The 71,827-nt window shown below is 48.2% G+C and overlaps 1 long non-coding RNA gene across 1 annotated transcript; it reads left to right on the top strand.

Annotated features, from left to right (window-relative positions):
- Positions 1 to 19,582: 19,582 nt before the first annotated feature.
- LOC102549578 (uncharacterized) lies at positions 19,583 to 36,833 on the top strand. Its single transcript, XR_361499.5, has 4 exons — positions 19,583 to 19,799; positions 24,780 to 24,852; positions 32,307 to 32,398; positions 35,821 to 36,833. It is a non-coding gene; the product is annotated as an uncharacterized LOC102549578 (long non-coding RNA).
- The last annotated feature ends 34,994 nt before the right edge of the window (positions 36,834 to 71,827 follow it).

A 71,827-nucleotide genomic window follows, 5' to 3' on the forward strand; every position in this document is an offset into this window, starting at 1 on the left:
TTCAGAGCCTTTCTCTCTAGCTGAGAGATTCCATTTCCTTTAACCAGGGGCCTCCTTATATCTTACCCAGGTGTCTTATGCTCAGTCCTTTAGGGTTGTTCTTGCTGTATGAATGCAGCTTAAAGCGTAGAGCGCCCTTTTCTTGACAAAGCTCACCTTTGACCACTGCGGATGCAGACACCGAAAAACAGTGAGTGAAGACACTCACCATTGCCCAAGGTTGTGTGCTGAGACCTAATAGGACATTTACACCACCCTAAGACTCTGGGAATGTGGTAAAGAGGGGAGGAAGAAGAGCTGCAAAATGGTATCCTTGAGGTATGACCCAGCCATTGCAGTCTACACACCAGCTCAGACACCGGGATCTGATCTCTACCAGCCTGGGCCTGTCAACAGCTAGGCATGGATTGGGAACAGGCTTCATGGGGCTGAACCCCTCCCTGCTAATTATTGGCTGCTGTCTCCAAAGAGAAGAGACTGTTGTATTCCATTGCGTGGTCAACAGTGAACCTACCAGATTCCAATGACCGGTTCCTAAGGTCTGTTAATAGAGAGTCCTGGTTAAAATCAGTGAGTTAAAAATAAAGCAGGAGGATATGAATGTGACAGACGGGAAGGGCCTGCCCGAGTTGGAAAGGAGAGAAGAGATGGTGGGTACTGTATACAAGAGAGGGTGCATGTATGAAAGGGGCAAGGTTAGTCAGTAACGGCTCATTGGTGGAGCGTTAGCATAGCAAGTGTAAGGCCCTGGGTTCTGGCCCTAGCACCTCACTACCCCAAGTTCACCCCCAAAGAAGACAAAGGGTCAGGAGGCAAATGCTGTCAGCAGATGACAGCTGTGCCGTGGTGCCTTAGACACTCCAGTGTCTGCCCTCCTCCCCGGGTCTAAGCTTTGCGGCTTGCCTTTACTGAGCACGCGCACGCGGTGAGGAGTAGATGAGCGGTGAGGAGTAGATGAAGGCGCTAAAGGTGGTCAGCCAGGGGGGCTGGGGATTTAGCTCAGTGGTAGAGCGCTTACCTAGGAAGCGCAAGGCCCTGGGTTCGGTCCCCAGCTCCGAAAAAAAAGAACCAAAAAAAAAAAAAGAAAGATGCACACCTCAAAAGGCAGCAGGCTATTGCAACCACTTCTATCTATAAGGGGCTGGGGATTTAGCTCAGTGGTAGAGCGCTTACCTAGGAAGCGCAAGGCCCTGGGTTCGGTCCCCAGCTCCGAAAAAAAAAAAGAACCAAAAAAAAAAAAAAAAAAAAAAAGGTGGTCAGCCAGTTTGCTTCTGGCTCCAGAGGGTTTGCCTGTTTGGGTCATAAGGACCTTGAATGTCTTCTTCCTGGTGCACTAAAATGACAGCGTTCTCTTCAAAGGCGGTCAGATAGCTGGGTGGTGGTGGTGTACTCCTTTAGTCCCAGCACATGGGAGGGAGGGACAGGCAAATCCCTGAGTTCAAGGCTAGCCTGGTCTACAGAGTAAGTTCCAGAACAGTCAAGGCTACTTAAAGAAATCCTGTCTCAAAGCACACACACACACACACACACACACACACACACACACACACACACAAAGTTAAGATGCCACCTCTGTCATGACCCTTTCCTATCGTCCCCAGATCCTGTGACCCCTTTTCTCTGCACTGCCAGTGACCACACACTGACAACAACGGGGACACACACGCGCACGCATGCATGCACGCACGCACGGCCCCCTTACTCATTTCAAAGTGGCTTTCAGCTTTGGAAAGCTTTCTGGCCTTACTTTGCATTTCAAATTCACTCACATCTTTAAGACCCAATTTAAATTCAGCTCCTATGTGAAGTCTTCCATAACCACCTCTGTTGAAAATAATGCCCCCTCCTAGAGCAGTAGCTGACAGTAGCGCTCCGGGTGTTCAGGGGATGCACACACGCATAAAAATACCAAGTGGGCCCCAGGGGAGGGATGGTGATGGATATCTTAAAGGAAACAACAGTGAATGTCGTCATATGTTACAAAGCAGGTTCTAAAGAGGGGAGGCTCAGGAGGGGGGGATCTCTAGATTTAACTAGCAATACCTGAGTCATTAAACCCCTTGGAGTTAGATGCTAGATCCATATCCCTTCCCCCAACTAATCTGTGTGTGAGGAGGTGGGGAAGGGGAGAGAAAGAAATTGAGCCATGTATTCTATCATTAAATTGTAACCCCACCCACTTGTGTGTAACCACACCCACTTGTGTATATCTTGTGCAGAGCAGGGGCAGGGTAAGCCCATAGGCCAACTGATGGGTGCTCAGAAGACCTGACCCTGGCTGGTTACCTCAGGATGCCTTTCTTCCAGAGAGCTCATGTGTTCTCATTGTTTTCTTCACAGAGCTTGCTAGGCTGTCTCCACTACTCCCTTATTAACAGGGTCCATGCTGATCAGTGGTCCTCCTTTTCTCTTTTGATTCTATGTTCTATTGAGCTAGGATACCTGTGTGTGTGGAGCAGAGCTAGGGTGAGGAGACATGGGTAACTTAGTTCACAGCAGCATTAGTCTCGAGTGGAAAGACCGTAAGGGTGGAGGTATTCAACATGACCCTGAAAGCCAGTGGACGGCATCTTGTATTTAGTGCACATCTGGAAGCCGCAGCTAGAGGCCACATGGGTCTCCGGGTAAAACTGCAGCTACTGGAGAACGTGGCTTTTGTGCTTGGTTTTGTTTTTTACTTTTATTTTTTTTCCAGTGCAAGGGGTCAAAATGAAGACCTGTGCATGCTAAACAATCACTCTCCCACTGAGCTATACCTAATCCTGTACCATAGTCCTAACGGCACCTTACATTTCTCTACAACTCGGGGTATGGAAGTGGGCACTACAACAGAAACATAGAAGTTAGTAATCTGGGCTGGAGAGATGGCTCAGCGGTTAAGAGCACTGACTGCTCTTCCAGAGGTCCTGAGTTCAATTCACAGCAACCACATGGTGGCTCACAACCATCTGTAATGGGATCTGATGCCCTCTTCTGGTGTGTCTGAAGACAGTGACAGTGTACTATATATTAAATAAATAAATCAATCAAAAAAAAAAAGAAGTTAGTAATCCCCATCTTTAGAAAAACAAGACCGGGATAGACTTTGTTTTGCCATGAGAAGCCATGCTTTGCAGCACATGCTATAGGGAGATGATGACAAGTTTAGAAAATGGTGCAAGAGTCTGCGGGTGAAGGTGGCAAGTGGGTGTGTTGTGATGGCTCAGTTGATAAAGAAACCTGCTTGCAAAGCCTGACCCTAGAGTTCAATCTCCAGGACAAGAAGAGTGGGAGAGACCCTGCTCCTGTAAGTTTTCCTCTGACCCCCACACATGCGCCATGGCACACAGTACCCCACACCCATACATCATGTGCGCACAACCATTTTCAAACATAATAAAGTGCGAGTGCTCAGTCACGGCTTTTGCTGAGACATGGGGTATTTTTTTAAACAATTATTTATTTATTTTATGTATGTGAGTACACTGTAGCTGACTTCAGACACACCAGAAGAGGGCGTCAGATCCCATTACAGATGGTTGTGAGCCACCATGTGGTTGCTGGGAATTGAATTCAGGACCTCTGGAACAACAGTCAGTGCTCTTAACCACTGAGCCATCTCTCCAGCCCACATGGAGGTTTTTAATTTCAGTTTAAATCAAATGTTTTAGTTGATTGGTTGATCAGTTAACCATTTTCAGGATTGGTAAGTCTCGGACCCCAGTGGAAGAAATACTCTCCTTCTTGGGAGAGCCTTGGTTGCTGTTATAGGTGCCACCAGAGCAAATTATAAGACAGAGTGGGGGACCCGCAAGCACAGAGATCACAGTCAGAATTTTCACAGTGGGAGGGTTCACTGAGAGTCCCACTCACACAGGAACACAGGCTCTGGGAGTGGTGAGCTGGGAGAGTAAGAACATGGTAAAAAAGTGAGGCTTAGGGGTTGGGGATTTAGCCCTGGGTTCAGTCCCCAGCCCCCCCAAAAAAAAGAAAAAAAAAGACAGTGGAAAAAAAAAAGGGAGGCTTAGAGCAAGGGGAAACCCCAGAAGGTTCTAGAACAAGGAAATGGCTTAGTTGGGGGAGTTTATTCTCACGTGCATACAATTTGAAATCTCACTGTTTTGTTCTTGTTTTGTTTTTGTTTCTGACATTTCTTGTAAAGGTAATTTCCAGAAAGAGAAGCCTGTTTATCTGTGCTACTGTGTTCCATGACGGCACACAGCTGAGATGGCGGGGGCAGCCCTCTGACCTCATGTCTGAAAAGAAATGTGTTTTGACTGTATAATCACTAGCCTTTGTGGGAACATAGTCCTTGGGATCAACTGGATGTCTCTGAGAGGCTTCCTCATCGAGCCCTCTCAACTCCATATCCTGAGTATGGTTGACCGTGAATCAAAAGGAAGTTATAGTTTGTTCCTTTTGGCTTGGGGATTATGAAAGAATCGTGCACATTAGGAGCAGGTACATGATGGGGAAATCATGGCAGGTTCCTACAAACGTACTCATCAGTCAAGGAGAGGGGGCGGCACTCAACAATGGGGAAAGCAGGGGTGATTTAAAGAGGATTGCACACACGTGAATATTGGCTCTCAACCAACTAAGTTAAAGATGAACCATTGTCCCCTCTCAGGTCTGACCTGGAGGGAAAGAATCTGAGTGACCTGGCACAGAGAGAGAACACTTAATGCTCCTCTGGTTCTGGCTCCTCCATGGGTCCTGGGAGAGGGTGGGGTGCAGGCAGGGAGACCCTCTTTCTGAGTTCTTGTAGCACATCTAGTCTGGCAATTCTACTCTGCAGTTCTGCATCCCCCCCCCCCCCGTGGGTTTCTTTAGCTTCCGTCCACCTTGCTCACCTTCTACACAAAAGGAATAAAGAAAGCCAGCCAACTCTCACCTCCCCATGCCAGCCCATGCCAGCCCATGCCAGCCTCTGCTCTGGAAAACAGATAGCTTCTTGTTTTGTTTTGTTTTGTTTTTTTGTTAACCAGCTGGCTTTTTTGTTAACCAGCTATAGGCTTTAGGCAACTGAATAAGGAGGAGAAACTAGAGGAACTACCATGCTCTGGGCTGATGGGAAGTTCAGAGACTGTCTGTTTCCATAGCAGCACCGTTGACTTCCACTCTCACCAAGATGGTGCAGGTGCAGGGCACCATGCTGGTTCCCCGATGGTGGTGAGGGTGTTGGCTGAGTGTTGAGGTCTGCCAGCAACCTATGTTCTTTACTAAGCCAACAGGCGACTGCTGGAACAGCCACAGATTTCTCAGTTGGTTGCCATACAAGGTGTCATTTGGTGTTGGCAATAAAGGTGGAAATAAAGTAATGAGGCTGCGTCTTTTTTTGTGGCTCATAAGTAAACCCTTATATCAGTTTGTACAGAGAAGTCTAGACATATGGGCGGAGCCCATGTTCCAGATACTGTGGTAAGAACTGGCAGATAAAACCCACTGCTTTGGACTGAGTTGGACCTCAGACCTCACTAAACCAAGTCAACACGGAGTCATTCAAGCTAGCTAGGATTGCACAATGACTCCAGGAGACTGTCTGAAGTCATTCACCAGGTGCAGCACATAATTATTCCAAGGGGGCTTCATAAGCTGGTGAGTGGAGTGAAGTTTGAAATTATGGATAATGAGCTGGGTGTGGTGGCAAACACCTTTAATCCCAACTCTTGGGGAGGGAGAAGAGGTAAGAGGATCTCTGGGACTTTGAGGCCAGCATTGTCTACGTAGCATGATCTAGTTCAGTCAGGACTATGAAAAAAGATTCTGCCTTAAAAAAATAAATAAAAATAAACAACTAAGCATGGATAATCCTGTTTTTATAGACTGAGCCCTGAGAGTAAGTCTTCCGGGATTTGCTATAGAGAAGGCTTATTTAGTAAAAATCAAAGTTGTATGTTATCTGAGGCAAGGCATCACGCAGGATGGGGTGGGAGTATTGTGTTAGGGTGACGTGTGGCTTGCAACTTTGCACAGAGCAGTGAGTTGCAGTTTGAGGAAGAATAACAAGAAACATTTTAAAATGGCATTGAACATAGGCATTCAGCTTTCGGTAAGGCATGTATTATATCCTTTTCCCATGTGACTTTGCAGGCCCCTGTATAGAATACTAGACAAAGGAAAGCAGGGTCTGAGAGAGCCCGTGCCTCTGCGGCCATGTGGGAAGTAACTTCCTTGAGGTCTGTGGTTCCTGGCTTGCTCACACTGAGCCCGTCCACTCTGTTTTACTTCATCATTAAAAGGGTCAAAGCATCAGTGTAGGAGCATGTCCAGCTCTACACAGAAAGTCTCCCAAAGTGTAAACTTGGCATTTGAGCCCTAAAGGCCTGCAAGATCCCAGGAAGTGTGGAGACACGTTGAATTCAGAACTGAAACTGACAGCCTGTCCCAGAAACATCCCAGTGTGCCTGCTTGCAAACAGCCATCCCCATAGTGGCCATCCTTATTGGCACCTCCCAAGTCTTGGTCTGGTTCCCTGCAGATAGATATCCATTGAGTTAGGACTCACTGAGTTCCTAACTCGAGTGTGAGAGGGGGCATGAGTAGACAACGACCAGCATGGGGTGCGGAGGATGTGAACCTCCGATCTGAGCATCCAGAGGAACAATGGTAGAGCGTGGCCATGAATGCCCATGCTCGTCACTGAAAGGAGGACGCTTGAGATGCCTGCTCTTTTGCATACCTACCCAGGGCAAAGAGGAAAGGAACATTCTTCCACAGATGGGAAGTAGAATTATCCCTACTAATTAGAATGGTTACAGAATGGGGTTAGATGGGGACATGGGATAGATACATTTTGAGCCTGGTGAATGAGAGATCATGTTCATGGGGATGGGCTAGGGTTACCCTGGGAGGTCATGTGGGATGAGAGAGACACTAAATAGGTACTCTTTGAGATAACTGAGCCATCGTGTGTGTGTGTGTGTGTGTGTGTGTGTGTGTGTGTGTACACGCGCGCGCACGCTAAGATCAGAGAGGGGATGAGTGGGTTGACTTGTTTCTAAAGCAAAGCTAGGCAGCAGGCAACAAGGGGAGTGGAGGGAGAAGATTCTAGGCTGCAGTCCCAGGAGCATGGTAAAGGGTCTGGGAAGTTGGGGCGGGTGGATTTGACTGGATGGTAACAGCGAGGTCAGCAGCAGGCTGGCACTCAGATGCTAAAGGCTTCCTTTCCACCCACTCATCACTGCCTACCCACCGTGGACGTGACAAACCCTTGTCTTGGGGATCACAAGGCAAATGACTGGGATGGCTTCTTTGGGGCCCAGATGTCCACAGAGGACAGGACACTTATCCCTCTGCCCCCATCAGCTGTGTCAGGTGGCATGGACCTCGAACGATCTCTAGTCTTCACTGCTTTCCACTTATATGACATCCTACTTTTCTACCTAACGTCCATCCTACTTTTTAACAGGAATAAACTTACAGAGTACAAGACGGAAAAAGTCTGTAAGAGAGTAGCCATTAAAGTCTTTCTCATTCCCCCTCAAAGACAATCTCTGTTATCAGGTTATGTTATCTCCTCCCAAGATGTAGCTCATGACCAAAGAGGCCATGGTATGATTCACCCCTCCCTAAATGCTCTAATTGTTCTACAGTCTGTGTTGTTCATTATTTCTCAGAAATTATTCTATGTTAGTGGGTGAGGAACGCACTCATTTCTTCTTTTTTTTTTTATGCTTTTCTTCCTATTTAAAATGTATTGATTATTTATTCCAGTGACTCTTCAGAGAATGGAGGGGAAATTCCGTCTTTTTCTTCACTTCTTTTTTTTTTTTTTTATTAACTTGAGTATTTCTTATATACATTTCGAGTGTTATTCCCTTTCCCGGTATCCGGGCAGACATCCCCCTCCCCCCTCCCCTTCCTTATGGGTGTTCCGCACTCATTTCTTTTGCCAACTGCATAATACTCCACTGTATGGGTGCATTATAACATATTCAATTAGTCCCCTGCTGTCGAACACATATTGTTGCCAGTATTTTACTATTATAAATTATGTTTCATTGAGTAGCATTATACTTGTGTCATTTTGCATATGCAAATAAGAAATTCTCTGTGGTAGAATTGCTGGACCAAATTGTTTCCAATTGTGAGTGACTGCAGAATTGCCTTCCAGAAAGCCATGCCATTGTACAATACCACTAGCTATGATTAAGGGTACATGCCCTCTTCAACCCAAAGCATTAGAAAACTACCTCAACCAAGGTTTCTCCTCCTAGGGAGAGAAGTGTAGTCCTCCAAAGAAGCAGATTATTCTTCACATTCATTCTTTTCCTAGTGTTCTAAGGACGAAGCCAGTAGCCCTCAGCCTGGTCCACTAGCACCCCATGACCTAGACAGGCTACTTCTCTGACCTTACCCCTCACTGTCCCTCTTGGATGCATTACTGTGTTCCAGCTTCCCTGCCTTTCTTGTTTACCCTTGAATGTGCCAACTTCACCACATCTTCAAGGTTTGGGGTTTCCTGGGTCCTCCACCATCAGATTTGAGCTCAGTGCCTCCCGTGTTGTATTGATCTCTATCCAAAGTCCGTAACTTCAGATGGCAGAGAAATCGACTTTAATGTTAAACGCTAGAATGGTCTCCACCAGGAGAAAAGAGAGCCTGTTCTCACAAATGATGCCTGCCAATGAATTTGTGGGAGTCATTACTACTTAGCCGCCATGGTGAGAACTTAACTCCACCATTGTGAGAACTGATTCAGGCCGGAACCAACCGTGAATGCCAAGACCAGTGGGGAAGACGTGGCTGGGATCTAGATAACTGAGTGAATAATTTGTGAATTAAAGGGAGGAAATCCAATGTACAATAACCCAGTATGACCCTCTGCTGTGAAATATGAAAGGGATGCCACTTCAATGACTCTGCTTCAGAACACAGAACCCCACTATGATCATGGCGGAACATTGAAATGAGTCTTAAATTCTTGAAGACTATGAAGTAATTATAAGCAACACTAAACTTTAGAAACTATTATAAAAGTATGGGTGTTTTGTTGTTACTTGCCTTTTTGGTTTTTAAAAATAGGGACTTGTGTCACTATGCTCCGTGTCTTAATTAAGTTTCTACTGCTGTGATAAAATACCATGACCAGAGGCAATTTGGGGAGAAAAGGGGTTATTTTGGCTTACATATCCCAATCACAGTTCATCACCGAGGGAAGCCAAGGTAGGAACTCAGGCAGGACAGGAACCTGGAGGCAGGAACCAGTGTAGAGGCCATGGAGGGGTGCTGCTTATTTGTTTCCGTAAATCTCCAACCCAAATAAGGCCATGCAAGGAAAACACAGCTCAATTAATATGAATACAAACTACATGCCTAGATCGGGCAGATCTACCACTGAACTACTCTATTCCCCAACTAGGAGATCCCTTACAATCTGCGGTTTCTCCAGGCCATGTGCTTCCGCTCCATTTTCCTTCCACCTCTCCCTCTCCCTCTCCCTCTCCCTCTCCCTCTCCCTCTCCCTCTCCCTCTCCCTCTCCCTCTCCCTCTCCCTCTCCCTCTCCCTCTCCCTGCTGCTCCCTCCCTCCCCCTTTCTCTCTCTCTCTCTCTCTCTCTCTCTCTCTCTCTCTCTCTCTCTCTCTCTCTCTCTTTCTCTCTTCCCAAAACTTTTCAGTGCCACCTCTCTTCCACTGCCCAGTCACCAGCTCTAGCCTTTATGTTACAGGTTAAAATGGGGAGAAGGTTCACATGAAGTCATCTGGTAGTAATTCACTCCCCATCCCAGGCATCCCCTTTAGGTGAAGCGGAATTAGCATCAAAATACAAACAGCACCAGGGCGACCCACAACACTTACTGACTTGCTTTCTTACACAACTAGGGACCGCCTACTCAGGATGGTACCACCCATGGTATCCTAGGCCCTTCCACAGCAATCAAGAAAATGCACTACAGGCTTGCCTACAGGTTTATCTGATGGCAACATTTTCTCAGTCCAGGTCCCCTTTCCTCTAGCTTGTGTCAAGGTGAACAACAAAACCCAACTAACGTTGACCTTTAATTCACTGCGTAGCCAAGGATGACCTTGAGCTCCCAATCCCTTGATGCCACTGTGTATCATCTCCCCCTCCCCTGTATACATTGAAAATACTATAAAATAAACTAGAAAGTCACCAGTTGGTTTATAGCTGAGAGTGACATAGTATGACTTCATTTTTAAGTGATTACTTTGATCTGGTGGCTGGTTGGAGAAAAACCTATATAAGAAAGACAATGAAGAAAGCCATGTGGCCCCGTCGGGAGACTTCTGAAATGAGTAAGACAAGATGCCTGACGTGGACCAGGGTGGAAAGAAATCACCTGATGCACACCCGAAAGCGTGCGAGTAGGGGATACATATAATTTATTTCAAAAAATAAAGATAAAATGAACTAACAGCAGTGGCATCACTGTGTGGCTGTGACGGTGACCAGCTCCAGGCATACTATTTCATGTATATTCCTATCCATTTTCTCCTACCACTTAATGCTCAGGCAGACCTCAGATGTACCTCTGCATTCTGAATGTAGCTGTGCTTGCCTTTAATCCTGGAGCTCGGGAGGCAGAGGCTGGTAGATCTATGTGAGTTTGAGACCAGGTTGGTCTACGGAGAGAGTTCCAGGACAGCCAGGGCTACTTGAAGAAACCATGTTTTAAAAAACCAAAACCCAAAACAAAAACAAACAAGAAAAGGTATTATTGTAGGTAGGTGGGGTGGAGGACACCCAGAAGCCCTCGCCCCACTAAAATGAGCAAGTCAGTGGTGGAGGGATGGGAGAGAGAGAGAGAAGTGGAATGAATGGTGTGTGCACAATGAAGGGAGGCAGAACTGGAGACATGAGGTGGTGAGGAAAAGTCCGATGTGAGTAACCTGTGCTGAGACCACGGTTAAGGTCCTGGTCCATGCTTCTACCAGCCAAGGATCAGGTCTGAGTCCATGGCCCTGCAGGAGCGGGGAGCTGAGGTGATGTCTGTGGCCCATTACCACCAAAGGCCATGGGGAAGTCTCTGGTCTGGGATGCTGCCTAGGACCATGTTGATGTCCAAGGGCTGCACAGAGCTGGCTCTGACCCTTGGCTGATACAGCACGTATGGCCCCAATGGCAGGAGTATGAGATGAGCCTACCCATGTGAGTGTGGGAGAGCTGGCCCTACGCCCTCATCTGCTGTGAGGGAAATGGGCAGGGGAGAGATTATTCCTGGTCTCCAGACCCCCACCTCTCCTCCCCACCCATGCCTCACAGCCTTCAGTAGGCAGGAAGATCTGGCCCCATCCCTTGCCTGGGCAGCTTGGAAGAGCTGGCCCTAAGAGCCAGAGAGGTAGAGGGCTGGACCTACCCCTAGCTGGCTACAGCACCAGGAAGAGCAGCCCTGCACGTTTCCTGAGCAGTGTTGGGGAGAGCTGGGAGGCTGACCTCAGTTACTACCCAGGCCCAGATCTGAGGCTTTGGTTGGCCCACTCCAACATCCACCCCACCTATGAACTGCTGGAGCTTGTGAAGAGGCAGGTCCTGCAGAACCAATGCTACAGGAGCTCCATGATACAGGATAATGGCAGGATATCCAAGAGAAGTCCGGTGAGGATTGATATTGACCGTGTAGCAGAAGTCAGAGGCCTTGAACCAGATGAGTGACTCATTGTAATGAGCTTTGCGAGTAAAGCTGTTTGAGCAAAACACACTGTGACACATGGCAGTGTCCACGGAGAGATGGTTTATCTTTGCTTTTGGTTTTTTTTTTTTTTTAATCTTTTTGTTTCTTATTATTTTTGATGTTTCTTTTGTTTGAGGGTAGGTTGCAAGGGCAGAGGGTGTTCATGGAGATGAGTGGGATTGGAGTGCCTGTTGTGAAATTCACAGAGAATCAATAAAAAGTTTTTTAAAAGATATTGTGCTGGCTAGTTTTATGTCAACTTTATGTAAGATAGAGTCGTCAGAGAGCTTCAATTGAGAAAATGCCTCCATAAGATTGAACTAAGACTGTAGGTCATTTTCTTAATCAGTGATGGATTGGGGAGGACCCAGCCCATTGTGGGGAGAACCATACTTGGGCTGGTGGTCCTGTGTTCTATATAAAAGCAGGTTGAACAAGCCATGAGGAGTAAGCCAGTAAGCTGCACCCTCCATGGCCTCTGCATCAGCTCCTGCCTCCAGGTTCCTGCCCTGTGTGAGTTCCTGTCCTGACTTAATTCAGTGATGAACGGTGATGTGGATTAAAGATCCCCTGCCCCCTGCAAGTTGCTCTGGTCATGGGGTTTCAATCCAGCACCAGTACCTCTCACTGAGACAGATATAAACAACTTCCAAGGAGTTTTGTACAGAGTAATGAGGTGGGCCGGAGAGGGTTTCTAGAGCTGGGGGTTGAGGAAACGCATCGGTTCTCAGAGGATTCTGCAGAGTGTGGAAAGCAGGGGCGTGTGCCCGCCCTGCTAGGTAACAGGAGGCTGGCCTGGAGAGTGAGGGCAAGGAGAGAATCCTGAAGCACAAGGTCCCTGTGTGAGCAGAACATTGGTGTGTGCCTGCTTGGGGAAACCACTGCTGAGGGCGGACGAGTTCCACTGAGGCTGGGTAAAAAGACTCACAAACTGGCTGGTGTGTGTGTGTGTGTGTGTGTGTGTGTGTGTGTGTGTGTGTGTGTGTGAGAGAGAGAGAGAGAGAGAGAGAGAGAGAGAGAGAGAGAGCAGTGATGGAAGTGTAAGGGAACTGAGCAACTAGACAAGCGGAGAGCATCGGTGACCCCTCCAGAGTCCAGCTCTTGGGTGAAAATGTTTTGCAGTCCTCAAGAAAAACTATGCTACCTGTCAGATGACACCAACCCTGAGGGCTAAACTTGTCCCAAAATTGTCAAGACAGGAGCTTCTGAGACGAAGACACTGCAGAGTTCCTCTGCTTCCATGTTCCCTCTCACATCAGCCTGGGTGCTGGAGTGAAGACTAGGGGTGTGAACCACAGCCCAGTGCTCTGGACATGGCAGGAGGGACAAGCGAGGAGTGGACAGTCCTGAGCTCTGGAGACGTTGGCTCAATGATGACTGCAAAGATCACCTGTCTGCTGTCTGGAAGTCTTTCAGACATCTTTCTCTGTGTACACTATGGTGGTGGGTTCCTTGTAATAAACAACAATGGCGGAGGGGGGGTTCCACACTGGCATCAAGGGCATGTTTATGAGAGGCTAAGCAAGGAAACAGAAAACAAGTGAAATGTCAGGTTCACCTCGAGAAACACTCCTTTGTGTTTACAAGATGGTGACAGAGACAGCCAGAAACAAAACATTTCCCTGCTCAGGTCCCCAAGGAGAATGTGTTCTTATGTCCAGTCAGAACTTTGGGCATCAAAAGACAGGGTTTCAGGCCCTTCCCTTCCCTTCCCTTCCCTTCCCTTCCCTTCCCTTCCCTTCCCTTCCCTTCCCTTCCCTTCCCTTCCCTTCCCTTCCCTTCCCTTCCCTTCCCTTCCCTTCCCTTCCCTTCCCTCCCTCCCTCCCTCCCTCCCTTCCTTCCTTCCTTCCTTTCTTTCTTTCTCTGTCTATCTGTCTTCCTTTTTTTTTAAAAAAAAAAGTTTTTGTTTTATTTTTGTGTTGGGGCCTTGAAATGGTGTCTCTGGCTGGTCCCGGACTTCTAGACTCAAATAGTCCTCCTGCCTCAGCTTCCTGAGTAGCTGAGACTGCAGGCACACACCACTGTGCCTAACTAGGACATAGCTCCCCCTCCAGTGTGTGTGTGTGTGTGTGTGTGTGTGTGTGTGTGTGTGTGTGTGTGAGTGTGAGTGTGTGTATGTGCATGTGTGTGTGAGAGTGTGTGTGAGTGTGTATATGTGCATGTGTGTGAGTGTGTGTGTGTGTGTGTGCACGCATTCCTGTATGTCTCGTGACACACAGGTATGCATGTGTAGAGACCAGATACTGCTACTGAGTGATTTGATCTATCCTTCTCCACTCTAATCCTTTGAGAGCCTCCCAGAGTCTCTCAGTGAACCTAGAACGAGGCTGGGTACAGGAAGCACCAGTGATTCTCTGTTTCCTAAGTGCTGGGGTAATAGGAACTCATTCTCCTGATGTCTCTTGTACAGCTAGGGATTCAGGCTCACATTCTTAGGCCACGGTCCGAGCCTCTGGTTAGTTATCCTTCCAGAAAAGCCTTTGTTCCAGCCATCCAAGGGGTCTTGGAGATAGAGGAAGAGGGAAAAATAATGACCCTGCCTGCTGTTGGACTTTTGCTCCTTACAGCACCCACATCTTGGGTGAAGATAGTCCTATAGGATCACCCACCTTCCAACCAGATAGAAACAGGGATCGAGTCACCTTGTGAACGCTGTGTTGTCCAGACGCCCCTCTGTCTTCAGTCCTACTGTCTGTCTACAGCCCCACTATGTCTTACTACAGTTCTACTCTGTCCACAGTCCCATTTTGTCTACAGCCCCACTCCAGGACTGACTATAGCCACACTCTGACTGCAGTTCCACTCTGACTGACTGCAGCACCCTTCTGACTGACTGCAGCCCCACTCTGACTAAGTACAGCCCTACTCTGACTGAATGCAGCCTCACTTTGACTGTAGTCCCACTCTGACTACAGCCCTATTCTGACTCACTACAGCCCCACTCTGACTATAGCCCCAGTCTGATTGACTGCAGCCCCTACTCTGACTGACTACAACCCTACTCTGACTGACTGCAGCCCCTCTCTGACTGACTGCAGCCCCTCTCTGACTGACTACAGCCACACTCTGACTGACTATAGCCCCATTCTGACTGACTGCAGCCTCACACTGACTGCAGTTCCACTGACTGATGATAGCCCCACTCTGACTGACTGTAGCCCACTCTGATTGACTACAGCCCTACTCTGATTGACTACAGTCCTACTCTGACTGAGTACAGCTCTACTCTGACTGAATGCAGCCTCACTTTGACTATAGTCCCACTCTGACTGACTACAGCCCCACACTGACTGACTACAGCCCCACTTTGACTGACTACAGCCCCACACTGACTGACTACAGCCCCACTTTGACTGACTACAGCCTTACTCTTACTGACCAAAGCCCCACTTTGACTGACTACAGCCTTACTCTGACTGACTACAGCCCCACACTGACTACAGCCCCACTCTGACTGACTGTAGCCCCACTCTGACTGTAGCCCCACTCTGACTGACTACAGCCCCACTCTGACTGTAGCCCCACTCTGACTGACTACAGCCCCACTCTGACTGTAGCCCCACTCTGACTGACTACAGCCCCACACTGACTGACTACAGCCCCACTCTGATTGACTACAGCCCTACTCTGACTGAGTACAGCCCTACTCTGACTGACTACAGCCCCACTCTGACTGTAGCCCCACTCTGACTGTAGCCCCACTCTGACTGACTACAGCCCCACTCTGACTGTAGCCCCACTCTGACTGCAGCTCCACTCTTACTCTGCATCTATATCTTGTTGCTGCCTGGCACCACAAGGCTCCCCTCTGCCCAAACCTGATGACCAACCACATTAGAGAAGCCAGGGGGCCTTGCCCAGCTGTAGACTACCTCTGGCCCAGCTGGGTGCAGAGGGAGTTTGCTGTCATTCCTAGTTGTCTGTCCCAGCCATGAGCCCCTCTGACCAAAGGCTTACATGTTTCTTTGTCCTTCAGATATAGCCAAATAGAGTCTCAGGCTGATTCTGTGGATGCCCAGCCCCTTGCTCACCCTCAGGTTTTCACTGAAGTTGAAGGTATGTCTGAGGTAACTCCACAGCTATTGGGTGGGGAGGGGCTATCGTAACTTCCCAATGGTGTTTCATGTTCCCATGGACTTCTAGGGTGTGTGTTTAAGGAACCCTTCCAAAGTCCGCCGAGGCAGAAAGGACCAGGGTGTGTTTACAGACAGGGCTGGTCCTCCTCTGAGAAGGGTACTCACCAGAGGACACGGGGCAGGTTGTTGAAAGAAAGAACGTAGCACCATTCCTGTCTGATGATCCTGAGCCCTGTGTGCTTTTTACTGGGAGCTGTGTGCTTATCCCAGGGAGAGCCATCTCGGCAAGACTTGAGCCACCGGCCTTCACAAACCACTGTGCCTGGCCAAAGTTCCAGGCTAGGTTCACACAGCAGGTGCTTAGACATCAGGGGCAGTAACAGGGTAGAGGGGCAGCCCTGTTCTGCTTCTCTGCCTCTCTAGTCTCTCCTATTGGAGGCGCCATGTATATTGTGTAGAAGCCATTTTGTTCAAGGATCTCAAAAAACAATCTCAGGCCCCTTTAAATGAGCTCTGAGTTCTTGAGTGAGCGGCTTCTCTTTGCTGCAGTCTCCCCGTGGGTTTTAGAGTCTGTGGCTTACCATAGTGATTCTGAGAGGGCAGGACACATTGTCAACACCTGCCTGGTCGTAAGCCTCCTCTAGCCATGGTGGAAGAAGGCTTTTCAGGATCTGGCTGGGGAGGAGAGCCAGCTGCCCAGGCCCTGACTCACCACCACCCTGGAGACTTGGTCACAAGCCAGGCTTGTTTTTCCCAGGTATGAAATGGGTACAAGGCCGTTTGCTGCTGTGGGAGGGTCTGGAGAGCTATAATTACAAGAGGCTGTGTGAACCCCTGTAAGCACCGGGATGGGGCATCCTGAGGAAGCCAGCAGACAGCATGGCTTGGAACTGGTTTGGGGAGTTTGGAAATTTCTGTTGAAGAAAGGACGATGGCAGGTGGGGGAGATGGGAATGGCAACTCAGCAAAAGCTTGCCTGGAACCCTTGGGAAGCCATCTTAGTGTACGCCAAAGCCCTCTCACAATTCAATCAAGTTGCTTCTGCTCATACCAAAAGGGCCTTTTTAAAACACAATTAGGCTCTGTTTTATTATGTGTGACAGACGAGGCCATTAACCATCCGACTATTAAATCAGACTTCATTAAAAAAAATGGAAGTAACCGTAAATTGCCTTGGGTCACGATCGTTTAGAGCTGAGACAGTTCAGAGAAAAACATTAGGGAGCTCAGGACCATGATGAAGTTAATCAATCTGACATGGCACGTTGGGGCAGGCCTGTGCATCCCAGCTCCTCTCAGCTCTCCCGCAGTCAGCTCCTGAGGCAGGGGGCTGACAATCCCAGCCTCTCTTTTTCTCTGAGTACCCCGTTGTGTGGGTGTGAAGACCCCGATGATAATGTGAAAATGGGGGAGACAGGATCTGCCTTCCCAGAGAGTTTATATCAACACGAAACAGAGTCATATACCCATACATTTTATATTTTTCTATCAGAAGAGGTCTTTGGAGCGATAGAGAACAAACACTGTCCTGAGCTGTGTGTGCAGGGTAGCTCTGGTAACCCAAATGGGACTGAGGTACACCTGTGGACGTTCCTGACTTTCCGACTTCTTGTGTGACCCTGGTGCCTGCTGTTAGCTCCTTGGTGGATCCTGAGGGAAAGTCCTGGGCTAGGGTGAATCTGGTCCTCCTCGTCTGTGTGAGCGGGAAGGAGAGGTCCCACAGCTGATGGAGGTGGTAGCAACAGTAAGAGACCAGCCCTGTGTCCCTTCCTCCATTAGCCCCCCTTGATCAGAGCAAAGCCAACGCCTTCCTCCAACAGTGGACCTGGCCTGGGTAATGGGTTAAGGAGGGGTGGGGACAGAGTTGGGTTTAAAGTGCATTCAGACCCTGAGGCGGCTGAGGCTGGAGGGAGAGAACCCTCAAGGCTGGTTTCCGTGGGGTGGGAAAGGAGGCAGGGTGGGTCCTAAATAGGCGGGAGACGAGGTCTTGGCTAAGCGAGAGTTTCCCAGTGGGGTGGGGCAGAGGGTGTAGCGAGAGGGGCTGGTTCTGGGAGCCTTGCATGTTCCTCACTTCGGTTCTGCCCTGATGAGTGAGAGGCACCAGGGCCCACCTGACCCTCAGATCATCTCCTCTCTTTGGTCACCTGTGTAGGGCTCCTCTTTCCCAGGAAAACTATCAGGCCTGCACACTTGGTCTGAACTCTGTCCAGACCTCTTCCCTTCCATCATCCTCCTCACTCTCTAGAAGCTTCCTCACACAGCACCATCACCATGGTCTTGGAGACTCTGTAGTTTAGTGCTCCTCCAGCACAGTGCTTGGCAGGGTTGATGCTCAGTACCTGAGTTTGGAACCACGGACCACCACACGGACAGAGGTCCTGTATTGGACTCTCCCCTCTCCAGCTGTGAGCAGCTCCCCTGGGAACTCTCGGGAATGCCTGAGCATTGCGGCTTTAGTTAAGTGTTTTGAGAGCTTGCAGGAGGGGTGCAGGGCTTGCCATCGAAAGTCTACAATGTTTCATTAGGCCATCCCCGATCTGTGGCTTCCTGCAAGATGGCCCCTATTCTTGTGGTAAGAAGTCTAAAATATAAGTTTTAAAAGATGCTAGCTCGGGGCTGGGGATTTAGCTCAGTGGTAGAGCGCTTACCTAGGAAGCGCAAGGCCCTGGGTTCGGTCCCCAGCTCCGAAAAAAAAGAACCAAAAAAAAAAAAAAAAAAAAAGATGCTAGCCCTACTTGGGTGAGCAGGCCCTGCACCTTGCCTGAGTAGCACAGTTGAGCTACTGATGGGCAGGGTGAGCTAGCCCAGAGGGCATGAGATTGGGAGAGCAGACTCTGCCCCTTTGTGGGGATGCAGCCTTGGGTGAGCTAGCCGGGACAATGCTGAGTTCCCCCTGGTGGTGTGGGCGCAGGGGAGCTGGCAGGCTGATGAGCTCAGATACCTTCTAGGCCCTGATCTAGGGCTTTGAGTTGGCCCATCTCAGGATCTATATCATCTATGAACTACTGGAGCACAGGAAAGGCCTGACTCCGGGCAATAAGAGGATATCTGAGAGGAGTCCCAGGAAGGATCCAGTATTGATAGTGTAGCAGGAGCCAGAGGCCTCCAACCTATCAATAACACTGCAAGGAACAATTTGCAAGCAAAAAGTGTGGACACAAGGGTACACTGTGGGGCGCACTGCGACACTACAGTTTCCTCAATGAGATTTTTTTTTCCTGTGGGGTGGACTGCAAGAGTAGAGGGTGGGTATGGGGGAGGGGAAAGTGAGTGGGATTGGGGTAGATGATGTGAAATTCACAAGAACCAGTAAAAAGTTGAAAAAAAAATGCTAGTCTTTTGGCCCCACCCCTAAGTGAAGTAGGCAATTAATGACTACTGAGGGCAAGACAGTCTGTAGTCTCCAGAGATGAGCGCCCTCATTCATTATCCTCATTATCCAAGTGGTCAGCGCTGTAAACCATACACATTTAAGTCATACTAAGTAGACTCAGCAGATTGGATTTATATATTCATTTGTTTGTATATGCAGCAATGTAGCAAGTTAAGGGGGCCACGGAAAAGAAGAGAGGGGAAACGTGGGAGGGGTTGGGGCGAAGCGCAGGTTGGGGGGGTGTAATGAAAATTCTGTATACATTTATAAAAGAGGTTTTAAAAGCTAGCCTTGGGCAGTGGTATTGAAATGATTCTGTCCTGGGCCTAGGGTGGAGTGCATCAGATAGGGCAAATCACCCACAAGATCTTGTTTTGTAGAAGAAGACAGGACCCTTGGGTCCAATTCCGCCTTTGTTCCTGCCACCAGACTGGAGAAGGCGTCCCACCCAGCATGGCCAGGGAAAAGTGGACTGGATCCAGCCTAGTACACACCCCCTCCCTTCCACTCTTCCTGCACGTCACTCTCGCTGCGCTCCGAGGTCACTGGCTCGCGGTCAGGTACCTGGAGCCATGGAGACTCCCTGTTGCCAAATGTTGTGGTTTAAATCCAGTCTCTGTTTTTCCTTCCTGGAGACCAGGGCTTTCCTGAGACTCATCCACACACACAGCTCTTCCTTTGTGCTCTGAAGTCATTTCCTGCAAAGACAGCTCCCCCGGGAGGTCCGAGTCCCGAGGTACGGAGGTGAGGGCTTGGGTGGGGCAGGGGTCCTGTTGTTTGCTTTGGCTCTCTGCTTAGGGTGTGGTCAAAGCCAAATTCTGTTCTGTCCTGAACACAGCTTAATGAGGGGCGGTCTTGGCAGCCCCAATGTGCTCTGACAGGCACCCCCCCCCCCCATTTCATACTTTTCTGTCTGAGATATTGCTGTGCGCCTGCAGGAAGAAGAGATCCCATTCTGTCCCCTAGCAATGCCCTAAGCTTGGAGTGGACCAATGAGAAGGTGCCGCGTGCTCTCAGGGGAAGGACACTTCTGCAGCCCCATGTCCAGCTCCGGGAGCTCTGACTTAGGAGCCATGGGGAGTTACCCAATTGCGTTTCTCAAGGTTGAGTGATCCCCGCTAACCGCATTGCTTCTTCTATTAAATGAGAATTAAAAAAAAAAAAATACCACTTGTTATGTCCGCCTCAATGATAGGAGACTGGTGTGAAGCTCAGGTTGGCTGAGGAGCCATGACTTCCGGAGCTGCCTGCTGTTCCCAGGCGATGTTGGTTTTAGGTTTCACTCCATGCTTCTCCAGGTAAAGCCAGCTTGGGAAGGGTTATCTAGTCAGGGGCTATGTCACCCTTCAGCAAGAGATAAGTTAAAATATTGAAACTAGGGGCTGGAGAGATGGCTCAGCGGTTAAGAGCACTGATTGCTCTTCCAGAGGTCCTGAGTTCAATCCCCAGCAACCACATGGTGGCTCACAGCCATCTGTAATAGGATCTGATGCCCTCTTACATGTCTGAAGATAGCGACAGTGTACTCACATACATGAAATAGACAATTAAAAAACATCGAGACTAAGATATTCTTTCCTTCTCTTTTTCTCTCCCTGTCTGTCTGATTCTCTCTCCCCCCACCTCCGTCCCTTCCTCCATCTCTGTCTCTTTTCAGAGTTTCTTTTTGTAGAAACTCTGGCTGGCTTTGAATTTGTAATTCTCCTGCCTCAGCTCCCCAAATTCCTGGGATTATAGTCGTGTGTCACTGAGCCCAGATAAGGTGAATTTTCTTTATTTTTATTATTATAGTAATGATGATGATGATGGTGATGGTGTTGATGATTTTATGAGTGTGGGTGCTTTGATTGCATATATGTCAGTGCACGTGTACTCCTGGTACCTCCGGAAGCCAGGAGAAGGTATTGAATCCCCTGCCATTAGAGTTATAGACTGTTTGAAGCCACCACACGGGTTCTGAACCTGTCAGAGCAGCCAGTGATCTTAACCACTGAAGCCCTGAATTTTCTTAGACTTTATTAGCACTTGCCATGACAGAGTTTACCACCAGGGGCACTGTCTGCCTCCAGCCATCCAAGTGGAGTGGGGTGGAACTAGACCCTTCCCTTTTAACCTTCAACCTCCACAAGGTCAACTGGCAGAGAGAGTTGGGTAACTGAGTTTCTTTCCCATGGGTCAGGAGAGTTATAGGAGTTACCGAGAGGCACAACTCAATTCAAAGCACATCTGCTCTTCCCTTGAATCCAGACGTACCAGGAGAGATCTCTAAAGGAGTAGGTCATTTAAATATAGGCAGGAGAGAATGCTTTACTTCCCTGCCGAAAAGAAAAAAAATGCAAATTGACATTTCATCCACATATCATTTCATACGCGCTAGCTTGGTGAAATTGCAAAAGGTCTGAAAAAGCCAGCTCTGGTGGGGCAGGGCTTACAGGAATGCGGGTGGGAGTGGAAAGACCCAGAAACCACTTCAGTAGCAGCCAGAAGACTTGGGGATGTTCTTCTCATTCCGGCGTCTCACTCTGGGTCTGTGTTATAGAGGAGAACAAGAAACCTGTTAGGAAAACAGTCTTCATTCGAGGCCAGCTGCAACTACAAAATAAAAGAAAAGAGAAAAAAAAAACACACAATGTTATTTTAGCTGCCTGTCCAATGTAGCAGCTAAAATGACCGTAGACATATGCCAACGCGAATATGTCTCAAAGAGGAATTATTGAGTGGGAAGAAGCCACAGAAGGAGCATCCGGTTGGATGGCATTATATAAAGTTTTAAACATGCAATAAAGGTGGCTATAAAAGGTGTATGGATACTTTCAATATATTTTTTATCGCTCTAACAAAATCTTATAGACTGGATTGATTTTTTAAGTTTTATTTTATGTGCATGGATGTTTTACTTGCACATATGTGGTGCCACATGTGTGCAGTGCCTGCAGAGTCTAAAGGGGGTGCCAGAACCCCTGGACCTAGGGCATGGTTGTGAGCCATCTGAGGGTGCTGAGAATTGGGCCGTGGTCCCTGGAAGAGCAGCTAGTCCTTTTAGCATCAGCCCCAACTCTCCAGTCCCTAGACTTTAGACAACAGAATTTAGCTTATGATTTCTGAGGCTACCAAGTCCAAGGAGAGGTGCTGTCAAGGGGAACAAGAGGAAACTAGTGGGGACACCAGCTCTTTCTAACCTTGAAGGGGGTCAGAGGTCAACAGGGATGGGAAGAGATTGCCCAGGGTAAGGTGGCTTCTCCTGCTTCACCTTAGAATGTGAAGTATCCTTTGTAGGTGAGGCCGCTGAAAATAAAATTAGTTGCCATGAGGTCACTTGGTATATGAGGTCATTTGGTGTGCCTCAAGCCAAAGTGACCAGTGTCTTTACAAAAAAAAAAAGGGGGGGGGACTGGGACCCAGACACATGTGCTGGGGGACATGGTATGATGATGCAAGCAGAGATAGAGGCAGAGATAGGGTGCTGGGTATGCCAGTCAAGAGTGCTGAGATTACCAGCAAACCGAGAGGGAGGGAGACAGAGACAGACAGAGAGACAGAGAGACAGAGACAGAGAGAGACAGACACACACAGAGAAAGAGACAGACAGAGAGACAGAGACAGAGAGAGACAGACACACACAGAGAAAGAGACAGACAGAGAGACAGACACAGAGAGACAGAGACAGAGAGAGACAGAGACAGACAGAGAGACAGACACAGAGAGAGAAAGAGGAGGGAGGAGGAGAAGGGAAGGGAAGGGAAGGGAAGGGAAGGGAAGAGAAGAGAAGAGAAGAGAAGAGAAGAGAAGAGAAGAGAAGAGAAGAGAAGAGAAGAGAAGAGACTTGGGATGAACTGTCACCCTGCTGACAGACATCTTGATCTTGGATTTAAAGCACTCCAGAGCTGAGATGACTGTGTTTTTGCTGTTTAAGGCTCCCAATCTCCTTCGTTGTAGCGGCTGTAGCAGGCAACACACTGGCTCTAAACTAGCACTTTATGACTGAGAGGCTGAGGCCTTGAGAGCCGTGGACATCCAGCCCCTGAGAACGTAAGGCTAACCTACCAGTTTCTCTGTTCACACCACCTTCGTGGGCATGTTCTCTGTGTGAGTCAGCACTTCCTCGCAGACTGGGAATAACACCGGGTGAGCGTGTTCTGTGGAGTGCGGCAAGACACAGGCGCCTTCTGGGTGGTCTACCCCTGAACTTTATCTAGATGGTGCTTGGGAAAAGCAACAGTTAGTTCACTTATCACTTCTCAGCGATCGTAGAAGGAGTTGGACTCACACCGTGATCCCGCCATACAGCCTGCAGCCTTCAGACTGCCAGTCGTCTGGGTAATTAGAACAAGTCTGGCATGTTTGGCCGCTTAATTTATGTCCCTTACTTCCTTGGGTGTGGATGGTCCTGAAAGCCTTTCTCTGGGAACTCGTGATGCAGTCCAGATGCACCCATACAGAAGGGTCCCAAGTATGGTTGAAATCTGTGTGTAGACAGAGGAAGGACAGAGGACAGGCATCAGGAGATCCGGGACACAGCCCAATCTCCATCTCTCTGTGGCCTTGGCAAACCATGTACTGTTCTGTGGGCAGCACTCTGACCAGTAGTAAGGCGACTAGGAGTCAGGGTGGGGGGATCTAGCTCTTTCCAACCCTGAAGGAGGTCAGAGGTCAGCAAGACGGTAGAAGCAAAGGTAGGGTGGCTTCTTCCACTGTTTGGGTGCTTTGAAAAATCCTAAGTAGGGCTGGCAAGATAGTTCAGGCTGGTAAAGGCATCCATTCGCTTTCCAGCCCAGGGACCCAAGTTTGATCCCTTGAGCAACATGGTGGAGCAAAGAACCAAATTCCACAAGTTGACCTCTGAAGTCTGTATGTGAGACATGCAGATAGGCAGATGCAACACATAAATTAGAACCTAAACTCAGATCCTATCTAGAGTGCCGGTTTTCCTTCTGTATGTGTCTGGGTGGGCTGTTTCGAATGCCAGCATCCCTCCGGTAGGGCTCATCACATTCTTTGACCATTTGATTCATTTGATTCTTTGATCTGTGTCTTGGGGGAAACGAAGGAAATGTATGCAGATTCTTAAGAACTTGTACAGTTTAGCTGGCAAAGAACTTTGTAAAAGGAAGTATTCAAAATCGGAAATTAAAAAAAGAAAAGATTTATTTATGTATGTACACTGTAGCTGTCTTCAGACACACCAGAAGAGGGCATCAGATCTCTTTAGAGATGGTTGTGAGCCACCATGTGGTTGCTGGGATTTGAACTCATGACCTCTGGAAGTATGGCCAGTGCTCTTAACCACTGAGCCATCTCTCCAGCCCCCCAAGTTGGAACTTTTTAAAAAGGATGTCTTTGACTTTGAAAAGGGCATCTTCTTGGCCAGGTCTCCTGTCTGCCCACTGCACCAGGAGTCTGCCTCCTCCAACCCCCACCCGACTCTCAGTGATAAAGCCACTTACTTTTGTGTCAATGTGACCAAAACACCCAGGGAACAACTCAGTGAGAATTATTTGTTTAGCCCATGGTTTCAGGGGGCTCAGTCCATCGTGGTTGGGAATAGCATGTTGGAGCACAGCAGCGCACATGATGAAAGCCTAGAAGCAGAGAAAGGGGTATACGGTAAGGGGTGGAGGCAAGGTAGAGCCCCAACAACATGGCCCCGGTGACTGGCATCCTTCGACCTCTTACTCCTAACCTAATAATGCTTACCATGGAATTCGTTCACCTACAGGTCAAGCCCTCAGCACCCAGTCTCTTCCTGAAAGCTTATCTGGCAACTTAGACCTAAGTATGAGAAACTACCGGTAAGTGTTCACAGTCAAGCCATAGTCCACCATCTGTGACTCATCTTTGAGGTGTCAAGCCTCTACCTCTAGGAGCTGGAGAGATGGCTCAGGGGTTAAGAGCACTGACTGCTCTTCCAGGGGAACTAGGTTCAACTCCCAGCACTCACATGGCAGCTCCCAATGGGCTGTAACTCCAGTCCCAGGGGCTCCGACACCCTCACACAGACCCCTCTGCAGGCAAAACAGCAGTGCGCATAAAAAGTCAATCATTTAAAAGTTGAAAACAAACTAAAAATACTTAGAATTATCAAAAGCAGGAGTGATACTGTTGGAGGAAGAAGCACACAGGCCTTCTTGCTACAGACTACACTGCAAGGACTCTTGACCTGGGAGATTCCATCTCCAACTTGCTGAGCCTTGCCAGGGCCATCCTTGACTGCCGAACTGGCTTTTGTGTGCCTTCATGATGGCGTGGCCCACCTTCCTGTTCAGATCTTAAATTCCTGACACGTCAGGATCCTTATAGCTGCACTCATGCAGAATCCAGGGCTGTGAGGTTGTGGCCAGAGGTTCTTGGCTTGCAGCATTGGCTTCCACAAGGAAAAGGCACAGAGTGCACTGTTAAATCCCTGGTGCAGGGCAGACAAATGAGCCCATGAACAGTGCTTTCCCCCATGCTGTACCATGCTGCACCACAGCCCCCTTGGCTGGAGAGCTTATAAGCCTTGGATCCAGAAGGCAGCCTTCAGGGACATGAGAATTAAATGTCTCTACCATGGGAAAGAGAAAAGCTTTCCTCATCTCTAAAGGAGTGGTGTCCAGAGTAGCCATGAGGTGAAGGCTGACTTCAGAGCAGGGGTTGGGGACTACTGAAGACCCAGGCTTGGGTAGACCTATGTGATAGCTGAAGTAATTGTGAAACACCAGGGTGTCATGAAGGGAACCTTCAAACCACAGATCACTTTCACCTAGCCGTTTCCCTCTTCTTTAGTAATTCCCGCAACACTTTTCTTCTTTTATTTGCTTTGTTGGGCAGTTTTATGTCAACTTGACAGGAGATAGAGTCATTCAGGAAGAGAGAATATTCACAGAGGAACTACCTCCACAAGATTGGCCTCTAGAGAAGCCTGTGGGACACTTTCTTGATTAATGATTGATGTGGGGGGGGGAACCTATCTTGTTGTGGGTGAGGACACCCCTGGGCTGGTGGTCCTGTGTTCTATAAGAAAGCAAGCTGAGCAAGCCACAGGAGCAAGCCCGTAAGCAGCATTCCCTCATGGCCTCTGCATTGACTCTCCTGTCCTCAGGCTCCTTACTTGACTCCCTGCTCGGACTTCCTTAAGTGATGGGCCAGGACATGGATGTTTCTGTCCCCAAAGCTTAAATTCACAGGAACCCGTTTCTTCCCCCTTCTTGTACTTCTGATTATCTTTATACATCTGTCACAACTACCTCTCCCAAGGCTTGCTAAACCTCCCATCTTAGCAAAGAGAGGCTTGGATTTAGCAAACCTCAGTGCTTTGGCAGGCTAGAGCATCTGACTATAATTTATTGGTGTTGTCTCATTTCCATAGTATTTATTTTTAGGTTCCCATTTACTTAGAGTAAATGCTACTGCCCTTCCATTTACAACAGTGACATGAGGTCACTTTCCTTTATAGATAATCTGCTTAAGCAGAAACAATTGAGCCCATTTAAAAGATATTAAGTGACTAAGAGAATAGGCTTTATCTGAAACAATATAACAAGGCTGAGGAGTGGCTGGCGGATGACCGAAGTCTGGGAATCAAGGCTGTAGAGTGGTTTGCCTGAGAGAAATCTCTTCTGGATATTGCTTCCTGTGACATTTATGGCTTTTGCTTTTGATGATTCAAAGTATTCTCCGAATGGGTTTTTCCTAGCGTCTCAAAGCAGTAATTCAATAAAGATGCCCACAGACCGGGCATCATTGAGCGTGTGGGCTCTGAAGCCAGACTCCCTGACTCTTCCCATGTCCTGGTTGTGTGATGTTGGGTGAATGAACATAGCTGCCCGTGCCCAGCATCCCATTCGCAATAGGATGCTGCTGCTGTCCGCTGTCCAAAGACGAAGTGTGCATACAAAGTAGCGAGTAGTATCTGGTATCCACCCAGCCTGCAGTAAATCATGGTGTCCTTGTCATTCTTACTGGTGTGGCTAGAATGCACCAGTCTGGTGGCGTTGAGAGTAACCTGTTAAATTTTGGAGTGAAGTCACCGTTTTGATGACTAGAAAGTTTCACGTCCTAGTGGGAAGATGAGGTGCATTCAGCACGAAGACTTAGACAAACGCCACACTCCACCTGGCAATGCAAGAACAGAGGCTGCGGAAGGTCTTGGCAAGGGCCAGCACCTTGAAGATGGAAACTCTCCCATGTCAGATGACCTTCAGTTTGGATCCCAAGATGGGAGGTATTAGATGACCGTGAAGAGAAGGAATCTGTAACATCCATTTCTTTCATAAAATATTTAAAAACAATTTTTATGTCATTCTGTGTGTATGGACGTGTTGCTTGTGCACCAGTGTGTGCCTGGACTTACAGCCAGCTGCGAGCTGCCACATGGGTGCTGGCAATCGAACTTGGAAGAGCGGCCAAAGCTTTTAACCACAGAGCCATCTCTCCAGCCATTGTTTCCATATGATTGGGGTTTAATGAAGGTCTTTGTTAAAACTTTCAATTCAACACTTGACCTGAAGTGGAAAACTTTTATTGTAGAGAAACAAAATAAAGGGCATAGTTCCACTGCTGCTGGATGAAGTAATGGGAGGTTGCAAATATCACAGCTAAAACTTTCCATGCATGTGAGGACAGACACGTGACCCCTCTGGCCGAGACTCCTGACTGCCAGGGCTTGCATGGCTGGGAGCCAATAGATATGGATTCTAGTCCTCTCCTGGTGACCAAATATGTCTTTCGGCCCACCTTCTCATTTTAAGTCAGAGCCACCAGATCGCCTCAAGGACATTTAGCATTTCGTTGGGCTTTATCCCGGGAGGCAGTGGGAAGCAGGGAGGAAGACCCAGCGTATCCAGGATACTAGAGGGTCATGGGCCTTGGAGTTGAGTGGACCTTGACTCAGGCTCCCTGAAATATGTGCGGCTAGGGTGTTTTGGGGTGAGTTTCTCACCCTACTCAGCCTCAGTTTTTACAGCTGTGCAATGAGCAGAATAATTATTGAACAGGGATGTTGAAGAAATGAAGGGTAATATATTGAATAGGCTACACGCACATACACATACAGAGAGAGGGGGTGAGGGGGAGAGGGAGAGAGAGAATGTAAATAGATACAGTGCACCTGAAAAAAAATGCTTCATCATTCTCCCACAATGATGAAGTAGGTGTCAGAAAAGCCAGATATAGTTTACCCATCCAACTAGCAGAGACTCAAAGGCTGACAATCTCTAGTGTTGGTGAGGGGACAAAGAGACAGGTCTTCTTATGTCCTCTTGATGGGAAGATGAGGACAACTTTTTACTCTGAAATAATTTCTGTCTGTGGAGGAGTTGCTATGGAGCACAGGGAGTTTGTCTGCATCCGTCACCTGGCTTCCCTGAATGCCAGTAACCTACAGGGTCATGGTGCCATGATCTGGAGAGAGAGACTAATATACCTAATGATCTAACCAACCCAATCCAGTATGGATTAAAAATGGCAAAGACCTAATTTAGATTTTTCCGAAGGGGGGCGGGTCAAGGGACCTTAGACTGATTAGGGAAGCAAGGAAGTCCCCTTTAAGAGGGGCTACTTCTTGTGCCCTGCATGATTGTTCCAATTGTCGATGCCTACCTGGAAGAAAAGCCCCCTGTGGGAGGAAAATGGTATGCCCAAGGAGGATACCCTGGGTGGGACCAATAAGGGAGTCTGGGAAGAGAAAGGCCCTGGGATCCTATAAAATGTCCAGTGCAGAGTCCATGGGCAGATTCCCAGCCCTGGGGGGTCTTCCCATCTTTATGGGAGCAGTTTGTCTACCATTAATCAACTGTGTCATTTTCTTTCTTTCTTTCTTTCTTTCTTTCTTTCTTTCTTTCTTTCTTTCTTTCTTTCCTTTCTCTCTCTCTCTCTCTCTCTCTCTCTCTCTCTCTCTCTCTCCTCCTCCTCCTCTTCCTCCTCTTCCTCCTCCTCCTCCTCTCCTCCTCCTCCCCTCTTCTTCCTCCTCCTCCTCCTCTTCTTCCTCCTCCTCCTCCTTCCCTGCTCCTGCCCTTTGGTGTGCTATGCTTGCAGCTTGTGGGTTGTCTCCCTTTGTTACTTTAGTGCTTCTCCCTGTCATCCAAGCCCTGGCTTGTTCCATGAATGAAGTTAACAGATCCCCTTAGATAGCCACCCACCTCATGCCAACATTTGCTTTGTGTTCCAGGATCTAACCCAGGTCACCGTGCTGCACCAATCTTTGTGTTTTCCTCGGCCCCTCGGTCCCTTCCAAACAGTGATGTTCCTTGGCCTCTCCCTGTCTTCTCCTCACTTCTCTGGCAATGCCTCACAGATATGCCCGGAGGAATGTCTCACTGGTGTTTCTGAGTCTAGCCGTGTTGACAGCCACAATTAGCCATCACGTCTTGCTTGGCTGTTTGGTAGGATGATCTTCAATTTGGGTTTTTCTGATGCTTCACCATGATTAGACCAAGATTACAGGCTTTGGTGAAGGAGAGGAGAGAACCGAGGTGTTGTTCTCATCCAAGGGCACATGATGTCATTATATCTTAATCCTGGAGATCTTATCTTCCTTCCCTTGCTGAAGATGGTGTCAGTTAAGTTTCTCCTGTAGGCCATCAGTGTATTCACCTCTTAATGCTATTGTTAAACAGGTTCTCTAAATCTAACACACATCCAAAGGGAGGGGAATTAAAATGCAACCCTGGAGAGGGATGTGTCAGAGTTTGTGAATTCGACCCGCCATGGAAATTAGTAAATATTTTGAGGAAGATGTTTTGAAACTACTGCCTGTTTTTCCTTAAACCTTTGCCACTAGTTTCAGCGTCCATTGCTGGATCCTGCCCACAGTGATAAGGTAATGGTGCCTCAGTTCCTCCATTTGTTCTGCGTTTATTAGTTGGAGGTCTTATAGAGGAAGAGGGCTCCGTCGTTCCCAGGTATTGGTTTCATCGTTGGTTGCCTCGGTGTGGACCACTGTATGTTCGTTTTATTCTTTGGGATTGAGAGGCCACATCTTGGGTTCAGACTCCATTATAAAGGACCTGGCCTAAGGTTGAACTCTCTAGGACCAGTTTCCAGGCTACTTTCCAACACACCTGTGCCTTCAGACCACAAGCCCACCCCTGCTACTTCACTTTCTAACAACCACCAATCAGGAGGAAAGCAGAAATTAAGTTTATGTTTTTGGCTCCCAGCACCAGCTAATTATTCTTAAGGGCAACAAAAATTCCATAATGGCCCCTCTCAATAAGATGTGTATCACGCTAGAAAACCCCCTCCCCACTTGCTTACTATTTCCTATAAAACCTATAAAACATCAGAGACGTGTGTGGCCCAAGCCTGAGCTTGAGATAAATATACCCTAGTGGGAATGCATCACGGTTGGCTCTTTGGTGGTCTTCTGGGGCTCTTGAATGAGGCACGATAATTCAATACAGTTTTACTGAGAACATTGGAAGCAATGGCACATTGGTTGGGTGGCTTTTGCTGGGGGCGGGGGATGTGAACATTTACTTACCCCAGATAGAGTATCACCAGCAGACCCCCCCCCCCCGCCCCAAATCCACAATCTACCAGAGTCAAATTTGGTGAACCAATTGTGCTTATTTATAGGATTATGGGTAAAAGAGTATGGATGAGTCGAAGCAGCTGTGTTATGAAAGAGTCCACAATATCATGGGCAATGACTCAGGAAAGCTGAAGCCCTGGGGCTGTCTGCATGACTTACAGATAGATGTGTATGACTTGCAGACGGATGGGCATGATGGAGAGTGTCCTGTTTCCTAGTGGCCTTTACAGCTTGCATAACTTTGGAAGTGAAGGGTTTTGTGAATTTTTTATGTTTCAGGGGCTCCCTGAGATTTGTGAGTTGTTTGCCTCCTGAGTCTTAAGGGAGCTTCCTTCTAGGATAGAATGCCTCAAGTTGGAGCTTCTGGAGTCTTAACAAGCCCCTTGCCAGGATGAAAACATCTTAATTCAGAGGGTACTATTATAGAACATAATTGTTCCTTGATATTTTCCTCCTAATATCCTAATATTTCTAAACCCTTATCTTATTTAATCAATTATTTACTTGTATCAGAATGGACCAGTAGCCATTTATTTTATTCCTTGGGGTATAATTCAATACAATTATTCTAGGATCACTTTCAGGGTGGTACATAACCTTTGACATGTTCTCTCTCTCTCTCTCTCTCTCTCTCTCTCTCTCTCTCTCTCTCACACACACACACACACACACTTTTTAGAAACTGAGAACGGGCCACTGGTGGGACTGGTAGGTCACTGCTCTTGTCACTGATCCAAATCCTCTCAGCAGCCAGAGCTAAAGATGGATGGACGTAGGCACGTGAACCTGCCACCTACCATTGCTCTGGCTTGTCCCCGTTATGATACTAATAAATGAGTTTATGATAAATAATGATAATAAATGAGTTTATGTTGCTGTCTGCAGTACTAATCCAGCCAACAGGGCTAACCCAGCCTTGCATTTGTTTATGCTTTTGAAGACTTACTTATTTTTATTTTATCTGTATTGGTGATTTGCCTGTGTGTGCACACCACAGCATGCATTGTCCAAGAAAGTGAGAAAGGATGTTAAATCCCGTCTTAGGACTTCTTTTCCTGCACAAAACATCATGACCAAGAAGCAAGTTGGGGAGGAAAGGGTTTATTCAGCTCACACTTCTGCATTGCTGTTCACCACCAAAGGAAGTCAGGACAGGAACTCACATGGGGCAGGAACTTGGAGGCAGGAGCTGATGCAGAGGCCATGGAGGGGTCCTGCTCACTGGCTTGCTTCCCTTATAGAACCCAGGACCACCAGCCCAGGGATGGCACTGCCCACAGTGGGTTGGGTCCTCCCCCCTTGATCACTAATAGAGAAAATACCTTACAGCTGGATCATGGAGGCATTTCCTCAAGGGAAGCTGGTTCGCTCTGATAACTCCAGCTGTGTCAAGCTGACAAACACAACCAAGCAGTACAAATCCCCAGGATCTGGAGCTACAGATGATTGTGAGCTGCCATGTGGGTGCTGGGAACTGAATCTGGGTCCTCTGGAAGAGCAGCCATGCTTCTAACTCCTGTGCTGCCTCTCCCTCACCCTCTCTCTCCCTTCCCCATGCCTATTTGTAACTTCCGTCTCCAGCTGTAAGAAATTTGACTCTTTTGTAATTTAGTTACTTATTTGTTCAACTCTAGTGTTGAGCATGAAATAGTTTCAGTCTACTCATCCTCTCTACAGGGAAAGCCATCCGACAAATGAAAGTGTAACACTCTTTGTCATTGGTCTCTCTCACAGGATCAAGTCCAAAGGCTGCTTTGCAAAACCACCAAGGCCGAAAGCAATGCTTCAAAGGTGCGACACAAACTCACACTACCCATGTTCTCCAGGTAGGTGACACCACAGCAAGGCTTCCACCAGGATGTTTGCTGCAGTGGGTTTTGTGTCCATCAAAAACCAGAAGAATGCCGTGCATATAACCACAGTGACAGGCAGAGGGCTCTGGGTGGCTTAGCAGAAGGGAGTAAATGCAACCGCAGTGTTGTAAAATGTCTGTGTTATATACAAAGGGATGGTAACATCCGGAGAACCCAGTGTCTAACTGTGATCCCTGAAGCAGCCTCTAAAAATAATGCAAACAGTTCAAGTTGAAAGGGCACCATATCTATTAAAATGGGATTCTAAAATGTGCTCAAACCGTGCAAAGGGGGAAGAAAAATGAGAAGAGAAAAAAAAAAATCCTCAAACTGGATCAAACCAGAACAACAGCAAAGTTGGAATTGTCAGGTGGAGGCTAAATGATTAAATGGTAGACCTAATTCCAATCATATTAATAATTAAATAGGAATATATCATTCAGCCCAATTAAGAAGTTGCTATTCCTGGACAGTGTTCAGAGAGTGAGAGACTTTGGAGCGCTCAGTCCTAAATATGATGTCTTTATCACATTCCTCCCTTCAAGGCTCAGGGATCTATGCAGAAGTGGGGGAGGAGGAGGAGGAGGAAGAGGAGGAGGAGGAGGAGGAGAGAGGAGGAGGGGAGAGGGGGAGGAGAGAGGGGAAGGAGGAGGAGGAAGAGGAAGAGGAGGAGGAAGGGAGAGGAGGAGGAGGGGGAGGAGGAGGAAGAGGAAGAGGAGGAGGAAGGGAGAGGAGGAGAGAGGGAGAAGGAAGACTGTGAGAGCCAGAGATGGTGAATGCTTCCATGGAAACACCATTTTCCAGACACAGCAGAGCTAATACACAAGTGAACTCAAGAGACTGGCAGCACACACAGGACTACACGGTTCAAGTCAGACAAAAATTCCAGCACAGAGAAGGGGAAGTGCACACAAAGTCCCACCCTAACCAAGAAGCCATGTGCAGTTGATACGGACGAGGAGGACTGGAGACGTCTCTGCTGAGTGCATCAACCACACTCCAAGGCAGGCTCAGGGGTAGTCGACAACACAGAAAGACAGACTCCATTTGTGTGTGTGTGTGTGTGTGTGTGTGTGTGTATTTATGTGTGTATTTGTGTGTATATGAGTGTATTTGTGTGTGTATGTGTGTGTGTTTGTGTGTTTTTGTGTGTGCGTGTTTATGTGTGTATTTGTATATATGTGGGAGTGTGTCTGTGTGTGTCTGTGTATGTGTGTATGTGTGTGTATGTGTGTCTGGGTATGTGTGTGTGTATGTGTGTTTGTGTGTCTGGGTATGTGTGTGTGTGTGTTTGTGTATATGGATGTGCTTGTATTTATGTGTGTGTGTGTGTGTGTGTCCAGTCTGAGTTTCCCCTGCAGGGTGGGTGGACTTGAAGCAGCAGCAGGCTCAGTTAGCTCTTAGCTTCCCCTCTACCTCAGCGAATGGCTGCCTAGGTGCTTTTTTGAGCATTCGAAACCAGCTTCCTGGAATCTATGTCCTCACTGTGGGCCAGCAATAGTATTCCTGAAAGCTTGTTTTTATGGAAGAAAATCCAGCTAAACCTGGTCCACTGGCCCCGCCAGCTTCATAAAATACAAAATTGCATTAAGAGGAAAATCTTTCATAACTCAGATCTGAGGGGCTGTGTGTAGGGAGTGACTTGAAGTAGCCCCTGGCTTCTTAATAGGGGTGGGAGATGAAGTCATCTTTAAAACACAATTTGAGGGACCGGAGAGATAGCTCCATGATTAACAGCACTTGCTGCTTTTGCAGAGGACCAGGGTTCGGTTCCCAGCACCCACACAGTGGCTCACAACTGTCTACAACTCCAATTCTAGGGCACTGACACATCTGGCTCCCTAAGGCACCAGCACACTTGTGTACACAGGCTCACATGCTGGCAGCCACACAGTTAAAACACTCTTCCATATTCAGAAGGCTCTCTGTAGAGCCCGGGAAGTAGAGTGGCAAAGTGCAAAGGTCAGGGGTCACGGAGCCTGACACGGTTGTCGATCCCCATTTGGCTCAGCTTCGGTGACCCTCTCTAAGCCTCCATTTTATTATCTGTAAAGTGATTCTAGCACACAACAAATATGCTACAGATAGTTTTCTTCCCTAGCTCTTCCCCTACTCTGCCGTCTGATACCCAAACTTCTGATTGAGATGACAGAACAAGGCTTCTACTGTGCCCAGTGCTGTTCCCAACTCCTTCCCCCTGTGTGGGGCTGCACTTCGCCACTTGCTCCCAACGAATGCAGAGCAGAGAGTGATGGACTGTCTACCTTTCCGTTACTTTATCAGAGATTGGGCTTGTGTTGTCGCTTCTATGCTGGTGCTTGGTGTCTGGGCTGGACGTTTCTAGGTTCTTAGCCTCTTATCCAAGTAATTGATTGAAAACAAAGACACAGATTTGCTGAAGAGACAAGGTAGCTTCATTTAGATCAAAGCGACAGCATGGGGGTGCAGAGGGAGACATTGTCAAGAGCAGCCCACAGGAGAGGACCTCTCCATTAGCATGTGGGACATCCTTGTATGGGATTCAAGAGAAGGGGTTGGTTATTAAGGGGAATGGTGTAACCCGTTCTCTATTTTGGTTGGTAGATTTCTCCTTTCCTACAATGCATCTGTTTAATGCATTAGTTACTCACACATAAGCATGTGATGGTAAGCAGGGACGTCTCCCTAAAACGTTCCCAGAAGATGCAGTTTGCCCTACTAAGACTGCACCCCAAACTGGTTCAGGCTGGGCTGGCCCTTCTATTTCTCCTATTCAGACACATCGGGAGCATACCTGAATATAAACTGTCTAAATTTGATTGTTACTAGAGATGGGAAAACTCATCCCATTGTTCAAAGATGGGAATGCGTGTAGCTTAGTACTGACTGGGGATTTGAGGGGGCTCTGCAGTGCCAGGTTCACTGGTTGGAGAGGGGTTGATGTTTATAGTGCCAGCAGGGGAAGAAACTATGTTGCCAACTACACGGTTACAAAGGCTGTAGGTGACTTACCCAAACCTAATGGGGCCCTAAACTAAGCTACTCGTATTCCTGCCTCAGTATTGCTTACCTCACTACCCTGTTGTAGGCTGTCCTGTGAGAGATGCCCAAGTGGCAAGGAGCTGAAAGCTAGAACTCAGCGTATTTATTTTCCTTAGGGAAAGGAGGTGTCTTAGCAGCTATAGGTGGGAGCTTGGGAGACAGCCCTTCCGCGTGCCTTGAGAAGGTGAGATATCTAGTCAACACGATCAGCCTGAGAAAGGCCCTGATCCAAACCCCAGCTGTCTTATACATGGTCCTCACCTACAAAGGCTGTAAGAAAAGGGGTATTTGTTATGCAGCACAGATAGCTAATGTCTCGGCAAAATGCATTTTCAAAAGGACTAAGGGGACGATATGCCTTTTTCTCTTGACAGCTGGGGGAGATCGAAGGCTGATGATGAAGTCTTGTTGGAGGCTCCTCATTCCGTGGTTGGCTGAAGCCCACGTGTGTCCTCCACCTGAGGCCTGAGCTTTTCCGTAACCTAGAGGCTGGGTTCCAAAAGCAGGGGAAGGAGCAAGAGGGAGAGGAGGAAGGGAGGGGGAGAATGGGGAGGAGAGAAGAAAAGGAGAAAGCGGGAGAGGGGGATGGGGCAGAAAAGGAGGGAGCCAGGTTAGAGATAAGACAAGTGGGACAAAATATAGAAAACAGTAGAAACCATGAATTATAAAGAAAACCACTGATGGCCCAGTCTTCTTCAGATTAAGGAATGGGATTTGACACTTTCTAAAAGCTGATTTCCTGGAAGATAATTTACATACCATACAACCTAACCATTTAAAGTGCAACATTATCATTTTGCTATGTTCACAGAGGCACAGCAATTCATTTAAAACATCGTCACCATCCCACACTGAGCTCTTGCTTTCCTTAGCATGGGCAGTAGCAGTAGTGACTGTCCCCTGGACTGCCCAGGTCTACCTTCTGTCTATGTACAGTTGCCAGCTCTGTAACGTTGAGATGTCTCCAAAGCACAGGGTTGTGTTAGGAGCCATTGTCTCATCTCACAACGGATAGAAGTGGGGGTAGGGGGTGAGCGTCTGGTCAGTTGGACCCAACTATTCATGCCTAGGATTAGAGACCAAGGGAAGCTGGCAGCCCTGAGGTCTTCCGCATTGTCAGAATTTAGGGATTTGGGTCCATTTCTGAGAGACACAAGAAGGTTAATATTAAACTTCGGAGTCTGAAGCCTCGGAAGGAGTTAGAGAAGAAATCTAATTCCAAGACACTGTCTCGTGCAAAGCACAAGAAAGTTTTCCTTTACCTGTTGATCTTGAGACTCAAACTGCCTTGGATAACACCCAACATATGGGAAATGCACAGGAAACCCATGGGGGTGCATATTCTGTATTCTATGATGAAGGCTCAAAACACAGCTTATTGAGGGTTTTTTGTTTGTTTGTTTGTTTGTTTGTTTGTTTGTTTGTTTTTTGCTGGGAGTGGAGAAGAGAGGAAGACAAATGTGACTGGAGATGTATGAAACGTTCTGTGTTCTGTCTTGGTGTCTCCAGCTAGTTTCTCTGGACTCTAAGTCCTTGCTGATATGGTTCCTGTATTACATTTTAAGGTCATGTATGATCACATCCTGTTTCCACTGTCCTGCTGTCTGTCCCCAAGGATATGCCATAATGAGGGTTTGAGTGTGACAGGACCTTTCAGAGCCTGGCTGTGCTTGATCTAAGGGTCTAAAATGCCTGACAAGGTCATCTATGATCTGGAACAGTGCATTTGAGTTCATGGTCTCATGCCAGGTACAATAAATGACACAGACTCCCCTTGGAGTGTGCACGGTGGTAAGCAAATAAGTTGGATTATGAATTACAGACATAGCCAGTCACGGTGGTGCATGTCTCTGATCCCAGCTTTGGAGATGCAACAAGCGGATCTCTGCACCACTGAGGCTGACTTCGTCTACATAGTAAGTTTCAGGTCATCCAGGGCGATATATAGTGAGACCGTAATCACCACCACCAACAGAAAGTGAGAAATTAAATGGAAGAAACTCAGGAGCATGGGAGGAATTTCTAAACATAGAAAGAGCCTTCAAACTCCTTTGTCTACGATTCTTTTTTTTTTTTTTTGATTCTTTTTTTTGGAGCTGGGGACCGAACCCAGGGCCTTGCGCTTCCTAGGTAAGCGCTCTACCACTGAGCTAAATCCCCAGCCCCTTGTGTACGATTCTTAATAGGAAGGAAGAAACTGGACAAAGACTGGCATAATCTCTGTTCTGATTGGTTGATTTTCTGGGCTACCTTGGGCCAAGCCAATGGAGGGTCTACACACTTTCTCCGAATCTGCCCTTCTGACCTAACCATAGGGATGAGGGTGCACTGTTCACAAGCTGCCTACCCACTGACCATCTCAGACTCTGCCTTTGGTAATTCACTTGGGGCTCTACAATGGCAGACTTAACTCTAATCGAGCCACCAAATGGTAGCTGCAGTCTTTCTGAGTGACATGTTTTGCTCCGTCTATGGGATGGTCTCTGGAAATAGGGGGAATCTTTCTTAGAAACTACCTTTATTTAGGGGTTGGGGATTTAGCTCAGTGGTAGAGCGCTTGCCTAGCAAGCGCAAGGCCCTGGGTTCGGTCCCCAGCTCCGAAAAAAAGAAAAGAAAAGAAAACTGCCTTTATTTAACACTCATCAGTTCTACTACATGGCTCTAGCTCTTGCACTAATTCAGGAAAAGCCTCAGCTGTTTTTTTTCTGTCTCAGATTGCTTGTGCTCTGTGTTCATTCTGGGGATTGTGACTGTATAGCTGTATATTGTGCTAGGCTCTCACTCTATCCCTTACTTCTCTGGGTGTTTCCCATTCTTGTTCTAAGGGTGTGTGTGTGTGTGTGTGTGTGTGTGTGTGCATATGTGTGTCTGTAGATTTTGCATGTGTATGCATGTGTGTGCATGTGTGAATGTTTGCATGTGTGTGGAGAGGATCTGTGGTTGAGGGTCACAGATCAGAAGTCTTGGAGGACTGGGATTGAATTTAAATTCATTATCTACCACCTGGTCTTCCTAAACATTTGGTTCTTCTGTGGTTGAAAGGGATCTTGTGTTGTTGGGATCTGTCTTAATTACTTGTCTATTATTGTGATAAAATACCATGACCAAGGCAACTTATAAAAGAAAGTATTTAATTTGGATTTGCGGTTTCAGAGGGTTAGAGTCTATAATGGTGGAGCAAAGGTATGGGGTCAGGAACTGCTAGCTGAGAGCTCACATCTTGATCCACAAGTAGGAGAACAGGAGGAAAGGAGAGAGAACGAGAGAGAGAGAGAGAGAGAGAGAGAGAGAGAGGATGGTGTGAATCTTTTGAAACCTCAAAGCCCACCCCCAGTGACACACCTCCTTCAGCGAGGCCACACCTCCTAATCCTTCCCAAACAATTCCACCAGCAGGGTGCCATTCTCATTCAAACTGGGATGGACCCTGGAGATTTTGGTCTGCTGGGGACAATGTCCTAAACCTTCTGGGTTTGCTATAGAAGTCAAGATGAGACCAGAAGCTGCCCCCATCTTTTCTCTGTGATGTGCACCAGATTGAAACTTTGAGGTTAGCAACCATTCTGCAAGCCCTACAGCCTTGCACACAGCTGCTAGTGTGTATCCATCCCTCAGATACATTACCCAAAGGCTACACTGGGCCAGGTCCCTATGTTTAAGCACTTTATTTTGTGTTTATTTACAGAGGAGGCCTAAAAAGGATCCCTGACTAGCACATGGCCAGTCACACAGCCTGCACTCTCCAGAGCTCCTGCTTCGATCCTTGCCTCCCTCATTACACTCTTCATTGTGATTCTCATCAAGGCTGACCTTTTCCCCAATTCTTTATAACAGCCAGAATAAGTAATTCATCATCTAAACAGTAACAGTAACAACAATATGCATTTAGGAACCATTTCTTGCCTGCCAAGCGTCGTGCTGTGTTTGGTACTTCTAATGAGATCTTCACAACCTTCTGCTAAGAGAGACATTGTAATTACTCCCACAGACATTGTCCCCAGCAGACCAACATCTCCAGGCTCCATCCCAGTTTGAATGAGAATGGTACCCAGTTGGTGGAATTGTGTGGGAAGGATTAGGGGGTGTGGCTTTGTTGGAGGAGGTGTGTCACTGGGTTTTGAGGTTTCAAAAGATTCACACCATTTCTCTCTCTCTCTCTCTCTCTCTCTCTCTCTCTCTCTCTCTCTCTCTCACTCTCTCTCTCTCCTTTCCTCCCGTCCTCATTACAAAAGGGACCCAGGCTCACAGGGAATATATAATAGATGTAGGACCGCTTCACTTGTAAGTGGCAGAGCCAGGATTTCAACCCTGGATGGTGTTACTTGGAAAGTTTGCCTATGAACATCACACTGCATTACTTCTGTTGCTCTGTGTTAGGCTCCTTTTCCTACTGGGAAGCAAGTGCTTTCAGGTGCCAGAAGCATGTAATGAAGTGTGTGCATGTGCATGTGCGTGTGCGTGTGCGTGTGCGACTCTGCACTCTCAATAGCCTCATATGTGGTGATTTCATCAAACCTTGCCCTGAAGTTTTACCGGTGGAACTGCCAGGCCGAATGTGGACACTAGATGGCGCTACATCCCAGCTAGTGGACAGTGGCTGCTCCCCGGCCCTTCATTCATTACAGTGGGAAAGGAGATGGATGGTCCATTAAGAAGTTGGAAGGCCGTTGTGAGGGAAAAGACTCACATCTCCCGTGGAGAGGGAGGAGAGACGAACACTTACTGCTTTCACTGGTGCCTGATGTTCCTTTCCAGAAAGGCTTGCAGGCAGAAAAACGGGACCCAACAGTGGAGAAGCCGACTCGGCAGTCAGCTGACAACAGCACCGGTGGAATGGAGACAGGGCTGGGTTATAGAAAAGCATCTTTTCAGGCTTTTGGTAGAGAGGACCTGCCTTTCTCCCTGCCCAGCACTGCAGTGTGCAAATGACCATCAACGAGCATATTCTAGTCCTATTGTGTTCTTCAGTGTTGGGGGAAATGGTCAGCTTGAGACCATCTCTCCTCTGTCACCAAAGTCTTTTCATCCATGAACATTTCAACATGTTCCTATCTGGCCTGGCTAAGTCCTGATGGAAAACACTAGTTATGGGCAGGACTGGGATATCCCATACCAGTAGGAAGCAGTTATAGATGGGTGCACATGGGTGGAGTCTGTGTGGGTTAGAAAAGGTTTCCTAGAGGAGGAGGTCCCTGATAGGAGGACCTGTAACCTTAGGTTAGGACCCCTGTGCTAGTTTAACTTGGCAGGGAAACGAAACAAAAAACGAACAAAAATGAAATGAACAAGTCCACACCACACCAACTGTCAGGAGACCCTAACAGAGGCCGTGGATTATCTGTGAGCAGTGGCTTCACCTCAGAACTGAGCTCTTCTTTGACAGGATAACCACATTTATTGGCCACGACAGAAGGATGCAGCTCTCAAAAGTAGTAGGGCTAAGAATCGACTTGGGATAGCCAGCTACACCTGGGATGGCTGTACTGAGAAAACTAGAACCTGTGTTCTCCCAACGCACCTGAGGGATGGTGACTATTCCTCGACCTTCTCACTTGGACCCTCCGAATTCTGACCATCAGGACCACAGACGAGTGCCCAGGGGCTGCCTTATACTGGGACGCATGGACATTTAGGTGGAATTTGGCATTGGTCGTTGGACCAAGCCATCCCAACCCAGCCATCAATCTATGGTTCACACAGACCCAGTCAGGCTCCAAGAGCCTCAGGCTCAAGTAAGGAGCTCCCGCACACTTGGTAGGGGAGTCACTCTTGCTATATGTTGGTCTCCTTCCTCCTTGGCTCATTTCTAGGGAGAGAGGAGAGAGGAGAGAGAGAGAGAGAGAGAGAGAGAGAGAGAGAGAGAGAGAGAGAGAGAGAGTCCTTTCCTACTCTTCCTCATCCTGTACAGCCTCCCTCTGAATCCTAACGACCTCATGACAAATTATCCCACTGCTACGTTAAATTGCCTGCTGCACCAAATACCGTGGATTATACGGAGAGGAAAATACATAGCTCATTAACTCAAATCCCAGCCCCTCCCCCAGGCTTTGGCCTCCCTCCCTCCTTTTTCCAGACTACTGCTGCCTCTTATTTCTGAAGACTGGAGGGACAGCCGGAGGAAGGGGCTTGAGTTGAGGGATAGTGGCTTAGATGCAGGGTGGAGGTAGGGACAGGTACAGGGGTCAGGACTTGGGAGAACATTGCAACCCATGCACTGCCTGAATCCTACCGGCAGAGGGCGGCACGGCACAGCCAGCCTTGTATGTGGAGCTCAGGCAAAGGTGAAGTAGGGAGACCACTCCGGGTCTTTCCACATAGAAGGAAGGGCACATTGCCCCTTACTGGAGCAGAGAGGGGACATCCCGTTGAGAAGCAGGGTCTTGCCTTGTTGCTGGCCGAGCAGCAGACGCTGGCGTGGATGACTGGGGAATTACTCTGGATGTTAGGTGACCTTGCCTTGCTCAGGGCTTGTGTGGGGATCGGAGGAGGGGAGACGCCTCTGGTTTCAGCTAACCTTTAAGGTGGCATCTCTGAGAGGAAGGAGAGAAAGAGGGAGGAAGCCCTGTTCAAATACTCCATAAAGGACGTGGGTTCCCAGGGGAAGATAATGTCCATCTCCCCATTCAAGGACTAATGTGTGAGCAAAGCTAGGAAGGGACCTGGAGGGATGGGCTTTCAGAGAGTCATGAAGAATTCATCCAACCTTTGTGTCAGCCTGCCCGTGAACTCCACATAGAGACAATGGCTGGGCTCAGGAAGCCTTTGTCTCTCTCCCAAAAGACCAGTGTCAAATGGTGGTGGCCACGTGTGTGCAAGGACACCCTTTGCCCCTTGGGAGAAGGGTAGTCCCGTAACTTGAAGAGGGGCACCTAATTGAAAGCTAGTTAGTTGGAAACTAAATTTTCCTTTTCGTCAGCCAGAAACAATTGGTTGTGAGGACCTAAAGCGAGTGGAAAAAATATACTATATGCTGTGTACTTCAGTGAGCCCTCCAACTGTGGAGGGCTGGGATTCTCATTCTCTCTCTCTCTCTCTCTCTCTCTCTCTCTCTCTCTCTCTCTCTCTCTCTCTCTCTCTCTCCCCCCTTGCCCCCTTCATACAGCTAACTAGTCCAGCTAACAGCCATGCAACGAGGCTGCTTAAAAAGTCTACCAGAATGGCCTGGCATTCTCTAAGAGGTTTCTGGTCCCACATTGTGCCTGGCACTTTGGTATCCAAGTGCATTGCACATCGAGGGGGAGTTTCTGTTTTTTGGAGCCTTCAGTCCAACAGGGGAAACAAAAGAGACATAGAGATGGGTTGCTAGTGAAGAAGTCCTATGAGAAGAAATGGTGATGGAGAACAGGGTGGGGTGGGGAGCTCTTCTTGAGATGGGGCAGGGGAGCCGGAGAGGAGGGTGTTGCTATGGGTACTTGAGGAGGTGCACTGCAGGCGCAGGAGAGACAGTGATCTTAGGAAAACTGGCTCTGGGTTCCAAACATGGACAAATGGGCAGGGAACAGCTGGGTGGAGGATGCAAGGTCAGGAAGGACATTGGCTTTAATCCTGGTTGATTATGAGCAGAATGTGATGCCATGGAAGCTACATACGTGGAGTGGGTAGGAGGCAGGAGGCCAAGCAGAGGCCACCACAATGGTCTAGATTTAAGATGGCATTGGGTTCCAACTGCCTGTCTGCAGGGTTCCAAGTGCTTGTTTGCAAATGCTGTGTGTGTGTGTGTGTGTGTGTGTGTGTGTGTGATATGTGTGTGTTGTGCTGTGTATGTGATGTGTGTGTATGTGATGTGTGTGTATGTGATGTGTATGTATGTATGTATGGTGTATGTGGTGTGTATGCCTGTGTGGTATATGTGATGTGTGGTGTGTGTGGTGTGTGTGGTATGTGTGTGTGTATGTATGTATGTGGTGTATGTGATGTGTGTGTATTGTGTGGTGTATATGTGTGTGTATGTGTGTGTTGTGCTGTGTATGTGATGTGTGTGTATGTATGGTGTATGTGGTGTGTATGCTTGTGTGGTATATATGATGTGTGGTGTGTGTATGTGTATGTATGTGGTATGTGATGTGTGTAGTGTGTATGTATGTGTGTGTAGTGTGTGTGTATGTATGTGGTGTATGTGTGTATGTGTGATGTGTGTATTGTGGTGTATGTGATGTGTGTGTGGTGTGTCCATGGTGTATTATGTGGTTGTGTATGTGATGTGTGGTATACGTGTATAGTGTATATGGTGTGTGTGGTGTATGTGATGTGTGTGGTATGTTTGTGGTGTATTATATAGTTGTGTATGTGATGTGGGTGTATTGTGTGGTGTATATGTGGTGTGTGTATGTGTGTGTGTGTGTGTGTGTGTGTGTGTGTGTTGGCGAGCTGGCCTCTTACCTTTGGCCCTTCTAAGCATCCGCTGGTGGAGACCTTCCTGTGTGACTGTGCTCTTATATCCCCGAGATGTAAGAGTCAGAGCTGAGATGCATCAGCGCCAGCCTGGGAGCCCAAAGGCCCAGCATCTCCCACTCTCCAGCTGCTTGTTCGATGTGCTTCCGTTTCTCTGACTGTACAGCTGTTATCGGACCCATCATCTGAGCAGCCTGTACCAGGCCAGGGCAAGTCAAGCTCTGCAGGTGCCCAAGGTTCTTTAGAGAGCTGTGAGGGATGGACAGGTGGTGGTACCAGGCAGGCTGAGTGTGGTGAGTGTGGGAGTCTGTGGAGCATCGACTGGCCTGGTGATGCCTGACTTACGGAGTTTCTAGAGGAGGGCACTCTCTAAGGCAGGCTTGAAGGGTAGGAAGACGCTTCCAGAAGGCATAGAAGGAACTGGGAGAAGAGCAGGTGTGTAGGCTTGGGAGTTAAAAGAAGGGACTCGATAATCACCAGATCCAGCAGGTTTTCAAACATGCTGAAGCCTGCTATTTGGGATTTAGAAAAGGAAAGAAGGAGAAGGGGAAGGGGGAGGGGGAGAGGGAGGAGGAGGAGGAAAAAGAGGAGGAAGAGGAAGTAGTTAGCAAATGCATATTGAGTGCTTACCATAATGGCAGGTACTTTGAGTCAGCTAATTTCCCCAATAATTGTAATAAGTTAATACTGATAGCCCCCTCTTTTTATAGGCACATGAGGCCTAGAGGCATTAAGAAACTTGCCCTTGGTCACTCAGCAAAGACCCCATGCCGTCTGGTCCCTAGGTTACACCATGCATTGTCAGTTGTTCTGAATCTGTTGTAAGTCAGGGAAGACTTCCTGGAGGAAGACATTTCCCGTCATCAGACTCTCCCATAGTTTTCAGATGTCTTTAATCCAGAAGCCCTATCCTTCAGAAGAGGCCAGGGAAGGACTGCAGGGGAGATCCACCCTGGTCTCTAACCTTGGTTTTCTTCAAGACAGGAACAGCCAGATTCCAGGTTGAGGGCTGCAGAGTGGAGGGAACTCATGTGTGTCAGTGTGTGTGTGTGTGTGTGTGTGTGTGTGTGTTATGTAGTACATGCGTGCAAATGCACATGCATGTGTATATGTAGTGATGGTGTGTGGAGTGTGTGCATGCAAGTGCATTCGAGTGCGCACAGATGTGGGGGACTCAGTGTCACAGGAGGCCAGGCAGGCCTTCTTTTATTTGCTCTGTGTGGAGGGCACTAGGCATCAGGAACTGTGCCCACCATGGCAAGCCTGTGCGTGACTGCTGCCCCGCGTGTGCATACACCAGCGCTGAGCGGACCCTGATGACCCAGTCAACGGTTGTGGTTTGGCCTGAAGAGAACGGACTCATACATACCCTGCATGACTTACTCTGAAAACTGTGGCTGATACAGGAGGGCTTCTGGCAGGGATACACAGATCTTGGAAGTGATCCTTTCAGCATTGGCAAACACACCGGCACAGTAGCCTTGCTCATTTTGTGCCAGATCAAGAGCAAGCCCACCCATCCGGGAACTCTCATGCTCATGCAGTCTGGGTTCTGGGAGCTGCCCCAGCCCTCTCACCAGAGCGTTCTATCTCCACTACAATCCCTCCCTCCCGTTTGGACTTGTCTATTTCTACTCCATTCCCAAACAATACCCCGGGTGCACATCATCCCAAATAGTGGGACAGTGTGGAGGTCCATTCTTGGATCACGATTTGGCCCTGGCCTCTCTCGACTTTGGTTTCGAACAATGTGATGGTCAGAGGGGAAATCCAGAGTCCAGCAAGCTGCGTTGGTTCAGCTCTCATCCTCTGGTTGGCTGGACCTCCGCCCATGCGCGGGTCCGTGCGGCAGGGTGGGCACCAGGGGGCACCCGCGCGTCGAGCTTCGCGCCGGGTCTGCTCGCGGTCAGGCGTGCGGGGCTCGCGGTGGCCGCCAGGGGGCAGCAGAGCGCGAGCTGCGGCGGCGCGATGCGCTGGCCTGGGCGCGGCAGCTGCGTTCGGGGCTCCAAGCGCCGTTCTCTGTTAGGAGGGTAATTTAGAGCAATTACACCGATTATTATTGCTTTTCTAATTAGTGCTTTTCCTACAGAATTAGCCGAGTGTTTATTAGGAGCTGCTTGTTGCCAGCAGCTTAACTGCTTCGCTGCCAGGCGCGGGCGCCCGGGAGGGGCCGCCGCGAGGGGCTGCTTGGTTATGTGGTTTCCGCATAAAAGCACGGATTAAATATTCATTCTGCTTTGTTACATATAGCATTAAATTTTTATCAGCTGTATGTTTTCCTTGAAGTTTGTCCTGCGTGTTAACATGCAGGCGGGCCGCAGAGAAACCTGTACCTTGTCCGTAGGGAGGGCAGATGGGGGTGTCCCGGGGAGGGGGGGGGCAGATGGGTTCCCTCGCATTTGTACACTTTTAGGTTTGCTTCAGACCTTGTGTTCCGGATCTTCAGACCCTTGAAGGTAGAGATAAAGAAACTATTCTGTCCATCTGGTTGATGAGAAAGACCAAGCGTAGGGGTCTTGATGACACCCCGGGACTGACACTGACTAGACAGGGTCTTCTTATGGGCAGTTCAAAGCAGATCCTCGGGGTACCCTTCTCGGACTTTCCCTCTCCCAAAAGCAGCTTTCAAACTTTTCTCCATTTAATCGCTTTGAAGCCTGGGCATGCCAGGATGGGACCTGGTACTTACACCATACTCCCGGGCCTAATCACTTCCTGATTGACAGAACCTTCTGGAACCATTGACCCATTGAAGCAGTTATACACAGCTGGGAAGCCCAGGGGAGACACTGTGGATCTGTTCAGTGTACCAGGTTTCATTTGGGTAGTTGCTACTTAATTTGCCTGGAGGACTGGGGCATGGTCCCCTCTTCTCTGTCGTAGGAACCCCAGTGAGAAAATCTGAACCCACGAATCCACTAGAACAAAAACAGGAGGTGTAGTTTGGGTAGTTGGTGCGGCTTATTCAAGGGGCTCTTGGAAAACAACTCCCCCAGTGCATTCAAGGTGCCGTTTACAGCTCATTAACCACTTGATGGGAAGGTTGGTGGGGGCGGCAGGAAAGTATTGACAGAAAATCGATCAGAAATGAAGATTAACGATCTCCTAAGCCGTCCTGTGGGTCAATAGGGAAATGCGATTTGAGTTCAAAACCAGGGGCATCATAAGCTACGACTTCCCTGTTCATTTGTCACTGGGCCGGTCAAGGCCAGGATGGAGACTAGGTGTGCTGGGGAGGGGGCTTCGGCCACACGGGGGTGCTAGAGAGGTTCATGAATGGTGCTTGGTCTGGAGTCTTCCAGCCTGGTCTCTTCCTCGCTATGTTTCCTCCTCCATAGGCACAGAATCACGCAAGTGGGTTAACTGAATCACCTCAGGACCCCTGTGGGTCTAGCCACGTCTGTGTACAAGGCAGGGTCCACTGTGGGTTCTGTTTCTCAGCCTTGTTTGTCTAGATCTGACAAGGCTTCTTAGGTGAGAGGCCAGAGGGGAGGCAGCCAGTGGGAGTTGGAGGCCACAGAAAGCTGGAAGGCGCTTTGAGCAAGACCTGGAAGCTCTGGAATGTTGACCACGGCGCTCCATTATGGAGGGTGGGGGGTGAGGGAGTGTGGACAAGGCAGTTCCTCACTCTGTTGACTTTCTCTTTTGTTTTTACAGCCTCTTTTGCTTCTCTCCCTAACGTGACTGCTCTGCCTAGCAGTTCAGGCAGGGTAGCATGATGCTTTAAGTTCATTAACTCTTATAGGAACATGGAGGTGCAGGACCTTTCAGAGACGTCCCTTGTGTCTGTTCAGGGTTTCTCTGGCTGCCCGGGAGGGTCTTCAGATGGGTGCCTCGGAGGTCTGCTTTTTATATTTCCCAGGCCTGTGACTGGCTCCCAGGGATTCCATTTGCCACGGTGTCCCGGTAGTGACCTGTGGGGCACTGGTGTTTCTGGTTCTTCTCTTCCTGGAGATAGGAGGGGTTTTCCCACTTTTACGCCCTGAAAACGCCACTAAGAAGCCCACCGGGACCTGGCTGTCTACTCAACATTCAGAGAATGGACAGCTGGGGCTGAGGCCTGGCTCGGGGTTTCCAGGGGTGGTTAGCAGATGTGAAGGGCTCGTGTGAGGCCTGAAGTCCGCAAGACTGAGAAGCCACCCAATGATATGACTGAAGGAAAGTCACGTGTGCCACTCACCTTCGAAGTCTTTTTCTGTGAACTCGCCGGCTCCGCTCACGTCCTTTGGGTATCCCCCCTACACTCGCACTGGCATTGTGGACCAGGAGCTGTGCAATGGCCCACAGACCCTGATAGTCTACACTGAGGCAGGGGATTGTCTACCTGCAGGGACAGACATAACTGACGTTGGAGGGTCCCTATGCTCTGCCCGCTAAAGGCTTACCTTTGCTATCCTCCTTGCGATCATCTGACGCATCTCCAGGGATGTGTCAAATGTCCTATGTGTCTCCCAATGAGAACCCAGTATAATCTGACCTTTTAACAAAACACAAACTGATATCAGGAAATCCCATGTGACATAGGGACCATGATGGAAGGCGGTCTGTGGGTGTGATAAAACACTGACCAAAACCAACTTGGAGGAGGAAATGATTTATTAGGCTTACACATCCTGATTACAGCAGGGCAGGGGTTTAAGCAAGAGCATAGGAAGAAACCATGGAGGGAAATGTTTACACATTTTCTCCCCATGGACTGCTCAGTTTCCTTTCTTATACAATCTAGGACCACCTGCTTTTGGCTGGGCTCTCCTACACCAATCATTAATCAATAAGATGCCTCATAGATGTGTCTAGAGGTCAGTCTGATGGAGGCAGGCCAGTCTGATGGAGGCGGTTCCTCTATTGAGATTCCTACTTCCCAGGTGATTCAAGTTGACAGAAACTAAGCAGCACAGTAGCCAAAGGTTCAAATCCCGGAGCCAGACCATAATTGTTAAGTACTCAGTAGATTGCCTGGCACCTTGAAAGGCCTCAATTAACAGTGGAGACAATCTTCGCATCAGAACCAAGAGGAATCATGCAAGACGCCAGACCACAGTGTTTGAAAGACAGACTATAACTTCAAGCAACAACCTTAGAAACACAGAGAACACTTTTTACACAGTGTTCAAACGTACTCTGGTGGTGTGTGAAGACAAGGGCTCAAGGGGATACTAGGTAGGGTGCCAAGCTAGGGACAGCAAGAGACCTCTGTCCAGCTTCTTGTCTTTTCTATGAATGCCCATTGGGATGGACACCTGAGACTGGTGCATATGGGCGGTTTGGAACTGAGCACAGAAAGTTCTAGAAGGGATGTGTCTCAACCACTCCGAGGCAGATGAGGGCGGCACATACATCTGCTGCTCCCCACAGAGGCCAGCTCAAGTAGCACACCCAGAAGTAGCCTTAACCTTCTGGCAAGCTGATACCAGGGTTCTATGGCTGCTCCGCAAAGACCAAAGAGCAATCAAGAACCTCTGAGGACTTGCAAGGTGTCGTAAGGAGTGGACATGCCTGGCTCAAGGAATGAACAAATGGACCATGAGGAGAAGAGGAAGCAGCAGCTGTGGACTTGAGTGGAGGTTTTCTGGACATCATTGTGGTGCTGTGGGAACCTTTAAGAGAAGGAACATCATGGTAGCTTTTAGATCTTTGGGGCTTACCCTTGATAGTCTCTCTTTCTCCCTTCCTCCCTCCCCCTCTCTTCCTCCTCCCACCTTTTCTTCTCCCATCTATAAGTGAGCGCTGGCTTTTCCATAGGCTCTTTTCCACAGAGGACTCAGAGCAATAGGTCAATTGATCCTAAACCTCTCAACCTTTGAACCCAAACCAACCTAATTAAAAATTGGTCATCTCAACCTGGTCAAGGAAGAAATAAAGAAAGAAATGAAAAACTTTTTAGAATTTAATGAAAATGAAGGTACAACATACCCAAACTTACGGGACACAATGAAAGCTGTGCTAAGAGTAAAACTCATAGCTCTGAGTGCCTGCAGAAAGAAACAGGAGAGAGAGTACATCAACAGCTTGACAGCACACCTAAAAGCTCTAGAACAAAAAGAAGCAAATACACCCAGGAGGAGTAGAAGGCAGGAAATAATCAAACTCAGAGCTGAAATCAACCAAGTAGAAACAAAAAGGACCATAGAAAGAATCAACAGAACCAAAAGTTGGTTCTTTGAGAAAATCAACAAGATAGATAAACCCTTAGCCAGACTAACGAGAGGACACAGAGAGTGTGTCCAAATTAACAAAATCAGAAATGAAAAGGGAGACATAACTACAGATCCAGAGGAAATTCAAAAAATCATCAGATCTTACTATAAAAGCCTATATTCAACAAAACTTGAAAATCTGCAGGAAATGGACAATTTCCTAGACAGATACCAGGTACCGAAGTTAAATCAGGAACAGATAAACCAGTTAAACAACCCCATAACTCCTAAGGAAATAGAAGCAGTCATTAAATGTCTCCCAACCAAAAAGAGCCCAGGTCCAGATGGGTTTAGTGCAGAATTCTATCAGACCTTCGTAGAAGACCTCATACCAATATTATCCAAACTATTCCACAAAATTGAAACAGATGGATCACTACCGAATTCCTTCTATGAAGCCACAATTACTCTTATACCTAAACCACACAAAGACCCAACAAAAGAAAGAGAACTTCAGACCAATTTCCCTTATGAATATCGACACAAAAATACTCAATAAAATTCTGGCAAACCAAATCCAAGAGCACATCAAAACAATCATCCTCCATGATCAAGTAGGCTTCATCCCAGGCATGCAGGGATGGTTTAATATACGGAAAACCATTAACGTGATCCATCATATAAACAAACTGAAAGAACAAAACCACATGATCATTTCATTAGATGCTGAGAAAGCATTTGACAAAATTCAACACCCCTTCATGATAAAAGTCCTGGAAAGAATAGGATTTCAAGGCCCATACCTAAACATAGTAAAAGCCATATACAGCAAACCAGTTGCTAACATTAAACTAAATGGAGAGAAACTTGAAGCAATCCCAGTAAAATCAGGGACTAGACAAGGCTGCCCATTCTCTCCCTACTTATTCAATATAGTTCTTGAAGTTCTAGCCAGAGCAATCAGACAACAAAAGGAGGTCAAGGGGATACAGATCGGAAAAGAAGAGGTCAAAATATCACTATTTGCAGATGATATGATAGTATATTTAAGTGATCCCATAAGTTCCACCAGAGAACTACTAAAGCTGATAAACAACTTCAGCAAAGTGGCTGGGTATAAAATTAACTCAAATAAATCAGTAGCCTTCTTCTACACAAAAGAGAAACTAGCCGAGAAAGAAATTAGGGAAACGACACCCTTCATAATAGACCCAAATAATATAAAGTACCTCGGTGTGACTTTAACCAAGCAAGTAAAAGATTTGTACAATAAGAACTTCAAGACACTGAAGAAAGAAATTGAAGAAGACCTCAGAAGATGGAAAGATCTCCCATGCTCATGGATTGGCAAGATTAATATAGTAAAAATGGCCATTTTACCAAAAGCGATCTACAGATTCAATGCAATCCCCATCAAAATACCAATCCAATTCTTCAAAGAGTTAGGCAGAACAATTTGCAAATTCATCTGGAATAACAAAAAACCCAGGATAGCTAAAACTATCCTCAACAATAAAAGGACTTCAGGGGGAATCACTATCCCTGAACTCAAGCAGTATTACAGAGCAATAGTGATAAAAACTGCATGGTATTGGTACAGAGACAGACAGATAGACCAATGGAATAGAATTGAAGACCCAGAAATGAACCCACACACCTATGGTCACTTGATTTTTGACAAAGGAGCCAAAACCATCCAATGGAAAAAAAGATGGCATTTTCAGCAAATGGTGCTGGTTCAACTGGAGGTCAACATGTAGAAGAATGCAGATCGATCCATGCTTATCACCCTGTACAAAGCTTAAGTCCAAGTGGATCAAGGACCTCCACATCAAACCAGACACACTCAAACTAATAGAAGAAAAACTAGGGAAGCATCTGGAACAGATAGGCACTGGAAAAAATTTCCTGAACAAAACACCAATGGCTTATGCTCTAAGATCAAGAATCGACAAGTGGGATCTCATAAAACTGCAAAGCTTCTGTAAGGCAAAGGACACTGTGGTTAGGACAAAACGGCAACCAACAGATTGGGAAAAGATCTTTACCAATCCTACAACAGATAGAGGCCTTATATCCAAAATATACAAAGAACTCAAGAAGTTAGACCACAGGGAGACAAATAACCCTATTAAAAAATGGGGTTCAGAGCTAAACAAACAATTCACAGCTGAGGAATGCCGAATGGCTGAGAAACACCTAAAGAAATGTTCAACATCTTTAGTCATAAGGGAAATGCAAATCAAAACAACCCTGAGATTTCACCCCACGCCAGTGAGAATGGCTAAGATCAAAAACTCAGGTGACAGCAAATGCTGGCGAGGATGCGGAGAAAGAGGAACACTCCTCCATTGTTGGTGGGATTGCAGACTGGTACAACCATTCTGGAAATCAGTCTGGAGGTTCCTCAGAAAATTGGACATTGAACTGCCTGAGGATCTAGCTATACCTCTCTTGGGCATATACCCAAAAGATGCCCCAACATATAAAAAAGACACGTGCTCCACTATGTTCATCGCAGCCTTATTTATAATAGCCAGAAGCTGGAAAGAGCCCAGATGCCCTTCAACAGAGGAATGGATACAGAAAATGTGGTACATCTACACAATGGAATATTACTCAGCTATCAAAAACAATGACTTTATGAAATTCGTAGGCAAATGGTTTGAACTGGAAAATATCATCCTGAGTGAGCTAACACAATCACAGAAAGACATACATGGTATGCACTCATTGATAAGTGGCTATTAGCCCAAATGCTTGAATTACCCTAGATGCCTAGAACAAATGAAACTCAAGATGGATGATCAAAATGTGAATGCTTCACTCCTTCTTTAAAAGGGGAACAAGAATACCCTTGGCAGGGAAGAGAGAGGCAAAGATTAAAACAGAGACTGAAGGAACACCCATTCAGAGCCTGCCCCACATGTGGCCCATACATATACAGCCACCCATATAGACAAGATGGATGAAGCAAAGAAGTGCAGACCGACAGGAGCCGGATGTAGATCGCTCCTGAGAGACACAGCCAGAATACAGCAAATACAGAGGCGAATGCCAGCAGCAAACCACTGAACTGAGAATAGGACCCCCGTTGAAGGAATCAGAGAAAGAACTGGAAGAGCTTGAAGGGGCTCGAGACCCCATATGTACAACAATGCCTAGCAACCAGAGCTTCCAGGGACTAAGCCACTACCTAAAGACTCTACATGGACTGACCCTGGACTCTGACCTCATAGGTAGCAATGAATATCCTAGTAAGAGCACCAGTGGAAGGGGAAGCCCTGGGTCCTGCTAAGACTGAACCCCCAGTGAACTAGACTGCTGGGGGGAGGGCGGCAATGGGGGGAGGGTGGGGAGGGGAACACCCATAAGGAAGGGGAGGGGGGAGGGGAATGTTTGCCCGGAAACCAGGAAAGGGAATAACACTTGAAATGTATATAAGAAATATTCAAGTTAATAAAAAAAAATTGGTCATCTCAAGTATTTGTTACAGTAGCAGAAAGCAGACACAGCAAGGACAATTAATATCCTATAAGAGACATGGAGGCCTGGAGTCTAAACACTAAGAACCAATGAGCAGTCACAGAAATGAACGATTTTGTGGTTGGATACTTTTTTTTTTTTTTTTTTGGTTCTTTTTTTCAGAGTTGGGGACCGAACCCAGGGCCTTGCGCTTCCTAGGCAAGCGCTCTACCACTGAGCTAAATCCCCAACCCCGTAGTTGAATACTTTTAAAATCTCAAAAGCAACAGATTGAAGCTCAAAATGAGTTTGTGGATGAAGACAGATCGGCAACCAAAAAAGATCAAGACTTCTCCAGCAACACAACATAAATGTCCAGAAGAGGACTGGAAAGGGGAGCTGGCCACTATAAAGGACACCGCTGTAGGGAGTGTAGACAGGGAGATAGAAACAATGGAGGAGGGAGAGGCAACAGGCAAGGAGTTACAGGAGAGAATTTTTTAGAACCAAAAGAAAGATATCACTTTTCAGATTAAAAGAACCTGAAGAAAAAGGAGGAGGAGGAGGAGAAAAAGAAGAAGAGGGGGAGGGGAAGGGAAGGGGAGGGGGAAGAAGAGGAAGAGGAGGGGAGGGAGGAAGAAAAAGGGGAGAGAAGGGGAAGGGGAGGGGGAGGAGGGGAAGGAGGAGGTGGGAGGAAGAGGAAGAGGAAGAAGAAAGAAAAGACACATTGTGGGATTCTAGAATACTAGAGGAATAAGAAAAGTATATATATATCTATATATAATATAGATATATACTGTGTGTGTGTGTGTGTGTGTGTGTGTGTGTGTGTGTGTGTGTGTGTGTGTGTGTCATATTCATTGTCCAGTGCTGCTGTAGGAGACTGACTAGCAGGGCTTTGTAACAATCCCAGCTGGGGGGCCAGAGTCTCTAGTGGAGCTGTGAGTGGCCTCTCCCAGAGACTCCAAGGGAGTCTTTTCCAGCCCCTCCCTGAGCTCTGGTAGCTCCTCAGGCCCTTCCCCTGCAGCTGTGTGTCCCCTCCTCTGTCCCAGTCTGAATGTGGCCTTCATCTCTGTGTCCTTATCCTCTGTCCTCTCCCTTCAGAGACACTGGTCTTTGGACATAGGTCTTGTCCTAATGATCCCATCTCCAGACCCTCTTTACCTGTACTCGCCCCTCTGCGTGATGAGGGCGCTCTCGTGGGTGCTGGGCGAGGATCCGAGTTTATTTTGATGGGACGCCATTTAGCCTGCTAGACAGAGGAGCCAGGGCTGGATCTCAATCCCACTCCTCATCAGCAAAATTGGATCCAAGAAAATAATGGTGTGATGTCTTCAAAGCACGGAGGGCAAATGGCTTTGAACATAAATTATCATTCAAGTGTGAGGGTAAAATGAAGCCGCGTCAGGCAAATAAGGACTCAGAACATTTACCAGCCTCCGAATTCCTCTTTGGAAGAATTATTGTATTCGGCTATTGCCCCCTCCTCCCCTGAGAACAGACAAAAAGGAACCTGGAGTTGCCTGATGCTGACAGAGAAGCACGTTTACTTTATTTAGCAAGCTCCTTAGACAAGAAGTAAGGCCAGGTGTGTATAGGACAGAGCAGTCGGTACTCCATCTTGCTATCTGAGATTCCCACTCCCCAAAGCAACCACTCTCCACTCTCCCAGCTGTGGTCAGCTAGCTGCTTCTATATTTTGAAATTTCTACTATAGACAGTCCTCTCTTAACATCTCCATTTTGAGGGTTACCAACTAAGTGTCATCTATGGAAATGTCTACTTTAACTTGCAGGCAAGACTTTTACTTCCCCTCTCAGCACATAAATCCCCCATGCCCCATCCTCCGAGAGAGACCGAATGGCTTCCACCATTGGGTGTTGTTGACTAGTGTGACGAATTCCAGTCTTAAGGCACAGGTGTGTGCTGACTGTAAATTTCCTCTCCCTCTCTCCTGCTCTCAAGTTTCTTTGTTGACTTTACAAATTCGGTAGCCTTGCTTGTGAACCCATTTCCCAGTCTCCCACAGATGGGAGACATCTTCCCAGTTTGTCCAAATATGCTAGCTACTCCAGCTGATGGAACACTGGAATTCTCTTCATCCTCTTCTGAGGCTGGATTCCCGGACTCCAGGTCTCTCCTTTTCAGGGATTTCCTCATTTCGGTGAGCTCTGTCTTAGTAGCTTCCTATTAAGATGAACACCCTTCTCCTCAGGGCTTTGACTGGACCTAAAATTCCAAATTTGAGGCCACTTCTCCCAGATCCCCAAAAGGATTTCTATGTGGTCTCTCGGCTTCCAGTATGGCTTCAAATCCTGGAATTCTGAATCATCTGAAATGGTCCTTTGCTTTTTTTTTTTTTTTTTTTTGGTTCTTTTTTTCGGAGCTGGGGACCGAACCCAGGGCCTTGTGCTTCCTAGGTAAGCGCTCTACCACTGAGCTAAATCCCCAGCCCCGGTCCTTTGCTTTTAACGTGACCTTTCCCCCCTCTCCTGGAAGCTTTCAGGACCTTCTATTGACTCTTGCCATCTTCCAGCTTCACAATGAGTGCCTATGACCACCCAATTTAAAAACAAAGCAAAACTAGTTTCTTAGTCCCCCTTTTGCAGTTATATATAGACTGTAAGTAGAAATAGAATGATGATATTCTAGGAAGTTCCTTAGAAGGGTGTTCTTTTTTTTTTTTTTTTCTTTCTCCTCTTGCCTGGGTGGATGTGTAATGACTGGAGTCCTAGCAGACATTTGAGCCATGGGATAGATAATGTTGGGACAGGAAGCCACGTTCTGTGAGGCAGCAGGATTGCAAGGTATAAATTCCCAGCACCTGCAGGGATCCTCTCTGGGTTCAGCGTTTCTGGGCTTCCTTTACTTGAGAGAAAAATGTCTTTCTGTGTATTATTTGAGGTCCACATTTGTGCGTTTTTAAACTACCATTTTTGCGAGCTTTTGTTAAGCAAAGCCCAAGTTATTCCTAAGTGATTCGATAGAGAAAATGATGTATTTTCCTTCACGAGATAACCCTATGCATACTCAGACCTCTCAGTGCATTTATGACAGTGAACACCGCTCTTGATGCACAACTCAAGAAACGCCAAAGAAATTAGAAATTAAAAAAAAAAAGAACTAAAAGGAAATACAGAAGAGAAATGTCGGGTGCTTTCACAGGATGTGGCAGAGGACAGAGGGAGTGATAGGCAGTTTGCCCTTAGCTAACCTGGGTGGAGATAAAAATAGGCACTGATCTTTGTATGGTCAACTCTCGAAAGATGGGGACCTAGAAGATAACTCAAACACTGGGAATGGAGTGACAGTAAGTCAAGGACATAAAGAAAGGAAGAATAAAAGGGTTAAAAACCAAAAAGTATGTTCTGTAGAACATATGTGGACACACACGAACACACAGACACAGACACAGACACAGACACAGACACAGACACACACACACACACACACACACACACACACACACACCACCACCACCACCACCATCCGTGTAAGCAATTCTAAGTATATGAGCTACCATGATACTTTGGAACGAGTTATATTCTTCTCAAATTAGCTTTTTAAAAATCCTGTCTGGGTAGTTGGAAAACACACATAGAGAACAAATAACGAAGTTGAAAGGAAGAGGGAAATGTTAAGATCTGTGCCAGTGCAGGCTAATAACACAGAAATAGGGATAGCAACATTAATAGCTGATAAAGAGGAGTGTTTTATGGCAAGGAAAGAGACTCCCTGTTAAGTTGATATATAACAATCATGGGTCATTATGCACATAACAAAAAAAAATCTAGAAAACATAAACATCAAAAATTGATAGCATCACTGGGAGATGCAGCGAAATATATTCTTACAGTCAGAGATTTTAACTTACTTCTCCACAGATCAACAGGACAGACCAACAAGGAAACCAACTTAGGACATAAAGGACACTCGTGGTAACATGATTAACGGGTCTGACTGCCTGTGTCTACCAACTTGGCAGTGAATGGAAATCCCTTCATTACGCATAGAGCATAACTGCCTATGTGTTGGGTCAGAAATAACTCGATGTGTTTTGGGAAACTACCATTAGAGTTCAACGCCATATCTGCCAGCATGGGCGTAGCAAGGAGACGCCCCCATCTAGCAGAGAAAATAAGGCCCAGGCACCTGTGACTAAGGAACTACACTCACCTCAGTGGTAACTGGATCAGAGGGTTAGTCAAAATGGAGGTGTGCACCATAGAGTAACTGCCAGAGCACACGATGTCAACGCAAGCAGAGGGGCCGTTAGAAAACATCGGGCCTGCAAGCGAATAATCTAAGATTTCATTTGAAGAGATTAGGCGAAGACCAGTAATCCAGCACCACCGGCAGTAGAACGGGGGAGTTAATAATGAGAAAAATTTCAAATGAATGTGAAAGAGTTGGCCTCACTGGTAAAGCCAAAATCTTTCCTCTAAAACAGACTGGTATAATGGATACACCTTGTCAAGTTGGAAAATATTACTGATCTACAACTAAGCAACAGAAGGGACGACGAGTGGAGGAAGTTATAGCAGGAAAATAAAATAGTATGGCTTGGGGAAAGGTTTTCATGTTAAAGTTCCGACACAGGTATCTGTGTCAGCTAACCTGACTGTAGTCGTTAACCTGGGTCGCGGGACTCGTGGAAGTTAACGGTGCAACTTCCATGCCTGTGACCGTCATAACTTCAGCGTGTTGTAAGGTGCCACTATGATCCACATAGCTTCAAAATTAATCTCCGGATGGCTTCCAGCCATTCTGGAAATGCCGTAAGCCAGCTCACACTTCTAGGGTCCACGGCCAGAGAGCAGAGTCTCTCCTGAGCCCCCAGGTCATCAGACTTAACAGTTGTGAGCAACACGTTTCTGTCGTTGACAAGACACCGTGTCTGTGGCATTGCCTCGTCACGGCAGCCCCAGCTGACTAAGAAGAAGGGTCCACTCCAGCTACACTGCTTTGCTTGTCAAAGACGGTTGGGGACTCGGTTGGGGAACAACAGGTCTTTTCAAGTTGCCTTAGGATGAATTGGGACAGAAGGTTCCCCGCTTCCTCTTCCCCTGTTCTCCCTGACTGTGCCTTGCTGTCATGGGGTGTGCAGTGGTCTATGCTTGTGCTGTGGTCTTGTACACTTTATCCCTTCCTTACTAGGCCAAGTGTAGAGGATGCTGTTTCCTGGTTGCCTGGTGGCCACAGGCATTCAGTGCTGTGGCAGTGACGTGTGTCACTTTGGCTCAGATGCTCCCCACGTGGCTCTACTAATGGTTTCTTCTCCTGCCCCAAGACTGGCTTCCTTTCTTCTTATTCCTGAAAGATAGGGTAGCCCTGTGAGGTCCGGGGTGGTGGTGGGGGGAGTAAGAAGAACTTACTGTTGGAAGCTGCAGCAGTTGGGGTCCCCCCTTGTTATGGCTGGACCCTCAGCCTGGGCTGATGGAGAACCAGGCCTTGTGGCCCTCAGTGTGTTCTGTCTTTTATGTTGGAATGAACAACATGGGAGCAGGGACTGGGTGCTCTAAGTGACAAGCAGTGGCCCCGATGTTGGGGAGACAGAGGGAACAGAGCACTCTTGCCCTTGAGAAACCTTTACCCAGTGGGCACACACATAAATGATAACAGGTCCACCTAAAGAGACTGACTGAGGTTCAAAAGGAGCCAGTGAGGCGCCCCCTATCTACTAGGGATGACGGAGGGTAGGAGACACATAAGCTTTACTTGATTGATTGATGCAGGTATTACTGGGGATTGAATTTACCCTGTAGCCCAGGCAAGTCTTGAACTTGTGATCTTTCCTGAGCCTCATAAGTGTGTGGGAGTATAGCCTTGCTCCACTGTGTCTAGTTTGCACCCCTCCACCCCCTTTAAATAAGTAAAGTTGAATGTGCTGGTCTGATTTGTGCTCCTCAATTAATGTGTTAGCATTGCTTCCAGAAAGGTCTTGAAGGTGAAGATTTTAGCCCCCACCCTGACCCTTCCGCCAAGCAAAAGGCTGCCCTATTGAAAACCCTGTGCATACACTGGTGAGTGTCTGAAGTCACAGAACCCTGTTCTTGTTGTTTGATGGTGAGCCTTCTCCCTCCCTGGGCTCCAAGGATTTCTACTTCCTCCCTGCCCAGCAGGTGGCTTTTCTGATGGCCTGTAAGAAGCTGGTGTTTAATAGAAATGCTATTCCAGAACACGACTTTAGGATCTTCAGAAAATCGTCAGGAAACTTTCAGCTCCGTACCTTAGATGGAGGGTGTGAGAGAGAGTTGGTGTGTAAATGACATTTGAAGTAAATTATGAACACTAAGAACCTCTTTATTGGACAGTCATCTACAAAGGAATTTTATTTCACGTCCTGTGACACATGATAAATGCCTGCTTCAGACACGAAGCAAACTGCGTCCCCTGGCCAGTGGATTCGAGGGCAGTAGGAAGAAAATCCAATTTGCTTTTAAATGCCATCCAGAGATAACTCCTTTCATACTAATAACACAGGTTATGAGGATGTAAAAGTTTAGACATTAAGAATCTTTACATAAACCCTGCCCTGCTAAGAGTTCCCTTCATCAGATCCAGATTGGAACAACATCCGGGGAAAGCACAGGCCCATATTTTATGCATCCCCCACCCCACCCCACAACTGATGTTTGTGTGGACTGAACGACTTTGCCAGGCAGTGAGCAGAACAGAAAATCCACAGAATTACAGTCTACTTAGGAGTCTCCAAAAGGTGGCTTTGAAACAAATTCCACAGGATAAATAGAACAGGCAATCACCTAGAGGGAATGTGTACATACATACGTACAGCAAGCGAGCAAAGCCTGGCTTCGAGCTCCTTAAATAGCCAGAGGTTGGGAGGGAAATGAAATTCAACCCAAGGCCCCATTGTTCTGCTGGCCTTTTGTCTCTCGCTCCTTCTCAGCAAGGGTGACTGGCAAGGGAGGCCTTAGGTCTGGGTTAGGTGACGGTATGGTGGTGAGGCCTCAGACAGAGGACGCCGCAGGGCACTAGTAGCAAACAGGAGTGGCTACTGGGGAGAACCAGGGCGGCAAGGACTTGGCAGATAAAATTTAGTCAGGATGCTCTTCTTCAGCTCAGGATGGTGTCAGGGAACACACGGCAGAGACAGATCATAGAGGAGGTTCAGGGTTGTTCGTTGGTATTGACACTGGTTCTTTTGTAGTCCAGACTTCCCGAAAACACCCAGTGCGCCCAAGGGTTGCCTTGAACTCCCAATCCTTCTGTCTGTGCCGGGATTACAGGTTGTGTGCAGCCCTGCCTGGAAGATCACAGGATTCACGAGAAGGGGATCCGGTACCAGGTGTAGTGGAGGGTGAGCTCTAGGGCAGATGTCAGGAGAGAGCAAACAAGGCAGAGACTTAGGGCCACCGTGAGCCTGACTCATGATTAAAAACCAGCAAGCATCCCCGAGGTCAGGGCACAGACTCGTGGGACGGGCAGGCTTTCCGATATCTGGCTATCCTCTGGCTCAGTCAGACGAACGCACAAATGTCACCACTGGATCAGTTGCTCACCCCGTTCCAAAGCAGCTCTCAGGAAAGATGTGGTTCTGAGTGTATCGTCCTCCATTCTCCAGATGAGGAGCTAGCCCTGCCCGTCCCCCGAGTGTACACAGCATTCCCTGTCCTTGCTTGGGGTGAGAGATTGGACAGGAATGGGAAATGATGAAAGGGGCGGTATGTTGTACAGGGGGCGGTGTGGAGAGCAAGCCCAGGGTCCTTTATGTCTACACTAGAAGCCCAGTCCTAGTCAGGTCTACCAGCTGCTTTGTTAGGTTGCACCCCCCTGGCCCCCATTTTCCTTTAGAGCATTCCACCCCACACTATAGCACACAGTTCACTCGGCTGTATTTGCTCACACTATTCTATCCACCCAGTCCATTCTGCCTGTACGACATCAGGCAGTGTTCTTGGTGTTACAGTGAGACTACTGATCCAGTGCCCACCCACACAGGGCTGACACTTCTTGAGGGGACAGGTGGCAGACAGCAACAGGTTGTTGGACGCTGGTCCACAGCAGGGGCAACAAGAAAGGGGCAGACCCTGAACTAGGAAACCTTGTTCTAAATTCCAGGTCTATTTAGCCTTGCAGGAATTTTGTGCAAGTCCTGGAAGTCCGTGCCCTCATTTGTAAAATTGGAGGCTCACCCAGAATAATCTGAAATGTTGTTCCTTGGTTCTGCCTTTTAGAAATACCCCACACTTGTTCCGCTCCATTTTTTTTAACTTCCTCCCAACCCCCAAACAATGGGAGTCTGTTGCCTGCACTCTTTCCCCTTGTGGCATCTTAGCAGTGGGATTGGTGTTTGGCGGAAATAAAATGAGTGTGAGGAGTCTTCAGCCTCCAAATTGTCACTCTGTAGGTCACTGTGTGTGCACGCTGAACACTGTGCTTTCCTGCCTGGTCTTCATTTGTAACTGAGATCCCAGCACAACCTTGATCTTTCGTGACTTTGGGACCATCCCTGGCATGAATGTGCCCTTGGGTGACCGTGATGGTCCTGGCACACCTAGGACTCTATGCTTATGATGACCACAGCCCCGCTCAGTGATACTGTGCACCAGCACACAGGTGTAATGTGAAGCCCCTACTGTGCGCTAAGCCATAGATGGGAAATGGTGGGGGGTGGGAAGGAGACCAGGCAGGACAGTGCCATTGTGAGTAACGCATGGGAATCGGGGCTGAGGATGGTAAGAAACTGGACAAGCCTTTAGGACCAGAGCCCAGCAATGCGGCCCACATTGTGCTAAATTGCTCGTTCTGAAAGCCATGGGTGGCCATTGTCCTCCCAGTTCAGTGAACACTGACCGATGTCCCGTTTGACAAACACAGGGACCTTGAGGAAGAAGGCAGGAGGGGTTCCTATGGCCAATGTCACTCTATTGCCTCAGCATTGGCTCTCAGAGTTGTCAATGACTGGACAAGAAGATAGGCTCTGGAGAAGGGTGTGGAGGGTGTTTCAGGGGACAGCTGAAAGCCCTATGAGCCACATTCCCTTCCCTGGTTAACATTACAGTCCATCACTGAGGGACTTCTCTGCAGGCCGGCTGCTAAGGCAATTCCTCAGCTAAGGCGCCTTCTTCCCAGGTGACTAATTTGTGGCAAGTTCACAAACACCTAACCAGCAGAGTGGGTTGTGTACAACCCCGAGAGCCTCAGGACAGCAGCTGGGCAGCACCCTGCTCTCAGGCCCTGTTTCCATTCCAGATCTCAGCAGCAGCGCCCCTAAGCCTCTCAGCTCAGAGAGATGTGTATGACGGCTTCCAGTCTCCTTCAGACGCCACTGAGTGTAGCCTCGGATCTCTCAGAGTACCACCTCCTCTGCTTTTCTCTCCCGACTCTTACCAGTAACCCCAACTTTCCTCAGTAACAACACCGGCTGTCTTAATTACCTAAGCACCCATGACAGTGAGGGGCCTTTCTGAAGGAAGAGTATCAGGCAGGGCAACTTAGCATGGAGTTACTTTGCTCCAGCGTGGCTTTTCACCTGGGTCCTGCTTGCTCTGTCTGCCTTCAGAAGAGGCATTCAGTGTGGAGTCAGGTCGTATGCCTTTTTCCTGAACATACGTCAACAACATATTTTCCATGTCATTTCTTGGAGCTCCCCTCTGTCTTTCCCCTTGTCCCCTCCCCAGGGAAGCCCAGCATAGCGCTTCTATAACAAAGCTAAGTGAGGCTGTGAGAGCAGGGCCTGGAGCTTTTCTTGTGGTGTGCCGGGGCGAGGAGCATGACAGAAGCTATTCAGTCAACTTTTGGAAGGACTAGACATTGCAGTGCGTGCATGTGTGTGTGTGTGTGTGTGTGTGTATACATACGTGTGTATGTGTGTGTGCGTGCATGTATGTGTGTATGTGTGTGTGCATGTGTGTATGTATGTGCGTGTCTGTGCATTGTGTGCATGCGTGTGTGCATGCATGTGTGTGTATGTATGTGTGTTTACATACATGTGTATGTGTGTGTGCATGCATGTATGTGTGTGTATGTGTGTGCGCGCGTGTGTGCGTGTGTGTGCATGTGTGTGTATGTATGTGTATGTATGTGTGTGCATGCATGTGTGCGTGCATGTGTGTATGTATGTGTGTGTATACATACGTGTGTATGTGTGTGTGCATGCATGTATGTGTGTGTATGTGTGTGTGCATGTGTGTGTATGTAAGTGTATGTGCATGTGTGTGCATGCGTGTGTGCGTGCATGTGTGTATGTATGTGTATACATACGTGTGTATGTGTGTGCATGCATGTATGTGTGTGTATGTGTGTGCATGTGTGTGCGCGCGTGTATATGTACATGCAAGTGTGTGTGTGAGTGCATGTGTGTGTATGTATGTGTGTGTATGTGTGCGTGTGTGTATGTGTGTGCGTGCATGTGCATGTGTGTGTGCACGCGTGTATATGTACATGCATGTGTGTGTGCGTGCATGTGTGTGTGTGTGTGTGTGTGTGTGTGTGTAGTCTTCCCTATCTGCCCCATCCCTTCCTTCCTCCTCTCTCTTTCCACCCACACTGCTTGCTTAAACACTGTTCTGCTGGCTTGTTTCTTCCTGCATGCTAAGGCTTTGGGAATAACTGTACTGCAAACTATTTGGTGAGGCTCAAATCCACGCATTATCTCCTACTTAGGAGTTTCCAAAGGCGGCTTTGAGATGGATTCCCAGGGATAAGTAAGATCTGAAATCTGCCGGGTAATGTTTGTACACTGGCAGACTGAGCAAAGCTGCCCAAGGCTGTTAGGAGCTGGGAGAGAGGGTGGGCAGGCAGGGCACTCTTCATGCTGGGGCTACAGAGCCCATTGTCTAGCCTGGAACAGCAGAAGACTCTGTAGCAGGGAGCCTTCTTTAGAAGCTGGCTCTCCTGACCTGGCCTGGGTGCTGAGTGGTTCTGTTTCTTTGGAGTCTGTGGCTATGTTACTGCTGACGAGATCCCCAGGGCTCTGGAGAAGCCGGGGTTTTCTGCAGCATGGATCCTAAAATGAATATCTGTTGCCATAGGCTACCCCTGACACCTGGAAGGCTCCCTGTGGTTTAGAGCATGTTCCCTTCTGTCTTTTCCACATGGACCAGCCACACAGCCAAGCCTTCCTTGTCTCAGGGGGTGAGGTAGGTTCTACTGAGTCCGAGTGATTGGGTTTCGGCTTGCCGCCAGCTGCAGGACTGTTGAGAAAAAACAATCGCTTCCTCCTGTGGGAATGGATGGTCACTACCCTCGACCCATGACAAAGCCTGCCTCCTAGTGTGTGTGTGTTTTATATGTGTGTTGTGTTGTGTTACGTAGCAACCTCTGCCCCTGGGACTTGTGACTTCTAGCTACTCTCATCTGTGCGGTGCCAGGTGTTGTGTGTCAGGCCGTCCCCACAACCCCAGGTGGGACACTGCCCTTGCCAACAGTGCCAACATGAGGTATCACCATAGCTTCAGAGACAGCAGGGTGGGGTTCAGTGTCTCCACTCAACAGGACAAATGACCTCAAGCTAGGACCAAGACCTCTAGGGGTTCACTCCCCCTTCTTTTCCCCCTTCTCCCTTCCCCCTCCTCCTTAGAGCCGCTCATGTGGCCAAGGCCATGGGGACAACGTGGGCTGTGGGTTCTCTGCCATGCTAAGGTGAGAGCGTCCTACTGTGCCGACCTAGGGGACCAGCAGAGGGCAGGAGGCCCGTGGGAGGGCAGGAGCTCTCGCATGCCGGGTATCTGTACTCAGTCACTCAGTTTCTCTCCCCTACAAGCCCAGCAGCTGCTTTACTTTTGCTGCTGATCAGCCAGAGACATTTTGTTTGTGAGTTTCTCTGTCAAGCCTCCCAGCTTCTCCATCCAGGAGTGGAGGATGATCTGTAAACAACTTCTTCGATGCACAAGGGAGAGCCCTGTTTAAAGGCACCCGAGGGAGAGGCCTTTTTACAATGAGAATTATTGCCCGACACTGTCTCCACTTGTGGGTTTGGAGTTTTGCTTAGCAAGTCCCTGAAAATGGAGATTATGGACCCTGGGGAAAACTAGGAATAATGTTGATTGGTCTCCCCCAGATTCTGGGAGACAGGACCAGGGCAGCCGGGTAGTCCAGCTTCTATTGTCAGGTTTGCTCAGCAGGACTCAGGCTACCCAGTGACCTGGGAGAAATGGTGCCTTGTGCTAGAAAAAGCCTGAGCCTTAGCCTCTTTCTCAGTGTGTGACTGTGACCCGGGACAGGCTGCCTCTGTCTTCTCAGCTGTGACATGGGAGGGGGTTGGGGGGGTCAATAATGCCTTCTTCCTTCAAGCCTGCAGTGATGCCCTAGTTCACCATATGTGACTGTGTGGACTCTGCAGCGTAGGGCTCTGAGCTCCTTGAGGCTAGGGGAAAGGTTCTGCCGCTAGCCTTCCTGCTTCTCCAGCTTCACGGGTGGCTGCTGGTGTGGGCTGTGCTGGCAGGCTGGAAGGTGGGGTACAGTAGGAATGCCAGTTACCCTTCTTTGGTTGAGTGCTCGGCGGTCTCAGAGGAAGTCACAGCCAGAAGTGTGAGTGGCCATTGCTTCTTCACCACTGTGGCCCGGTGTGGCCCAGCTCTGAGCCTTCTCTTCCTCCATCTGCCGTCTGCCTCCTTCCCCAGGGTCCCTCTCCCTCCCTTGTCCTTCCTTTTCTCCCTCCCTCCCACTTTCTTCTTTCTCATCCCCCCCCCCCCCCGTCTCCCTTCTTCTCTGCATCACTCCCTCCCTCTCCATTCCCCTCCTGCCTTTTCTTTTGATACCTCATTTCAGCCTGAACCCCACAATCTGTGTCGTAGAATTGGGGAGACTGATTTGGTGGCCTCTCTTGCCCTGGCCTCCCACGAGTGTTGCCATAAAAGAATTGCCTAAGGTCCTGTCCCATTTTGCCCTTCTCCGTGGTGGCCACTATCTGCACAAATGAACCTAGGAATGAACTCTGGGCCCCAGCCTGGCGGGGGAGCTGAGTGGTGGTGGTGGGGGCAGCCTCCCAGCTCAGCCCAGCCACCCTTGGAAAGAAGTCGCTCCCTTGTTCAAATGACAAGAAGGAAGAGGTGGGCTAGAAAGCACGGTTCAGCAGGCCCTCATGCTGAGTGAGACTGCGTGGTAGCAGCCTTTCCTCACTGCTGCTACCGTGGTGAGCCAGGCTAATTAGAGGGGCCTGCAGTCCCCGTGGTGATTTGCTTAAATGGAAGAAGTTGCTTTTCTCTCCTTTTTCTGTTCTCAGGAATTCCAGTTTTAGGCTCTGTCGGTCTCTAACCACCCTTGGCCCTCTGGGGAAGTGTTTGCTATGGAAATATGCAATTAATATTGCAGCGATCATAATTGCTAATTATTAAAACAATGCTACCCCCTTTTCCTGGCCTAGTTTCATGTTTAAAACCATTTAAATAACAGGGAGGCGTTTTTTTTTTTTTTTTTTTTTTTTTTTTTTTTTTTTTTTTTTTTTAGGAGAAAAAAAAGTTAAACACCAATGCTGAATTTGTGTGGAGCCAAACGGGATGGTCCCTGAGCTGCCCAGGGTTTGTCCTGGCGTTTGGAAAGAAGATGTTCTTGAAAGCCCACCGAGGGCTCCCCTGGAGCTGTGTACCAGGCAACAGTGATGGGGGAAGCATATCTTTGTCTCTGGAACCCATTTCCACAGTGAGGCGAAGCCATGTCTCCCCTCTTTGACCGATCTGAATAAGGCTTCTAGATGCATGGCTCATCTGCAAGGCCCTGCTCTCCACCCTTCACCTCGATCTAGTTTGCTTCTGGCAAGACTTGCCTGGAGAGAAATGGTTGGGGGTTATTTTGCTCTCCTGTGAGGAGGAGTCTGCCTCCGACGAACAAGTACAGTGATTCTTACTGGTTCTTCTCCTGTGAAAACTCACCAAGCCCCTCATGACACTCCGAGCATCCCGTTTGCAGAATGCCAACCTCCAAACAAGTCTTTCAGTGCCTCCTCCATGCTCCTAGGGTTGAGCCCTGATCCTTACCCTGTCATAGGAAAGCTTCAGGACCCAGGCTCAGTCAGTCGCTTGTTCCCTCTGCCTTCGGTGGGCAGGGACACTCCTAGAACTTCCCCATCTTCTCGGTTTTACTCAACACTGTCAGTTTTATCCTTCCTTTTCCCAGGACCTCTCTCCTCTCAGAAGACTTCTCTGTCCTCTGAATTCTCCTAGTCAACATCACAGGCCTCATAAGGGCCAACTGTGTACCAGATCCATTTTCTCAGGTGTACTCCAGGCCTGCCCGAGTCCTTGGTGAGGGTGAGGGTTGATGCTGACCTCAGGTACCCTCTTCTCCAGGCCTTGACCCTGTGCTTTGCAGTGGCTCAGTGATGATGAAAGTCATGATAGGTATAATTGAGGAAACATATTAGGAAAAACATGGCACTGGAAGAGGGTCTCAAACCCTTCTGGGACAAAATACCACAGACTAGATGACCTTCAGGGAGAGAGACTTCTCTATGACAGTTCTGGAGGCTGAGAGTGGGAAGCAAGGTGTTACAGGGCATTTGCCCTCTGAGAAACCAAGAGAGCCAAGGAAGTGGGTGCACTATTTCATGTTTCTGAAGCTCAAGCATTTTGAAGAATGGTAGGGTCGTAGTTCAAAGGTGGAGAGGTCGCAGGGCCCCCTGCCTTTTGACACTGACAGTGATGTGAGCATTTAGAGTCAAGTTATAATGAGGCAACCGACTGTTACCATTGTGGGCGTTCGAGGGGAAGACATGTGCAGGGTACAGTTTTAGACTCCATTCAATGAAATGCACTGTATCCCCTTCCTTGGAACGTTTGCTGTAATCATATCAGGAGATGGAAAGATGCTAAGTGACAGGGTCACAGAAAGCACCAGAGGTGACAGCAGGGCTCAGAGGATTTGCAGGAGATTCTATGGGAGTCAGCAGAGGCCTGTGCTTCCTTGGGTGAGATGATGTCACACTCTCAATCTACAGAAGACAGTGGAGAGGAGTAACCCTAGTGCAGAGAGAGCAGAGGAAGGCTGGTCCCTGGGGTTCATGAGCCAGCCACTCTAGCCTACTTAGTTAGTAAGAGGTCCTGCATCAACAACCAAAAAAGGTCGATCAGAGGTAGGAGAGATGGGTTTGCAGTTAAGAGCACTTGCCATTCTTGCAGAGGATCCAGGATTGGTTTCCAGGACCCATATGTCTGCTTACAACTGTCTGCAACTCCAGCTCCAGGGAATATGATGCCCTCTTCTGGCCTCTGCAGGCAACAAGCACACAGGTAGTACACATCCAGGCAAACACTCAAACACATCAAATAAACCTTAAAGCAAAACAGGGATGGCAACAGCAGAATGACAGCCAATGCTGTCCTCTGGCTGCTCCATGTCCATGCACACATGTGCACATGCAGCCTCACACATATGAACACACACACACACACACACACACACACACACACACACACAAAGAAATTCCGGTATGATGCTTGCCCACCTGTTATCCCAGTACTTAGCAGGCAGAGGCAGTATAATCTGGAGTCTCCAGGTCAACCTGGGATATACAGCATGACGTCTCAATCCCTCCAAAATGAATGAACAAGCATAAACAACCCACACTACAATATGCTTACCCCAAAAACATCTTCATAAACCCATTAAGTACCCTATGCGCTAATAGAAACTATTGAAAAACTAGGATCTCCATGCTCATTGCTTCCCAACACAATTAGACATTTGCTTTCCCTTGAGCACTCGTTGGTTAGGTGCTTGGGTTTCTGGACTAAGGCAGCTCCATCCTTGACACTAGCCAGGCAGAGGCTGAGACAAATAACCCAGCTGAATCAGGGGAACCTGAGACAGAGGAGCTTCTCCCGGGCCCTGCCATCCTCTGATGTCCTACTTCTCCCTGAGGCACAACCCTGGGTAGTGCTAGTGTTCCTGGGTAATTAGGTCCAGATGTGTGGTAGCAGCCCTAGGCCGTCATCTTCTGTGCCATGGGTACTGTCTGTGACACTATTCCAACCAGGCAGAGACCCCTGCTTTCTTCTGAAAATTGGGCTTGGTCGATAATTCTGGGCCCCGTGGGATTGGGTGGGTTTTGCATTCATCAGAGGGGAGGGACTGGAATCTTCCTAGTCTATCAACTGTGAATGATTGCCCCCCCCCCCCCCCATACAGCACATGTTTTCCTTGGTCAAGCTTGCTAATCAGAGTCCTGAACTCTGACTTTTCTATGAAACATTCTCAGGGGTCACTCGCCCTGCGAGCCGATTTGGAGCCTCTGTCTTGTGTCAGGCACTGCACCAGTGTGGCAGGAGATGGTTAGCTTACTGTCCACGGGAAGGCAGACCTTACCCCGGAAGTCAAAGGAGTCATGATGGTCATGTGACAGGAAGACGGGAGATGAGAAAGCTCAGCAGGAAAGAGGGAAGGCCAGCCCTTCTCTGCTGCTAAACGGAGGCTTCTGCAGGAGTAGGCATCAGAACTTCCCTTCTAAAGGGAAAGAGGAGTCATCAAAGAACAGCCAGGCACTGAGGGTGGGTCCAAGCAGGTGCAGAAGTTCCCCGCCCCACCTCGTCGCCCGCCCCCGCCCTTGCCCCTGCCCTGGGGAACCAGTCAAGGTGCTTTGACCTTTTCTTTTCCTGTGTGAGAGGTTAAACCCAGGGTCTTGTGAATGCTAAGTGAGTGTTACACCTCTGAACCACACTCCAGCCCACACTGAGGCATGTTAAGCAGATAGACAATGGAGTCGATATTGGATGTTACAATGTTGCACCTGAAATCTCTAGCCCAGAGAAAGGGGGCGGGGAGATGCTTCTGTTCCGGATAGAGGGTGATGCTGACATCGATTGAGGTTCCATTCTACTTTGTCCTTGTCCCCTAGCAAAGGGCTCCACTCAAGTTTTTACTTTGGGAGGATCTGGGAGGTACACTCGTGACCTCGTTATACAGTGAATGTCATTTTCTCAGTCCAGAATTTTAGCTTCTACAAATGCCTGTGTTGCTTGTCATAGGGGGTGGGAGTTAGGAACGGGCCTACTCTGACAGCCAGTTCCTAAATGCTACCATGTTGGGTTGTAGCGTCTCGGGCTTGGATGTGGATTGAGAGTCCCATCAGAAGCAGTTCTCCACTTTATTGGAAAGAGCAATTAGCCCATGGCAGGAAGTTGGCTCAGGGGTAGGGCATGGGGTGGGGCTTAGGACACAGGATAACAGTTGGTCCTGGGGTCTCAAGCCAAGCGTGGCTTAGTCTAGCAGAGATAGGAGTTCGTAGCCAATGAATAAGGAGCACAGTACCTTCCTGCTGCTCTGGCTGGAGGAGAGGCACACAAGCAGTTCAGGGAATCTGCCGCTCAGGATCCTCAAGAGCCGAGCGAGGTCCGTCAAAACCCTAGCATAGGGCCTAGCTTGAACTCAGCTGTGGATTCCCAGCCAAGGCTGATGGTTTTGGTCCAGGCTGCTGGCAGCAGAGTGGTGGTGGTGGTTGTGGTAATAGGGCACAGGGGCCAGTGGACTGTTGGAGCTTGCTAGTCTGTGACTATATTTACTGTCTGTCCATTCTACTGGGTACCAGCCATAGCTTGGATGTGCTGGAGGATACCAGGCTCTGAGGGCCACCCATGTGGCCAGTCCAGGGAACAAGGGCTCTGTCTACCCCATCTAATGTTGGGGGAGAGGAGACCGCTTTCCCTCCCTTTGCTGATCTGAACCCACACACTTGACAATGGGGTTGGCATTCCATACAGCTGCCCTCCAATGAGTAAAAGTAACTGTGAATGTCCTTCCCAGCACTTAGGGACCATTTTTCCTCCTCACATAAAAGGAAATGAAATGAACAAACCTCTAATAAAACCTGAAAGGCTTAGGTGTAAGCCGGGAAGCAGGGCTGTGAATGCGAGTCAGTGGTCTCAGCTGGCTGGAGGTGTCTCTATTTTATGTTAAGCAATTAGACATGGGTTTCTATTAGCTGGCGACTTTGTTCGCAGCCACCAGAGAAATGAGGGCTTTTCTAGCAGCGCTGGCCCGCTCTCCTGGACTCTCAAATCAGTTACAGGTGTTAAAGGGTTGTAAGTCTTTTGTCTGCGTGTTGAATATGCGAAAGGGTTTTGCAGTTGTGGGGACCTTAGCTGTAATACTGTCGGACTGCATAGACTCCTTCGCTCAGTTAATCATTTATTCTCTGTGTTGTGTGGGTGCAGGCGAAACCAGGTAGTAAAGGGACCGAGGAAGTGATCACAACAAATGTCACGGAGTGCGAGGCAGGAGGATGGTTTCTTGGGACTCTATGGAAGAGGGGTCCCCTTATCCTGACGTTAGAAGATTCCCAGAGAAAGAATGAGCTGTGCAGACTCAAACAGCAAGGAGGCTGAGCTATGTGAACGGACAGTTGGGGTGAAGGGGGGCAGACAATGTGGACCTTGGAAAACCTTCTCCCTGCCGTGTGTTTTGCGGCTCACCTGGCTGTCACGCTACCTGAG

The sequence above is a fragment of the Rattus norvegicus genome, chromosome 18 (assembly GCF_036323735.1).
Source record: "Rattus norvegicus strain BN/NHsdMcwi chromosome 18, GRCr8, whole genome shotgun sequence".
NCBI lineage: Eukaryota > Metazoa > Chordata > Mammalia > Rodentia > Muridae > Rattus > Rattus norvegicus.